This window comes from Ranitomeya variabilis, chromosome 1, assembly GCF_051348905.1.
Source record: "Ranitomeya variabilis isolate aRanVar5 chromosome 1, aRanVar5.hap1, whole genome shotgun sequence".
Taxonomy (NCBI): domain Eukaryota; kingdom Metazoa; phylum Chordata; class Amphibia; order Anura; family Dendrobatidae; genus Ranitomeya; species Ranitomeya variabilis.
The window spans coordinates 284,040,085-284,112,173 of NC_135232.1; the positions used below are offsets into that span (position 1 = coordinate 284,040,085).

The following is a 72,089-nucleotide window of genomic DNA, read 5'->3' on the forward strand; positions in this document are numbered from 1 at the left end:
TTCAATTGGATTCAGGTCTGGGGAACGGGCGGGCCAGTCCATAGCTTCAACGCATTCATCATGCAGGAACTACAGACACACTCCAGGCACATGAGGTCTGGCATTGTCCTGCATTAGGAGGAACCTAGGGCCAACTGCACCAGCATATGGTCTCACAAGGGGTCTGAGGATCTCATCTCGGTACCTAATGGAAGTCAAGCTACCTCTGGTGAGCACAAGGAGGGCTGTGCGGCCATCCAAGGAAATGCCACCCCACACCATTACTGACCCACTGCCAAACTGGTCATGCTGAAGGATGTTGCAGGCAGCAGCTCGCTCTCCACGGCGTTTCCAGACTCTGTCACATCTGTCACAAGTGCTCAGTGTGAACCTGCTTTCATCTGTGAGGAGCACAGGGCACCAGTGGCGAATTTGACAATCATGGTGTTCTGTGGCAAATGCCAAGCATCCTGCAAGGTGTTGGGCTGTGAGCACAACCCCCATCTGTGGACGTTAGGCACTCAGACCATCCTCATGGAGTCAGTTTCTAACTCTTTGTGCAGACAAATGCACATTTGTGGCCTGCTGGAGGTAATTTTGCAGGGCTCTGGCAGTGTTCCTCCTGTTCTTCCTTGCACAAAGGCTGAGGTTGTTGCCCTCCTATGGCTACCTCCACATCTCCTGGTGTACTGGCCTGTCTCCTGGTAACACCTCCAGCCTCTAGACCCTACGCTGACAGATGCAGCAAACTTTCTTGCCACAGCTCGCATTCATGTGCCATCCTGGATGAGCTGCACTACCTGAGCCACTTGTGTGGGATGTAGAGTCCATCTCATGCTACCACAAATGTGAAAGCACAACCAACATTCAAAAGTGACTAAAGCATCAGCCAGAAAGCATTGGTACTGAGATGTGGTCTGTGGTCCCCACCTGCAGAACCACTCCTTTATTGAGTGTGTCTTGATCATTTCCAATAAATTCCATCTGTTGTCTATTCCATTTGCACAACAGCATGTGAAATTGATTGTCAAACAGTGTTGCTTCCTAAGTGGACAGTTTGATTTCACAGAAGTTTGATTTACTTGAATTTATATTCTGGTGTTTAAGTGTTCTCTTTATATACGGTTCAGACCAAAAGTTTGGACACACCTTCTCATTTAAAGATTTTTCTGTATTTTCATGACTATGAAAATTGTACATTCACACTAAAGGCATCAAAACTATTAATTTAGACATGTGGAATTACATACTTAACAAAAAAGTGTGAAACAACTGAAATTATGTCTTATATCCTAGGTTCTTCAAAGTAGCCACCTTTTTGCTTTGATGACTGCTTTGCACACTCTTGGCATCCTATTGATGAGCTTCAAGAGGTAGTCACCGGGAATGGTTTTCAATTCACAGGTGTGCCCTGTCAGGTTTAATAAGTGGGATTTCTTGCCTTATAAATGGGGTTGGGACCATCAGTTGTGTTGTGCAGAAGTCTGGTGGATACACAGCTGATAGTCCTACTGAATAAACTATTAGAATTTGTATTATGGCAAGAAAAAAGCAGCTAAGTAAAGAAAAATGAGTGGCCATCATTACTTTAAGAAATGAAGGTCAGTCAGTCCGAAAAATTCTGCAAACTTTGAAAGTGTCCACAAGTGCAGTGGCAAAAACCATCAAGCGCTACAAAGAAACTGGCTCACATGAGGACCGCCCCAGGAAAGGAAGACCAAAAGTCACATCTGCTTCTGAGGATAAGTTTATCCAAGTCACCAGCCTCAGAAATCGCAGGTTAACAGCAGCTCAGATTAGAGACCAAGTTAATGCCACACAGAGTTCTAGCAGCAGACACATCTCTACAACAACTGTTACGAGGAGACTTTGTGCAGCAGGCCTTCATGGTAAAATAGCTGCTAGGAAACCACTGCTAAGAACAGGCAACAAGCAGAAGAGACTTGTTTGGGCTAAAGAACACAAGGAATGGAGATTAGACCAGTGGAAATCTGTGCTTTGGTCTGATGAGTCCAAATTTGAGATCTTTGGTTCCAACCACCGTGTCTTTGTGCGACGCAGAAAAGGTGAACGGATGGACTCTACATGCCTGGTTCCCACTGTGAAGCATGGAGGAGGAGGTGTGATGGTGTGGGGGTGCTTTGCTGGTGACACTGTTGGGGATTTATTCAAAATTGAAGGCATACTGAACCAGCATGGCTACCACAGCATCTTGCAGCGGCATGCTATTCCATCAGGTTTGCATTTCGTTGGACAACCATTTATTTTTCAACAGGACAATGACCCCAAACACACCTCCAGGCTGTGTAAGGGCTATTTGACCAAGAAGGAGAGTGATGGGGTGCTACGCCAGATGATGTGGCCTCCACAATCACCAGACCTGAACCCAATCGAGATGGTTTGGGGTGAGCTGGACTGCAGAGTGAAGGCAAAAGGGCCAACAAGTGCTAAGCATCTCTGGGAACTCCTTCAAGATTGAAAACCATTCCTCGTGACTACCTCTTGAAGCTCATCAAGAGAATGCCAAGAGTGTGCAAAGCAGTCATCAAAGCAAAAGGTGACTACTTTGAAGAACCTAGAATATAAGACATAATTTCATTTTTTTCACACTTTTTTGTTAAGTATATAATTCCACATGCGTTAATTCATAGTTTTGATGCCTTCAGTGTATACCACATCTTAGATATCACTGACTGAAATATTCCAGTTGCAAATCTTTATTTGCTACATATTGGAATGCGCTGAGAACAATAAAACATAAAAACGTTCAAAATATAAATACAAAATAATATCCCATGGAGGTCTGGATTTGGAATGGTGCTCAAAATCAAAGTGGAAAATTAAATTACAGACTGATCCAACTTCAGTGGAAATGCCTCAAGATAAGGAATTGATGCTCAGTAGTGGCATCCACGTGCCTGTATGACCTCACTTCAATGCTAGGACATGGTCCTGATGAGGTGGCAGATGTCCTCCTGAGAGATCTCCTCCCAGACCTGGTTTAAAGCATCAGTCAACTCCTGGACAGTCTGTGGGGCAACGTGGTATTGCTGGATGGAATGAGACATGATATCTCATATGTGCTCGGTTGGATTCAGGTCTGGGAAATGGGCAAGCCAGTCCATAGCATCAATGCCTTCTTCATGCAGGAACTGCTGACACACTTCAGCCATATGTGTTCCAGCATTGTCATGCATCAGAATAAACCCAGGGCCCACTGCAGCTGTATATGGTCTCAAAATGGGTCTGAGAATCTCATCCCGGTACCTAATAGCAGTCAGTATACCTCTGGCTAGCACATGGAGGGCTGTGTGGCCCTCCAAAGAAATGCCTCCCCACACCATTACTGACCCACTGGCAAACTGGTCATGCTTGAGGACCTTGTAGGCAGCGGAATGTTGTCTACAGCATCTCCAGTCCCTTTCACACCCATATAATGTGCTCATTGTTAACCTACTCTCATCCATGAAGAGCACAAGGTGCCTGTTGTGAATTCCGCTCTTGGGCTCCCTCCGGTGGTTGTGAGTAGCACTTTTGTGAGTTCTGCTCTTGGGCTCCCTCCTGTGGTTTGAGTGGTATAGCTGCTTCTTGGATTTAGCATTAGCAGCTGCTTCCACTGATCGTCTTTCTGGCTCGGCTATTTTAGTCTGGCCTTAGCCCTCAATCAATGCCAGTTGTCAATTGTTCCTGCTTGGAGCCACTGCTCTTTTGGATTTCCCTGACACTCTGTCCAGTTCAGCAAAGATAAGTCCTTGCTTGTCCTTTTGCAGTCCATTTGTTGTGGACTTTATTGTTCAGCACATTCTATGTTTTGCTCATTTGTCCAGCTTATCAGTATGGATCTATTTAGCTAAGCTGGAAGCTCTGGGCTGCAGATTTTGCCCTCCACACCTTTAGTCAGGTGTGGAGATTTTTGCATATCTCTGCGGTGTACTTTTTCTAGTTTTTATTACTGACCGCACAGTGTTCTTTCCTTACTATGTATATAGCTAGAAGTGGCCTCCTTTGCTAAATCTTGTTTCATACTACGTATGTCACTTCCTTCTCCTCTCACAGTCAATATTTGTGGGGGGCTATCCTATCCTTTGGGGATTTTCTCTGAGGCAAGATAGCTTTCCTGTTTCTACCTTTAGGGGTAGCTAGTTCTCCGGCTGTGACGAGGTGTCCAGGGAGTGACAGGAACATCCCACGGCTACTTCTAGTGTTGTGTTAAGATCAGGAACTGCGGTCTGTATAGTTACCACCTGCTCAGAGCTAGTCGCATGTCGCTCCTAAATTACCAGTCCATAACAGGTGCCAATGTCGATTCTGCAAATCTTGGTGTTTGCTGGAAAATTCCAACCGTCTTGCATGGTGTTGGGCGGTAAGCTCAATACATACTTGTGGACATTAGGCCCACTTACCACCCTCATGGAGTCTGTTTCTGACAGTTTGAGCAGACACATGGATGTTAGTGGCCTGTTGGAGTTCATTTTGCAGGGTTCTGCCATTGCTCCTCCTGTTCCTCCTTGCACAAAGGAGGAGGTAGCAATCCTGGTGCTAGGTTGTTGCCCTCCTACAGTCCCCTCCAAATCTCCTGGTGTACTGGGCTGTCTCCTCCTGGCAGACACAGCTACCCTTCTTGCCTCAGCTCGCATTGATGTGCCTTCCTGGATGAGCTGCACTACCAGAGCAACTTCTGTGGATTGATACTATACCTCTAGGGTTGAGAGCAGCGACAAAATGCAAAAGTAACCAACACAACAGCCAAAAGGTTGAGAACAGAGAAATGGTCTGTGGTCGCCACCTGCAGAACCACTTCTTTATGTGTTCCCTTTATATATATTTTTTACATTTTGGGAAATTGTTCTTGTGTTCAGTGAGAAATTTATTAAAAATTTACTATTCAAAAGGGGGTATACTCATTTATGCTGAGCATTTTATTCACACACATGCAGTCATGGGGTTTTGTATTAACCCCTTCCCGACCTTTGACGCAGCGTATGCGTCATGAAAACCGGTGCCAATCCGACCTGTGACGCAGCATATGCGTCATGGCCAGATCGCGTCCCTGCAGGCCGGGTGAAAGGGTTAACTCCAATTTCACCCGACATGCAGGGACAGGGGGAGTGGTGCCACAGCCCCCCCGTGGCTACGATCGCTCTGATTGGCTGTTGAAAGTGAAACAGCCAATCAGAGCAATCTGTAATATTTCACCTATGAAAATTGGTGAAATATTACAATCCAGCCATGGCCGATGCTGCAATAGCATCGGCCTTGGCTGGAGACCCCGATCTGGCCCCCCTACCGACTGGCGTCGGCGATCTGCAGCCGCCGTCAGTGTTCCCTACCCCTCCGTCCTGTCCTAAGCGCCTTCTTCTCCCCTCCGCCCCTCCCCCGTCCTCCCCTCCGCCCCCCCGCTGTCCGATCGCACCCCCCCATACTTACCTAGTCCCGGTGTCCCTCCCGGTGTCCTTAGGGCTAGGGTTACACTTAGGGCTAGGGTTAGAATTAGGGTTAGAATTAGGGTTACAATTAGGGTTACAATTAAGGTTACAATTAGGGTTAGAATTAGGGCTAGGGTTGGAATTAGGGTTAGAATTAGGCTCTGTGCACACGGTGCGGATTTGGCTGCGGATCCGCAGCGGATTGGTCGCTGCAGATTCGTAGCAGTTTTCCATCACGTTTACAGTATAACGTAAACCTATGGAAAACGAAATCCGCTGTGCCCATGGTGCGGAAAACACAGCGCGGAAACGCTGCGTTGTATTTTCCACAGCATGTCAATTCTTTGTGCGGATTCCGCAGCGTCTTACACCTGCTCCATAATAGGAATCCGCAGGTGAAATCCACACAAAAAACACTGGAATTCCGCGGTAAATCCGTAGGTAAAGCGCAGTGCGTTTTACCTGCAGATTTTTCAAAACGGTGCTGAAAAATCCGCACACAAATCCGCAACGTGGGCACATAGCCTTAGGGTTAGGATTGGAATTAGAGTTAGGGTTGGAATTAGGGTTAAGACTAGGGTTAGGGGTGTGTTGCTGTTAGGGTTGTGGTTAGGGTTGGGATTAGGGTTAGGGGTGTGTTGGGGTTAGTGTTTGAGTTAGAATTGAGGGGTTTCCACTGTTTAGGCACATCAGGGGGTCTCCAAACGCGACATGGCGCCACCATTAATTCCAGCCAATCTTGCATTGAAAAAGTCAAATGGTGCTATCTCCCTTCCGAGCCCAGACGTGTGCCCAAACAGTGGTTTACCCCCACATATGGGGTACCAGCGTACTTAGGAGAAACTGGACAACAACTTTTGGGGTCAAATTTCTCCTGTAACCCTTGGGAAAATAAAAAATTGCGGGCTAAAAATTATTTTTGAGGAAAGAAAAATGATTTTTTATTTTCACGGCTCTGCGTTATAAACTTCTGTGAAGCACTTGGGGGTTCAAAGTGCTCACCACACATCTAGATAAGTTCCTTTGGGGGTCTAGTTTCCAAAATGGGGTCATTTGCGGGGAGTTTCCACTGTTTAGGCACATCAGGGGCTCTGCAAACGCAACGTGATGCCTGCAGAGCATTCCATCAAAGTCTGCATTTCAAAACGTCACTACTTCACTTCCGAGCCCCGGCATGTGCCCAAACAGTGGTTTACCCCCACATATGGGGTACCAGCATACTGAGGAGAAACTGGACAACAACTTTTGGGGTCAAATTTCTCCTGTTACCCTTGGGAAAATAAAAAATTGCGGGCTAAAAAAATCATTTTTGAGAAAAGAAAAATTATTTTTTATTTTCATGGCTCTGCGTTATAAACTTCTGTGAAGCACTTGGGGGGTTCAAAATGCTCACCACACATCTAGATTAGTTCCTTGGGAGGCCTAGTTTCCAAAATGGGGTCACTTGTGGGGGAGCTCCAATGTTTAGGCACACAGGGGCTCTCCAAACGCAACATGGTGTCCGCTAATGGTTAGAGCTAATTTTCCATTCAAAAAGCCAAATGGCGTGCCTTCCCTTCCGAGCCCTGCCGTGCACCCAAACAGTGGTTTACCCCCACATATGGGGTATCAGCGTACTCAGGACAAACTGGACACCAAGATTTGGGGTCCAATATCTCCTGTTACCCTTGGGAAAATAAAAAATTCCGGGCTAAAAAATCATTTTTGAGGAAAGAAGAATTATTTTTTATTTTCACGGCTTTGCGTTATAAACTTCTGTGAAGCACCTGGGGGTTTAAAGTGCTCATTATGCATCTAGATAAGTTCCTTGGGGCATCTAGTTTCCAAAATGGGGTCCCTTGTGGGGGAGCACCAATGTTTAGGCACACAGGGGCTCTCCAAACGCGACATGGTGTCCGCTAACGATTGGAGCTAATTTTCCATTCAAAAAGTCAAATGGCGCGCCTTCCCTTCCGAACCTTGCCGAGCGCCCAAACAGTGGTTTACCCCCACATATGAGGTATTGGCGTACTCAGGAGAAATTGCCCAACAAAGTTTAGGATCCATTTTATCCTGTTGCCTATGTGAAAATGAAAAAATTAAGGCTAAAACGAATTTTTGTTGTGAAAAAAAAGTACTTTTTCATTTTTACGGATCAATTTGTGAAGCACCTGAGGGTTTAAAGTGCTCACTATGCAACTAGATAAGTTCCTTAGGGTGTCTAGTTTCCAAAATGGGGTCACTTGTGGGGGAGCTCCAATGTTTAGGCACACAGGGGCTCTCCAAACGCGACATGGTGTCCGCTAACGATGGAGATAATTTTTCATTCAAAAAGTCAAATGGCGCTCCTTCCCTTCCAAGCCTTACCATGTGCCCAAACAGTGGTTTACCCCCACATGTGAGGTATCGGTGTACTTAGGAGAAATTGCCCAACAAATTTTAGGATCCATTTTATCCTGTTGCCCATGTGAAAATCAAAAAATTGAGGCTAAAAGAATTTTTTTGTGAAAAAAAGTACTTTTTCATTTTTACGGATCAATTTGTGAAGCACCTGGGGGTTTAAAGTGCTCACTATGCATCTGGATAAGTTCCTTTGGGCGTCTAGTTTCCAAAATGGGGTCACTTGTGGGGGAGCTCCAATGTTTAGGCACACGGGGGATCTCCAAACGGGACATGGTGTCCGCTAAAGATTGGAGCCAATTTTTCATTCAAAAAGTCAAATGGCGCTCCTTCCCTTCCGAGCCCTGCTGTGCGCCCAATCAATGGTTTACCCCCACATATGAGGTATCAGCGTACTCAGGACAAATTGGAAAACAACGTTTGTGGTCCAGTTTCTCCTTTTACCCTTGGGAAAATAACAAAATTGTTGCTAAAATATCATTTTTGTGACTAAAAAGTTAAATGTTAATTGTTTCCTTCCGTGTTGCTTCTGCTGCTGTGAAGCACCTGAAGGGTTAATAAACTTCTTGAATGTGGTTTTGAGCACTTTGAGGGGTGCAGTATTTAGAATGGTGTCACTTTAGGGTATTTTCAGCCATATAGACCCTTCAAACTGACTTCAAATGTGAGGTGGTCCCTAAAAAAAATGGTTTTGATTTTGTTGTAAAAATGAGAAATCACTGGTCAAATTTTAACCCTTATAACATCCTAGCAAAAAAAAATTTGTTTCCAAAATTGTGCTGATGTAAAGTAGACATGTGGGAAATGTTATTAATTAACTATTTTGTGTCACATAACTCTCTGGTTTAACAGAATAAAAATTCAAAATGTGAAAATTGCAAAATTTTCTAAATTTTTGCCAAATTTCCATTTTTTTCACAAATAAATGCAGAAATTATCTACCTAAATTTACCACTAACATGAAGCCCAATATGTCACGAAAAAACAATCTCAGAATCGCTAGGATCTGTTGAAGCGTTGCTGAGTTATTACCTCATAAAGGGACACTGGTCAGAATTGCAAAAAATGGCCAGGTCATTAAGGTCAAAATGGGCTGGGTCATGAAGGGGTTAAATTATGATTAATTTGCCTTTTCTTCTCTTTTTCTTTGTTTTGTACCATTACAGACAATGGAATTAAAATGTGTATAATAAAACATGTAGAATTGCAATAATTTCCTGGGAGAAATACTTCATTTTCTGGAACAATTTCAAAGGTGCAAAAACATTCGGCAATGGCTGTATCTCCAGTTGTGAGTGCAAGAAACAGCCACCAAAAACATTGTTAAGTTTGTATTTCTTAAAATGGTTGTGGAGATTTAGAAATACATTATTGCTTTCTTTAACCACTCCTAGTGGTAGCCAATTTTGGGATTTTTTCCTTCCTTTCTTCTAATAGTCATAATCTTTTTATTTTTCTAGCAGCATAACTATATGAGGGCTTGTTTGTTTGGGGTATGATGTATAGTTTTAACATTTGACACCATTCTCTTCACCATACAACATACTGGAAAACAAAAAAATAATAATTTTAAAGGGGAGAAAAAATGATTTGAATTTGTATGTTTGTTTTTCATTTTCAATTATTATAAAACTTTTTTATGTTTTACATTTTTTAGACTACTTAAGGAGGTTGAAACATTGATCATCTTATAGCTGGTTTTATATATACAATTTATTGCAGTATATAGCTAAAATCACTATTCCTTATGAAGTACAGCCTGTGACTGAGCTTTATAGATATCATTTTAATAATGAATTGCATTTGTTATTCCCAACAGAGGAAGAACAGAATACATTAAGAATCTTGGAGGAATTGAACATAGCCATGATGGAGGTAAGGTTCCTCCATCTATCCGCCCCCACTCCAGTAGGTTTCCTCCATTATCTTCTTGTAACAACATAGACCTGTTTGTCCGGGTGGTGACAGAGGACCTTAATAACATCCGAAATTCCTCTTCACATGATAATCTGACGAAGGCTGAAAGGGAAAGATTACAATTCTTAAAAAATCTGCCGGATGTGGTCATAAAACCAGCAGACAAGGGTGGTAACGCCATCCTGTGGCCTGTGGAAATGTATGAGAGAGAGGCATACAGACAGTTGGATAATAACGTCTGTTACAAAAAACTCACATACAATCCCCTCTCTGCTTTTACTGGACAATTGGAGTCCATTATCCAAAGGGCACTACAGGATGACGTTATCACCAAGGATCTTGCTATGGAGTTGATCGTTAAAGAACCTACAATATCAATGCTATATTTGTTGCCTAAGATACATAAGGGCCTCCTGTCTCCACCTGGCAGACCTATAATTTCGGGTAGAGGGAACCTGCTGGAGAATGTCAATAGGTGGATAGATTTTCATCTTCAGCCACTTGTAACTAGCCTCCCATCCTTCCTTAAAGATACTGGGGACCTACTTCGCAGGGTCGATGGATTGTGTTTGGAGAGTGGGACTCTATTGGTTTCAGTGGATGTTGAATCTCTCTATACCAACATCAGACACAAAGATGGCATTCGTGCTGTACAGTACTTCTTGGATACTTCCACACTGTCCACTGGTATGAGAGCACTTCTGCTGGAACTTCTGGAGTTCACTCTCACCCACAATTTTTTTGTGTTTAAGGGGTCCTTCTACCTGAAACTCCAGGGCACTACCATGGGCGCGGCCTTTGCGCCCGCCTATGCCAGTTTGTTCCTGGGGCTGTGGGAGAGGGACCTCCTCCTGTCGGGTGAACAGGGATCAATCGACCGTGTCCATTTGTGGACACGGTATATTGATGACATCTTCATCTGGCAGGGCACATCCGTCGATCTTGCGAAGTATATGACGCTCCTGAACAGCAATGATGTGAATATTCATCTTACGTTTGTGTTTGATGATGAGTCCATTGATTTTTTTGGATGTTACAATTAATCCCTATGGGGATGCTAAATACTGATATTTATTGTAAAAAAAAGTCCACTAACACCTTACTACATGCTTCCTCGGGGCACCCAGTGCATATGATCAGATCTATCACGGTGGGGCAATTCCTCTGTCTTAAACGGATTTGCTCCACTGACGTGGATTTTGAGAAAAGGGCTATTGAGCTCAAGATGCGGTTCAGAGCTCGTGGCTATAGTGGGAGATCTGTTAAAAAGGCTTACTTGAGAGCCAAACATACCCCACATGAGAAATACTATATGGGGCTTCGGATAGTTCTAAGGGAATTAATGATAGTAAAATAAGATTTATCACCACCTTCAGTTCAAAATCTGATGAGATACGTAGAGTGTTAGAAAAAGCATGGCCAATTCATATGGTGGATTCCACCATAAAAATATTTCTTCCAATCCATCGTTGACTTTTAGGCGGGCCAGAAATCTTAGGGACCACTTAGTCCATAGTCATTACGTAGGCCAACACCCTACAACTTTCTTGGACAGATTTTTGCCAAGGCCTGGATGCACTCCGTGTGGACATTGCGTCGCCTGTCCCAATGTGGAAAGGAGTAATTCCTTTTCTAACTCTAAAGGTACTAGGTCTTTTGCAATTAGACAACATATTACGTGTACGACACGATATGTTGTCTATTATGCTACGTGTCCCTGCGGACTGATTTATGTAGGCCTCACTACTCTCCAACTAAAAGTACGCATTAGGGAACACATACTTGGGATACAGGCGGCCTCTGGCAACACGGATGGGTCCATGCTTAAAACCTTACCAAGACATTTCTGGGAATTTCATGACTGCAATTCGTCCCTATTGAGGGTTAGGGGCATAGATGCTTTAAAAATTAACATCAGAGGAGGTCAGTTATCTAAAAGACTGGGGAGTAGTGTTGAGCGATACCGTCCAATACTTGAAAGTATCGGTATCGGAAAGTATCGGCCGATACCGGCAAAGTATCGGATCCAATCCGATACCGATACCCGATACCAATACAAGTCAATGGGACTCAAGTATCGGATGGGAACCATATTAATGTGTAAAAGAAAGAATTAAAATAAAAAATATTGCTATACTCACCTCTCCGACGCAGCCTGGACCTCACCGAGGGAACCGGCAGCGTTGTTTGCTTAAAATTCGCGCGTTTACTTCCTTACGTGAAGTCCCGGCTTGTGATTGGTCGCGTGCCGCCCATGTGGCCGCGACGCGACCAATCACAGCAAGCCGTGACGTAATTTTAGGTCCTTCAGGATTTTAAAATTACGTTCTGGCTTGTGATTGGTCGCGTCGCGGTCACATGGGCGACGCGACCAATCACAAGCCGTGACGTCCCGGGAGGCTGGACACGCGCGCATTTTAAAATGCGCGCGTGTCCTGCCTCCCGTGACGTCACGGCTTGTGATTGGTCGCGTCGCCCATGTGACCGCGACGCGACCAATCACAAGCCAGAACGTAATTTTAAAATCCTGAAGGACCTAAAATTACGTCACGGCTTGCTGTGGTTGGTCGCGTCGCGGCCACATGGGCGGCACGCGACCAATCAGAAGCCGTGACGTCACGGAAGGAAGGAAAAGCACGCATTTTAAGCAAAGAACGCTGCCGGTTCCCTCGGTGAGGTCCAGGCTGCGTCGGAGAGGTGAGTATAGCAATATTTTTTATTTTAATTCTTTATTTTACACATTAATGTTGTTTCGATACCGATACCCGATACCACAAAAGTATCGGATCTCGGTATCGGAATTCCGATACAGCAAATATCGGCCGATACCCGATACTTGCGGTATCGGAATGCTCAACACTGCTGGGGAGGCTTGAGACACAGTGGATATGGCGCCTCCAGACCGTCCAACCGGAAGGCCTTAATGAAAATTTGTCTTTTGCCCCATATCTTTAGTCCGTTGGTTGCAGTCCTTTCCTCCATGTTCTTCCGCTGCATGTTTTTATTGCTTGATTTTAATGGATTTTATTCTTTCCTAGTATTTCTGTTGTGGTATGATACACTGGGTGACTCTTTGATGAACACCATAAGAAGATATCAACATCGTTGGACCATTACCTAGGACCCTCTGATGGCGCTAAACAGGAGGACGCACATATATATATATATATATATATATATATATATATATATATATATATACATAGCATGGTGTTGGTATTTTGCTTGATACCTACTATGAACTATTAATACCAGTATGTATATTTAGTGGGTTTTTTTTTAAATATTTCCGTTATACAGTATATAGCCTTATATGAGTGACACTAGTTAATTATTAAATACATTGGACATTTTATATGCAATATTGCTGTTATATGGATATTTATATACCCCTTTATATTTGTCTCTATATATACCTGTGTGTATACATGTAGATGGTCATGTGCGTGTTCATATATGTGTTTATATTATGCGCTCCTAAGTAATACTTATGGCCCTATTCTTCTTATTATATTGGTTTTGTGGTTTATCTTCAATATTTTGTTATGCTTTTTGTTTTTCCTTGTCTCCCTCTGTTGTGTGTTATTTTGATATTGTTATCTACTTTTTATATCTATTTTTCCACAACATACTACCCAGACCCTATATTGTTTTTTGCAATGCCATGGGGATGGCCAAATGTGTTGCCACTGTATATCTTTGTCAGGGGATATAGCCGCTATCTGGTGTGGTTATGTGGGTTTGTTCTTGGTCTTCGGGGTGTTTGGTTACACCCTTCATTAAAATGACCTTGTTGTCTATTGTTATATATAAACATTTTCATCCTGTTATGTATTAGCAGCTTATCATTACTGCCGCGCTGACCTGCTTACCACTATTACGGCGGTTTATATTCGATCCTGTACTAAGATCGTTGCGCAGCATACATCCCTGTACCAACATGGCGCTGTTCTGTTACAATGCACATGCCCATAGACGTCATTTCTGGTCTCGGACACTGCGGTGCTGATGAACCCTGGATCACATGGGGCCCGTGTGCTTCCAGTGTCGTCTAGCCGGGCAGGCTGATGACCGGTAATTATGACGCTATGGGGGGGTTTTATGTGCAACTATTTCTGGCCTGGAGGACATAAATACTGAATCCGTGTATATATTACTTCACCCCTTGAGAAAGGCATCAGCAGAAATGCGCGTTGGGGTGGGCAGGAGCTGGGTGCACATCTATCCTTATTTTCCAACTTATGGGTATGTACCACTATATGTATGTGTAATTATATTTGACAATTATTTGCCAGCAATATATGATAATTTCTTGGTTGTACTATCTATGCACATGCAAGGTTGGTTGTTGTGAAATTGGATTTTGGGCTCCCCCGGTGGCCACTGGTGGAATTGAACTGGTGTGCATCATCCTCTCTGTTCACCTGTTTCCATCAGGATGTGGGAGTCGCTATTTAACCTTGCTCCTCTGTCACTTCCATGCCGGTCAACATTGTAATCAGAAGCCTTTCTGTGCATGTTCCTGCTGCTAGACAACTCCCAGCTAAGTTGGACTTAGTCCTTGTTTGTTTTTGCATTTTGTTCCAGTTCACAGCTGTAGTTTCGTTTCTGTGTCTGGAAAGCTCTTGTGATCTGAAATTGCCACTCTGATGTTATGAGTTAATACTAGAGTCTTAAAGTAATTTCAGGATGGTATTTTGATAGGGTTTTCAGCTGACCATGAAAGTGCCCTTTCTGTCTTCCTGCTATCTAGTAAGCGGACCTCAATTTTGCTAAACCTATTTTCATACTACGTTTGTCATTTCATCTAAAATCACCGCCAATATTTGTGGGGGCCTCTGTCTGCCTCTCGGGGAAATTTCTCTAGAGGTGAGCCAGGACTATATTTTCCTCTGCCAGGATTAGTTAGTCCTCCAGCCGGCGCTGGGCGTCTAGGGATAAAACGCAGGCTACGCTACCCGGCTACTGTTAGTTGTGCGGCAGGTTTAGTTCATGGTCAGTTTAGTTTCCATCCTTCCAAGAGCTAGTTCTTATGTTTGCTGGGCTATGTTCTCTTGCCATTGAGAACCATAACAGTTTGACCGGCCGGAAAGGGTTAAATTAATTGACAGAGAAAGGAGAGAAAAGAGAAGTCTGCTGAAGATTTTTTTTTTTTTTTTTCTCAGTTCTGAGTGTGCTTGTAATTGAATCTCTTGCAAGTCTGCCTATATTGCAGCCTTTCTCTCTCTCTCTCCTTCTAATCCTGGAATGGCTCTGTGTTCACCTGTTTAAAATGGATATTCAGAGTTTAGCTGCAGGTTTGAATAATCTCACCACGAAAGTTCAAAACTTACAAGATTTTGTTGTTCATGTTCCTATATCTGAACCTAGAATTCCTTTGCCTGAATTTTTCTCGGGGAATAGGTCTTGCTTTCAAAATTTCAAAAATAATTGCAAGTTGTTTTTGTCCCTGAAATCTCGCTCTGCTGGAGATCCTGCTCAGCAGGTCAGGATTGTGATTTCCTTGCTCCGGGGCGACCCTCAGGATTGGGCTTTTGCATTGGCTCCAGGGGATCCTGCGTTGCTCAATGTGGATGCGTTTTTTCTGGCCTTGGGGTTGCTTTATGAGGAACCTCAGTTAGAACTTCAGGCGGAAAAGGCCTTGATGTCCCTATCTCAGGGGCAAGACGAAGCTGAAATATACTGCCAGAAATTCCGTAAATGGGCTGTGCTTACTCAGTGGAATGAGTGCGCCCTGTGTTATGGTTCTCAATGGCAAGAGAACATAGCCCAGCAAACATACGAACTAGCTCTTGGAAGGATGGAAACTAAACTGACCATGAACTAAACCTGCCGCACAACTAACAGTAGCCGGGTAGCGTAGCCTGCGTTTTATCCCTAGACGCCCAGCGCCGGCCGGAGGACTAACTAATCCTGGCAGAGGAAAATATAGTCCTGGCTCACCTCTAGAGAAATTTCCCCGAAAGGCAGACAGAGGCCCCCACAAATATTGGCGGTGATTTTAGATGAAATGACAAACGTAGTATGAAAATAGGTTTAGCAAAATTGAGGTCCGCTTACTAGATAGCAGGAAGACAGAAAGGGCACTTTCATGGTCAGCTGAAAACCCTATCAAAATACCATCCTGAAATTACTTTAAGACTCTAGTATTAACTCATAACATCAGAGTGGCAATTTCAGATCACAAGAGCTTTCCAGACACAGAAACGAAACTACAGCTGTGAACTGGAACAAAATGCAAAAACAAACAAGGACTAAGTCCAACTTAGCTGGGAGTTGTCTAGCAGCAGGAACATGCACAGAAAGGCTTCTGATTACAATGTTGACCGGCATGGAAGTGACAGAGGAGCAAGGCTAAATAGCGACTCCCACATCCTGATGGAAACAGGTGAACAGAGAGGAAGATGCACACCAGTTCAATTCCACCAGTGGCCACCGGGGGAGCCCAAAATCCAATTTCACAACAGTACCCCCCCCTCAAGGAGGGGGCACCGAACCCTCACCAGAACCACCAGGGCGATCAGGATGAGCCCTATGAAAGGCACGGACCAAATCGGAGGCATGAACATCAGAGGCAGTCACCCAAGAATTATCCTCCTGACCGTATCCCTTCCATTTGACCAGATACTGGAGTTTCCGTCTGGAAACACGGGAGTCCAAGATTTTTTCCACAACGTACTCCAACTCGCCCTCAACCAACACCGGAGCAGGAGGCTCAACGGAAGGCACAACCGGTACCTCATACCTGCGCAATAATGACCGATGAAAAACATTATGAATAGAAAAAGATGCAGGGAGGTCCAAACGGAAGGACACAGGGTTAAGACCTCAATTTTGCTAAACCTATTTTCATACTACGTTTGTCATTTCATCTAAAATCACCGCCAATATTTGTGGGGGCCTCTGTCTGCCTCTCGGGGAAATTTCTCTAGAGGTGAGCCAGGACTATATTTTCCTCTGCCAGGATTAGTTAGTCCTCCGGCCGGCGCTGGGCGTCTAGGGATAAAACGCAGGCTACGCTACCCGGCTACTGTTAGTTGTGCGGCAGGTTTAGTTCATGGTCAGTTTAGTTTCCATCCTTCCAAGAGCTAGTTCTTATGTTTGCTGGGCTATGTTCTCTTGCCATTGAGAACCATAACAGTTGGTACTGTTAACACCATTAATAATAGATATTATTATATGCACCCGCTTGTGTCCTTTTTTACGTGCTGAGGATGTCATGGGGGATCCTCTCTCTGCTGTTTTATACCTGTTGTGATTAAATAAAAGTTTTTCTATGTTTTGCATATAATTGGACTCATGACTGCTTTTTTATTGGCTTTTTGGTTATGTTATATATGCAGTTTGTCTGCTACGGTCCTGCCCAGTATTATTATTTTCTAATATATTGCTCACTAATGTGATTGTTCTCATTTTTACTGGCATGTTATCCATCAAGTATTTTAAGTACAAACATAGTAGCCAGGTCATAAGCAGGCCAACTAATCAGACCTTGGAAACTTATTTAAGATGTTTTGTTTCTGCTGATCAGGATGATTGGGTTACTTTTTTGCCATTGGCCGAGTTTGCCCTTAATAATCGGGCTAGTTCTGCTACTTTGGTTTCGCCTTTTTTTTGTAATTCTGGCTTTCATCCTCGTTTTTCCTCGGGTCAGGTGGAGCCGTCTGACTGTCCTGGGGTGTATTCTGTGGTGGATAGGTTGCAGCAGATTTGGAACCATGTGGTGGACAATTTGAAGTTGTCACAGGAGAAGGCTCAGCGCTTTGCCAACCGCCGTCGCGGTATGGGTCCCCGACTTCGTGTTGGGGATTTGGTATGGCTGTCTTCTCGGTATGTTCCTATGAAGGTCTCCTCTCCTAAGTTCAAGCCTCGCTTCATCGGTCCTTATAAGATTTTGGAAATCCTTAACCCTGTGTCATTTCGTTTGGACCTCCCAGCGTCGTTTGCCATTCATAATGTGTTCCATAGGTCTTTGTTGGTAGGTTCCTTCTGTTGAGCCCCCTGCTCCGGTGCTGGTTGAGGGAGAATTGGAGTACGTAGTGGAGAAGATCTTGGATTGTCGTATTTCTAGACGGAGGCTTCAGTATTTGGTTAAGTGGAAGGGCTATGGTCAGGAGGATAATTCCTGGGTTGTCGCCTCTGATGTTCATGCGGCCGATTTGGTTCATGCCTTCCATGTTGCTCATCCTGATCGCCCTGGGGGTTTTGATGAGGGTTCGGTGACCCCTCCTCAAGGGGGGGTACTGTTGTGAACTCTGTTTTTGGGCTCCCTCTTGTGGTCACAAGTGGTACTGTGTGAGTGCTATCTTTGGGCTCCCTCTGGTGGCTCTTTTTGTCATTCTGCAGGTCTGTGGCTGGGATCAGCTGTCTCGTTATCTGCTGGTTGGTTTTCTATTTAGCTCACCTGGACTTTCAGTTGTTGCCTGCTGTCGATGTATTCAGTGCTATTTTGATCTCTCCTGACTACCTTCGTTATCAGTCTCTCCAAGAGAAGCTAAGTTTCTGTTTGTTCATTTTTTGATCATCAGTGTTCAATATGTTTCTTGGTTTATTATCTGTCCTTGTCCAGCTTGCTAATATGTGATTTCCTTGCTTGCTGGTAGCTCTAGAGGGCTGAGTTTCCCCCCTCACACCGTTAGTTAGTGTGGTGTTGTGTATCCGCTTTTTGGGCTCCCCTGGTGGTTGCTGGTGGTACTGGTGACTTGTTTGCACTTTGCTTCTTCTGTTCACCTGCTTCCATCAGTGTTTGGGAGTTTCCTATTTAGCCTTGCTCTCCAGTCATTTCCTTGCCGGTCATCATTGTAACCAGAGCCTTCGGTTGCATGTTCCTGCTACTAGTCTGCTGATCAGCTAAGTGGACTTTGTCCTTTTGTTTTGTAACTTTTGTCCAGTTTGCAGTTTTTGTAATTCTCTGTAGCTGGAAGCTCTTGCGGGCTGAAATTGCCACTCCTGTGTCATGAGTTGACACAGGAGTCTTAAAGTAATTTCAGGATGGTTTTTGAAAGGGTTTTCAGTTGACCGTGAAGTCCTCTTTTGTATCCTTCTGCTATCTAGTAAGTGGACCTCTCTTTGCTAAATCTACTTTCATACTGTGTATGTCTTTTCCTCTTAATTCACCGTTATTACATGTGGGGGGCTGCTATCATCTTTTGGGGTATTTCCCTAGAGGTAAGCCAGGTCTGTTTCTTCCTCTACCAGGCGTAGTTAGTCCTCCGGCTGGCGCGTGGCATATAGGAAGCCGTAGGTATGCTCCCTGGCTATTGTTAGTTGTGTGGTAGATTTAGCTCACGGTCAACTCGAGTTTCCATCACCCGAGAGCTCGTTCGTTACTTATGTGTTTTTTACGTTCCCTTGCCATTGGGAACCATGACAGTATGACCGGCCACGCACATCTCTATGGACTTTATCTCGGATCTCCCTGTTTCTCAGAAGATGTCTGTCATCTGGGTGGTGTGTGACCGTTTTTCTAAAATGGTTCATTTGGTGCCATTGCCTAAGTTGCCTTCCTCATCTGAGTTGGTCCCTCTGTTTTTTCAAAATGTGGTTCGCTTGCATGGTATTCCGGAAAACATCGTTTCTGACAGGGGTACCCAGTTCGTGTCTAGATTTTGGCGGGCAGTCTGTGCCAGGTTGGGCATTGATTTGTCCTTTTCGTCTGCATTCCATCCTCAGACCAATGGCCAGACGGAGCGAACTAATCAAACTTTGGAGACTTATTTGAGGTGTTTTGTGTCTGCGGATCAGGATGATTGGGTTGCCTTTCTGCCGTTGGCGGAGTTTGCTCTTAATAATCGGGCTAGTTCTGCCACTTTGGTTTCTCCTTTCTTTTGCAATTCAGGGTTTCATCCGCGTTTTTCATCTGGTCAGGTTGAATCTTCGGATTGTCCTGGAGTGGATGCGGTGGTGGATCGGTTGCATCGGATTTGGGGACAAGTGGTGGATAATTTGGAATTGTCCCAGGAGAGGACTCAGCAGTTTGCTAACCGTCGTCGTCGTGTTGGTCCCCACCTTCGCGTTGGGGACTTGGTGTGGTTGTCTTCCCGTTTTGTCCCTATGAGGGTTTCTTCTCCCAAATTTAAGCCTCGGTTCATCGGTCCTTATAGGATTTTGGAGATTCTTAACCCTGTTTCCTTTCGTTTGGACCTCCCGGCATCTTTCGCTATCCATAATGTGTTCCATCGGTCGTTGTTGCGGAGATATGAGGTACCGGTGGTTCCTTCTACTGAACCTCCTGCTCCTGTGCTGGTGGAGGGTGAATTGGAGTACGTCGTGGAGAAGATCTTGGACTCCCGTATTTCCAGATGGAGACTTCAATATCTGGTTAAATGGAAAGGCTATGGTCAGGAAGATAATTCTTGGGTAACTGCCTCTGATGTTCATGCCTCGGATTTGGTTCGTGCCTTTCATAGGGCTCATCCTGATCGCCCTGGCGGTTCTTGTGAGGGTTCGGTGCCCCCTCCTTAAGGGGAGGGTACTGTTGTGTATCCGCTTTTTGGGCTCCCCTGGTGGTTGCTGGTGGTACTGGTGACTTGTTTGCACTTTGCTTCTTCTGTTCACCTGCTTCCATCAGTGTTTGGGAGTTTCCTATTTAGCCTTGCTCTCCAGTCATTTCCTTGCCGGTCATCATTGTAACCAGAGCCTTCGGTTGCATGTTCCTGCTACTAGTCTGCTGATCAGCTAAGTGGACTTTGTCCTTTTGTTTTGTACCTTTTGTCCAGTTTGCAGTTTTTGTAATTCTCTGTAGCTGGAAGCTCTTGCGGGCTGAAATTGCCACTCCTGTGTCATGAGTTGACACAGGAGTCTTAAAGTAATTTCAGGATGGTTTTTGAAAGGGTTTTCAGTTGACCGTGAAGTCCTCTTTTGTATCCTTCTGCTATCTAGTAAGTGGACCTCTCTTTGCTAAATCTACTTTCATACTGTGTATGTCTTTTCCTCTTAATTCACCGTTATTACATGTGGGGGGCTGCTATCATCTTTTGGGGTATTTCCCTAGAGGTAAGCCAGGTCTGTTTCTTCCTCTACCAGGCGTAGTTAGTCCTCCGGCTGGCGCGTGGCATATAGGAAGCCGTAGGTATGCTCCCTGGCTATTGTTAGTTGTGTGGTAGATTTAGCTCACGGTCAACTCGAGTTTCCATCACCCGAGAGCTCGTTCGTTACTTATGTGTTTTTTACGTTCCCTTGCCATTGGGAACCATGACAGTGTGGGGGTTCTTGTATTCTCAGCGTGGATATTTTGTATAGGGTTTTCTACTGACCGCACAGTTTCCTATCTGTCTTCTGCTATCTAGTACTAGCGGGCCTCATTTGCTGAATCTGTTTTCATTTCTTCGTTTGTATTTTCCCCTTACCTCACCGTTATTATTTGTTGGGGGCTTTCTATATCTTTGGGGTTATTTCTCTGAGGCACGTGAGGTCTTACTTTCTATCTCTAGGGGTAGCTAGTTTCTCAGGCTGCGTCGTGACGTTTAGGAATTCAGGCACGTTCACCGGCTACCTTTAGTGTGTTTGGTTAGAATCAGGATTGCGGTCAGTCCAGTTACCACCTCCCTAGAGCTCGTTCTATGTTCAGTTACTTAGCTCGTTAGTTCTGTGATCCTCAGCCACTAAGGATCATAACATGTGTGTATGCATCTTGTGTTTGGGTCCGCCTGTGTGTCTTTGTGCATCTGTGTGTGTTTGCATAAAGCCTATGTGCTCTTGTGTTTGTGTGTGTGTGTGTATTTTCGTACTGCTGTGTGCTTTTGTATGTATGTCTTCACCTGTCTGCACCTTATGCCTTCACCAATCTTATGCCTGTTCATGTGTTATGCTTGGTATGCCTGCGCCTGTGTGCTTTTGTGCGTGTGCTTGCATCTGTGTGCTTTGAGGCATGTTTGTGTACGTCTTGGTGATTGCATGTGCATGCGTCCATGCCTTTTGGTTAATTCCCTTTTTCTGATGTATTTACCAAGTATAGTGGTCTGTGCAGCATGTGGCTTCAATGTGTGAGCGTGTGTGTTGTGTGTGTTTTTAAAATTCTATTTTTTTTTTTTAATTGGATGTATTTTTATCAAGTATTGTGTTATGTGCAGCATGTGGTTTTAATGTGTGAGCGTGTGTTTTGTTTTTTTTGTTTCTCTTAAAAAGTTTTTTTTTTTTTTTTTTTTAAATCGGATGTATTTTTGCCCAGTCTAGTGGTATGCAGCTTGTGGTTTAAATGTGTGAGCGTGTGTATTTATTTATTTTTTTCAATTAAAAATTTTTGATTTTTTATTACTGTTGAAACCATTCCCAGTTGATGTACTTGTATTTAAAATAAAGAGCATTTTAGCTCCTAATTGTGATGTAAAAAAAAAAAGAAAAGAAAAAAAAATTAATAAAATCTTTTTTGAAAAAATTTCCGTAGTATCATTTCATAAAGGTAAATTTGAAACTGGTGTATGTACAAATGGCCACACATGCAATACAGAGTTGGTTGAGGGCTTATTTTTTAATAAAGGTAATACTTTAACGTTTTTTTTGGGGAGGTGATTTTTGAAAATAAAATGTGGTAAATATATTTTTACATGGTGGGTTCACATTTCAAATTAATTATTATTTTTTTTTTTGTACATTGAATTGTTTAGGTGCACCTGTTTTTGGGTTTGGGTGTTCACCTTCATGAACATTTATCACATCATTTTAGCAGGGTGGTTATTGTTAAACATTACGTAGTTTGGGGGGTGGTCTAACTATAAATCCATTATACTTACAGATACACCAGGGACCACAGCCACCGGCCATCCCACAGGACCACAGGCACTGGCCATCCCACAGGGACCACCTGTGTAATTTTTTCTAAGTAAGTTTTGAAGACCCTAAATCTGCGAATTCAATGTGTATAGCAGATTGCAAGTGTCTTTTTTACTTACAGAGCCACCAGGACCACAGCCACCGGCCATCCCACCAGGACCACAGTCACCGGCCATCCCACCAGGACCACATCTGTTAATCTTTAAAAGTAAGTTTTGAAGACCCCAAATCTGCTACTTCAATGTGTAGAGCAGATTGCAAGTGTCTTTTAACTTACAGAGCCACCAGGACCACAGCCACCGGCCATCCCACCAGGACCACAGTCACCGGCCATCCCACCAGGACCACATCTGTTAATCTTTAAAAGTAAGTTTTGAAGACCCCAAATCTGCTACTTCAATGTGTAGAGCAGATTGCAAGTATCTTTTAACTTACAGAGCCACCAGGACCACAGCCACCGGCCATCCCACCAGGACCACAGCCTCCGGCCATCCCACAGCCACAATGTCCTCTTCTGACAGCCTTCCTCCACAGCAACAGCGTGTATCGGTAAGTTTACCAAAAAATTGTAAATGTATTTTTAAAATTTAATTTTTTTTTTAATCACTACATGCATAAATTATGTTTCAACAGGAAGCTGAATCAGATGAGGGGCTATCAGAAGGGGACGAGACGGGTGGAGAGATGCAAGTTGTGGAGGAACCAAGTGTAAGTAGTTGCTTCACACATCACACTGCACCAAACACAAAACAGATTTTCATACGTAACTAAACACATAAAACATATGCCTACATTAAAGATAATTATTTTCCTTTTTTGCAGTCTCCTGCTGCTGCTGCACATCCACAACACCGTGAAGGTTCTCCCAGCCGCTCCCAGAGTCGGCGTAATCGTCGCCGCAGTCGGCCATCAGTGAGTTGTTATTTTTTTGGGATTGTATTGGTACTTTAGTGTTTCAGTGTACTAATTTTTTTGTTTTTATTCTTCTTTGTTTTCGCAGTCTTCACAGCGTGCTCCCGCAGAAGAACTCGATGACACTATCGATGTGGACCGCCTCATTGAGGAGGTTCACGAGCGGGAGCCGCTGTGGAACATGGCTGACCGCAGGCATGCAGACACCCATGTCACCCTTCGGCTCTGGGAGGAAGTATGCCAGAATGTGTTGCCAAGGTGGGAGGACCTTCATCCACAGCAGCAGAGCAGAGAATGTAAGTATTCACTTTTCAGTGATGTTTTGAGCTGAATGTAATGTATTGAATTTAACAATTTTTTTCCTTTCCATTCTTCGCTTCACAGGTGGAAAGGTTAGGAAGCGGTGGCGGTCACTGAGGGATCGCTTCAAGAGGGAGTTTAACCTGGAGATGCAGGCCCCGAGTGGCTCAGCAGGAAGGAGGAGTCGGTATAAACACGGCCCTGCCCTCTCCTTCCTCAGGCAAACCATGCTGAGTAGAGTGTAAGTATTCAACAGCCCACTAATAACCATGTTAACCTGTCTAACTTATTTTTTTTCAGTCAGGGCTTTTTGATATCAATATATTAATTGTTTTTGTTTTTTCTTTCACAGCACCTTCTCCAGCCATCGGGCGCCTGCATCTTCCTTGGAGACCTCTGGAGCGATCTCTCAAGCGTCCGTCACCAAGGGCCATGTCAGTAGGCCCCACACCTCTGACCCCTCCTCTGACCCCTCTGTCCCCTCCACTTCATCTGCCCCAAGCACAGGAGCATAATTGCAGCCTTCCTTACTCGAATCTGATGCTCAACAGTTAGCGTTCCCTTTACCTCACCCCTCTGATCCTGCCACCTCTAGACCACCATTAGGTTCGTGGCGGCAGCGACAGAGGGGTCAGGAAAGGAGCTATTCTCCTGAATTCTTATATTTGAATGCCGCCTTCCAAAGCTCTTTCAAAATTTTGGGAGAGCAAGTGACTGCTGGTTTCAACATGGTGCAATCACGCATCAGTGAGACAAGCCATGAAACCAGCAGTCTCTTGGATAGGCTGCATTCAGATGTAAGTCAATCTCCATCCAATCTTATTTTTCAATCCATGCTCAGGAGCATGGAAAAGCTTTCTTTTGAGCAACAGATGCGGGTAATGAATAGCTGCCATGATGCTCTACTCAAGGTCCTCCACGAATCCCAAACTACCCCCACACCTCCCCACACAGCCACTTCATTTCCACCCCAGGCCCCATCTACACATTATGCCCCACCACAGTCCCCATTTTCACACCATGCCCCACCCCAGGCCCCATCTACACATTATGCCCCACCCCAGGCCCCATTTCAACACCAGGCCCCATTTCCACACCAGGCCCCCCATTACCAAAGCCATTCCCAATACCCACGGCAATCCCAATACCCAACCCAGTCCCAATACCCAACCCAGTCCCAATACCCAACCCAGTCCCAATTCCCATCCCGGCCCACAAACCAAATTCCTTCCCCACTCTTTTCTTCCTTGCCCAGCTTTCCTTCCCCATTAAGTATTCCCCCTACCCCAACACCACCCCCCTCTGGTCAGCCTCCTGTTTTTACCCCCCCTTCCACTGCACCCCAACCAAGTAGGCTTTCCCCACCTATCGACGTGGTCCAACCTTCCAGCCCCTCCTCCGCTAGTATCTCCACCCCACACTTTGAAAATTTATAAGTGTAATGTTACTTTTTATTTATGAAAAGTTAAAGAAAATAAGTTGAAAATAAAAAATAATGATACAGTTTTTTACCAACCAAAAAAAAAAAAGGTTAAAAAAAATTAAACAAAAATAAAATCCAGTTTGATTTAAAATCTACTCTTTGTGTATGTGCATTCATTGAGGTAATATGGTAACTTTAAAAAAGGTACAATAACAATAAACACCACACGTTTGAAAGGTATAACAAATTGGGTTTTAATCCCAAGAAAACCACACTTTTTTACTCTTTTTTTTTTTTGGGGTGGTGTAAACACAATTTTTAAATATACAGAAAAACATGAAACATAAAAACATGTCACACAATGGTGTCTTGCCATGGAACCCGCCCAACAGGTGACACAAGATAATCTGCAAACTGGTCCCTCATCCTGGTAACAGAACCTGTGGAATCGAACACAGCTGCTGCGGTAATCCCACAAGGTTGTCTCCAATTCTTCGTCATTGACGGAAACAGGCTCCTTGGACAGTATAAAGTTATGGAGCACCACACAGGCCTTAACAACTTAGTCTATTGTTTTGGTTTGCAGTTTTATTGCAGTCAGCAGAACTCTCCACTTTGCCGTCAGTATGCCAAAAGCACACTCGACGACTCTTCTGGCTCTAGTAAGGCGGTAATTAAATAACCGTTTTGTACGGTTTAAGTCCCGGCTACCATAAGGTTTGAGTAGGTGCGGCGATAGCTGAAAAGCTTCATCACCGACACATACATATTGCATGGGTGGTCCACTGGTTCCCGGGAGTGGTCTGGCTGGCGGGAAATCGTATGTCTCTCCATGAAAGCAACGGCCCATTGGAGAGTTTTTAAAAACTTGAGAGTCGTTGGACCGTCCATAGGCTCCTATGTCCACAGCCAGGAATTTGTAGTTGGCGTCTGCTATAGCCATGAGTACAATGGAGAAGTATTTCTTGTAGTTGTAGTACTCAGAGCCTGTTCCTGCCAGTTTAGCAATCTTGATGTGTTTCCCGTCAACGGCACCAACACAATTTGGGAAATGGCACATTTGCTCAAACTGTTCTGCACTTGTCAGCCAGATGTCCATTGATGGTTGGGGGATATACTCCTGCTGTAAAGTATTCCAGATAGCCCGACAGGTCTCTTTCACTATCCCGGAAATTGTGGAAATGCCAAGCCGGAATTGATAATGGAGTGAAGTCAGAGATTCACCCGTAGCAAGGAAGCTGTTGAAAAAAAAAATATGTTAGAAAAAATTGCACCGACCAACATTTAAAATTTTTGGTTTCATGGTACAGTTTCAATAAATGGCACTGTGGACATTTTGGTTCTGTAAGGACGCACAATACAACCTGCATGAAACAGGTGTAAAACAGTGTAATGACCACAAACAATAAAAAAATAACATGCTGCAGAAAATGCGACGCAATGTTTCAGCGCAGTAGTTTCTGCAGCATGTAACATGACATTAAATATGAGCAATGACATAAAAAATAGGCAGTGGAATGGCCCAAAAAAATAAAAAATAACATGCTGCAGAAAATGCAACGCTATGTTTCAGTGCAGTAGTTTCTGCAGCATGTTACATGACATTACATATGAGCAATGACATAAAAAAAGGCAGTGGAAAGTCCACAAACAATAAAAGAATTAAATACTGCAGAAAATGCGACGCAATGTTTCAGCGCAGTATTTTCTGCAGTATGTAATATCACATTACATATGAGCAATGACATAAAAAAAGAGGCTTACCGCAGGGTCACCATCAGCCGCTCCGCCGGTGTGATGGCAAGCCTCATCCGAGTGTCCTGCCTTTGGATGACATCCTCTAGTTTTCCCAGCAAAAAATCGAAATGTTCCTTCCTCATCCGCACATAATTAAAAAATTTGTCTGGGTTGTGCCGCAACTCCAGGTAGAGAGTGGACTGGACACCCCTGGTCATCCGTAGTTCATTTATCGGATGTATCCAGAGTCCTCTCCGTCGACGTTGCTGCAGAAGCATCCTCCGTCTTTCTGCTGCCGCCTCCTTCTCCCGCACTATAATATCCAGGCGATTCGTCTCAAATATCATGTCAGTTACCACACTCGCAATCCTACCAAGTACTCCTTCCATCTCTGCCACAAACTAAAACCCTCAAAGATGGGCTGTAAAAACAGTCACTATATAGTTTTCCATATTTTCCAGTAGCCAATCAAATTTGGGAGCCTCCCATTTTAAAAACGGATCCGTCGTAAAAACGGATGCAACGGATGCAACGCATACAGTATTTCGACGGAACCGTTTAGCGGATTTGCGACGGATCCTTCTAAATGCTGTATGCGTTGCATCCGTTTTTCACTAGTTTTGACGCATCCGTTTTTTACACAAAACGACGCATTTAGACGTCTACAGAAAAACTCTAGTGTGAAAGTAGCCTTAAATAGGCAGCACACTGTTAGCCATAGCCGCCGGCTCCTGCAGCGGCTGAGCAATCACATGTGCCCACTATTAAAAAGAATTAATATTCACTGCTCCCCACGCCCATGCAGGAGATTGACAGCAGATTGAACAAATAAGTGAATTGACCAATCTTCATTTGCAGGTGTATTTATTAAGAAGAATCTTCACGGCATCGGGGGTGAGTACATGCGTTCCGCTTGCACATTCCCCTGCATGTACTCACCCCCGATGCCGTGAAGATTCTTCTTAATAAATACACCTGCAAATGAAGATTGGTGAGTGCAGCCTCGCATTTTTTTTTTCTCTCTTTTTTCTGTGCATTACATTGATAGTCTCTGAGGCCTTATGCACCCGACATCTAAGGACCAGCTGTGACCGACAAAGTTCTTAATTCATGCGGTGGTGCGGGTGATTGCTTTTTTCTGTTTTCTCCCGGATCAAATAAGTGAATTGCATACTTGTTCCTGCTGTTTAACACAATTTAATAACTCGTGAATACCCCTTTTAACCCCTTCCCGCCGTGGCCCTTTTTTGTTTTTGAGTTTTCGTTTTTCGCTCCCCTCCTTCCCAGAGCCATAACTTATTTATTTTTCCATCAATATGGTCATGTGAGGGCTTATTTTTTGCGGGACGAGTTGTACTTTTGAAAGACACCATTGTTTTTACCAAGTCTCCAAGTGCGGTGAAATTGCAAAAAGTGCAATCCCACACTTGTTTTTTGATTGGCTTTCTTTGCTAGCTTCACTAAATGCTAAAACTGACCTGCTATTATAATTCTCCAGGTCATTACGATTTCATAGACACCAAACATGCCTAGGCTATTTTTTATCTAACTGGTGAAAAAAAATTCAAAACTTTGCTGAAAAAAAAAAGCGCCATTTTCCGATACCCGCAGTGTCTCCATTTTTTGTGATCTGGGGTCGGTTGAGGGCTTATTTTTTGCGTGCCGAGCTGAAATTTTTAATGATACCACTTTTGTGCAGATACGTTCTTTTGATCGCCCGTTATTGTATTTTAATGCAATGTCATGGCGAACAAAAAAACTTAATTCTGGCGTTTCTAATTTTTTTCTCGCCACGCCGTTTAGCGATCAGGTTAATGCTTTTTTTTATTGATAGATCGGGCGATTCATAATGCGGCGATACCAAATATGTGTAGGTTTGATTTTTTATTGTTTTATTTTGGATGGGGCGAAAGGGGGGTGATTTAAACTTTTTTTTTTGTTTGTTTTTCATATTTTTAAAAACATTCTTTTTTACTTTTGCCATGCTTCAATAGCGTCCATGGGAGGCTAGAAGTTGGCACAACTCGATCGGCTCTGCTACATAGCAGCGATCATCAGATCGCTGCTATGCAGCAGAAATGCAGTCTTGCTATGAGCGCCGACCACAGGGGGGCACTCACAGCAGGCCGGCATCAGTAACCATAGAGGTCTCAAGGTCTCAAGGACCTCTATGGTTACCATCCTGATGCATCGCCGACACCCGGTCATGTGACAATTTCACCCGCCGCTATTGCGTGCACATGTCAGTTGTACAAAACATCTGACATGTTGCGACTTTGTTGTGGGCTCACCGCCGGAGCCCACATCAAAGCAGGGGACCCGACATGCGCTGTACTAGTACGGCGCATGTCGGGAAGGGGTTAAATGCTGCTGTCTGAAAGGGTTAACAGAAGAAGTCGGAGCTTATCTGCGCTTATTGCTGTTACAGGCAGGTGCCAGCTGTATAATACAGCCTTATCACATGCAATCAATGGACAGATGGGGGACCTTCTCTAGAATAATGCTGTAATCTTTTTCTAATCCTAAACAACTGCTTTAAAGTTTTGTGTCTCTTAGGAAATATTTCATGTTGTGTTTGATATGACCTATCGCCTTACATAAATGCAAAACTTCACATGCAAACTGGTAATATAGATTTTCTGCTATGTTGACAGCATTGGATTGGACTTCTTATTCGGTTCATCATAAAAGTAAAATAATATCATCAGGAATTATCGGCTAACATAAACAGATATGTCACCATTAAATAAACACTAAGCCCAAACAGGATGTTAGGTGATCAATTTTCTCTTTCATTAGTTTATAAAACAGATCTAAGATTTTTTTTACTTCACGAAGAAAGTTAACAACAAGTCACTGAACCATTCTATAGGTTTATAGAGCAGACATGCAGAAAGATTCCAAAGTTAGAGAAATGCATATATTAAAGCATTTTGCACTGTAAGGTTATAATTTTGTCAAACTTTATTAGAGATGGTAATTAATGAGCTGTAAAGCTTGCTAGTGCATAACCAGTAAAGGAGCTAGTCTTGTTCAAATCCGCAGTCCATAAATTTATTGCTACTCCTTTTTTCATTTATTAGTGTGGAGAGTGCTCCGAAAGCATATTAACTACACGGTGCCGAAGCTATCAAGGCATAAAAAGGAGAGAGGATCTAAGGGAGCAGGGACTGTAAAATAAAGTAATTCGATATCAACTTGCAGATGTGGTAAGAAATAAACTTAGGCTTGGAAATCTTAAGCACTTTTTTAATTAAAAAAAAAAGAAAGGACTCCAAAATTGTCTAAATCAGGTTAAATATCTCTTTTGGTTTATGTTACATTAACAGTTATTTTATAAATATTGTACAACTATACATGGAATTGTAATTACATTAATACCAGTTATTTATGAACTGAACCCATTAGAGCAAAAGGATGGCTACCTTCACCCCTCCTCGTATGAAAAAAATTGACATAGACCACAGGATCAATATTTGGCATTGTAGCATTAAAATGAGACTCTTTGAGCCCCACAAAGGAAATGACTCTGACGGACTGTCTTCCATCTCTACAGAATATGTGCCTTGCACTTGCAGGACATATCATTGGTAATATCTAATAGATCATTTGTGTACCAACCTATAATAAAAAATGCATTAGATTAAATGATTGTTCCAAAAGTCTGAGACCTTGTTGTAATATGGATCCTTCATTTTATCCAGTCCATTTAAGAAACCTACTTTGGTGGGTTAGTCCAGCGCTGATTGTTACACTAATCTCATGCACTCTGTAGGTCTGCATAGGACTCCTATACAAATAGTAATATATTTTTAATGAACATTATTTTCAAAGTTGCTTTTATATTTTTAGATACATTGGATCAGTTGTTAAGTATACAAAATAAATAACACTAATTCTCTACCGGTACACTGCTAGGAAAAAGTGTTTGCTCCTTCACAATTTACTGTATTTTTGCATAATAATCTTACAGCAAGATAGTCAAATTACTTTTAAAGGGAACCTGTCCTGACCGAACAACCACTGCATGATAATAGCTAGCTATGTTTTCCTTTGAAATGCTAAAAAAGGACTATGTGTCTCAGCTGACTGGTCCATCCCGGATTGATTTCCCTTTGCACTGCTCCCTGTGACTTACAGGTATCTCCTGATACACACGGAGAAGCTTGTTTGGGACCACATTGGACTAGTCAGCTGAGTCAATTATTAGTCCCTCGCTGGCATTTCAAAGTATCTTTACTTTGAGACATCAGAATTTTAGAGGAAAATATACCTGGCTGCACTCACACAGCCAGTTTTGGATTCATGCTGCCTATGGTCCGGTCAGCATGAATCTGGTGACAAGTTTTGTTTTACATAAAAAATGGGTAACCCAAGTAAACACAAAATGCTATTTTTAAATGATTATTTCATTTATTGAAGGTAAAATGCTTTTCCGATCGATGTGGCCTATTTGAACAATTCATTTCTGTCATGCTTACCAAATTAATCCCAAATTTGCTAGACACATTCAGACAAAATTGCTTCAGATCTGTCTGGAAATGTGATGCAGGCTCAAAAATCTTAAAAAGCAGCACAGATCATAGCCATCTACAAATGGAGAAAGCTTGGGACAGTGATTAACATTCTCAGGAGTGGCTAGCCTACTAAAAATGTCACCAAAAGCACATTGGCGACTGATTCAAGACGCCACAAAAAATCTAAACAAACGTCTGAAGAACAACAAGTATTGCCTCAATTATATAAATGCATATAATACAAAAAATGATACTTGCCTCAATTAAATAAATGCATATAACACTCACAAATGGTCAAAGACTGTATCTGTATCTAATTTACCAAAATGCTTGTAGGCGTCTCCCAAAATGTTTAGGATAATAGTATGTAAACTGATGAATCACATGTGGATTTTTTTTTTAAATACATTAGTGAATCACTTCAAATTGAATAGAATTCACTTAGAATTTCAGAAAAAAATACAGATTTTGAAAATTCAATTTTTTTGCCAGTTGATTCAATTGAATACAACAGAAAGGCTGGTTGCATTTCATTTTGATAGGTTCAAAAGGGCTGGGAAGGGGTTAAAAACAAATATTAATATTCACAGGACATTGCAAGGCCAAGTGGGTGTGTGAGACCTGATTGACGAGACCTGAATGACTAGACCTGGCCAAAGCTACCATGCGGGGAGCTACATGGTCAAGATAAGGGCCAGGAAAAGGTAAATATTATAATTTTTTTTTCCACATGTAGAAACTTCAGAGCATACTAAAACACATTTGGTTTGCATTAAATATAAATCAATGTGAATTCAATTTGAGCGACTTGCCAAATTCTGGTTATATAAATATAACACCATATTTCACCATATGAACATCTTACCAACAGTCATCTTACAGGCTGCTTTTCTCCTGCAGGACCTAGATGACTTGCCATAATAATTGGAGGATCCATGGATTTTGATCTCTTTCAAAATCCTTAAGAAGATTGTTTATCAGTTTGTGACATAAAGCTCAAACACAGTTGGGTTATGGTTATGCAGCAGGACAATAATTCAAAGCCCAATCGTGTCCATTTGTGAATGGATCAAAATAAACAAAGGGTTTTCGAGTGGCCAAGTCACAGTCTTACATTGAATCCCACTCAAATCCTGTGGCAAAACCCTAAAATGTCAGTTCACACTCAAAAGCCCTTTGAATTAAAATAATTCTGCAAAAAAAAAGCCAAACAATATTCATCCAAAGCATTGTAAAAGCTACTCACAAGCTATGCTAATCATTGAAGTTGTTAATGCTACTGGTTGCACAAGCAATTCTTAGGTTTAGGATTGAAAAACTTTTTTGCCCTCAGATTATATAGGTTTTAAATAAATATTTACATTCAGTAAATGTAATGATCATTTAAAAACTGCATTTACTTGTGTTATTTTTATCTTGCATTAAATTTATATGGATGAAAAGTATTGTGACAAATTAGTAAAAATACAAAAAAATTGTATGAGGGGCAAATACTTTTTCATGTTACTTTAGATACTTCTCAGAGTCTTAAGGTAGGTGCTAGGGTGGGGATTGGGGTTAGGCGACCTCTGGGAGTCACAGCAGTCTGTGCTGGCATGCTCAGATTAAACGTCACTCTCCTCCTCCGCCCGGATTCTGCCAATGCTTTAAAGTGCCGTCTCTTCAGCTGACAAGCGCTGCAATGTGCTGTTCATTATTAGAAAGTATATTACAGGGCTTGTCAGCTGAAGGGACTGGGCATCAAAGTATCTACAGAGTCAGTCTGCGTCACACATGACCGAGCTTAGATCATGCTTCGCTCGGGTCCTGCTGAAGCTTTGGAGTGTCTAGATGACTCAGACACAGAGATGAGTTTACAGGGGCAAGGCAGGTAATAGGAGTACATTAGAAAAGTGATTGTTAGGAAGGGTTAGGACATATGAAAGTGGGTGAAATTAATTGTGGAAAACCTCTAATGCTCAAGTACCAAAGCATAAGTTGGCAGGTAAGTGTCTGTGGGAGGTTACCATAGAGAACACTGAGACAAGAAGTAACCATCCACACTACAGAGCATTGGTGTTAAAATTATTATGTACTACGTCATGTTTTATCCCACAATTTTTGGATAAATTGCTCCATTAGATGAAAATATAAAACTACTATAACTTTCTAACAGTAAAAGAGAAGAGAAATCACTTTTACTATAATGTAGAAGTAGATCATTAATATTTTTCTTCTTTGTTTTATAACATTAATGTTAGCCTCCAGTGTCCATTGTCAGGCGCTGAAAGCCTAATACCTGTTTTAAACATCCAAGCAGAAGAAAACAGATGATTCATCTAAGGTGCTGGACAAAATAAGATGACATCTTTAGCTGTGGGCAGAGAGCTAAGCAGTTTCCATCCCTTTAAACGATACTGCAGTTTGGGATATATTTTTAGTCGCAGTCGTCTTACCAGTAATGCTGTCATGAATGTAATACTCTTCATAGGAACTTGCTGACTGTAAATTTCATATAGTGCATAACAAGATTTTTTTCTATGATTCAATTATGGTCATTTTTATCCATTTATGTTTTCAGAATACCTAAAGAGAAATTTGATACAGATGTATGAACACAGAACAAATTCTCCACTTATTTTTTTTTTTTTAAAGAAACTGTTTCTAGTATTTTCATAACTCATACAGGATTTTAGAATGGTTATAACTTTGGATCTAATGTACTAATCCTCAACATTCCTACCTCCAAAGCCTAAATCAAATTAGGTTACAGTGTTTGTTCCTAAACCAATATAGTGTTGTGAAAAATATCTGCCCCCATGCAGATGGCCCATATTATTACATAGTTACCACACTGAATGACTTCTGATCTTTCTATAAAAAATTACTTTTAGGGAAAGGAACCCTTGGCAAACAAAACCATCTCTATTCACCGTAATTCCTCCGTATGACTGTCTTAAGGAGAAAGTTTGGAGACCTCAATACATATTAGCTTGCCAACTAGTTGACTGCCTTGTGTTTTATGAAGGTTGTGGAGGCTAAGCTTATTATTATTTATACCATTTTTAATTGGCATGTGGCTTCTAATGGCCTCCACAATTCTGACAGCCTGGTGCTTACACTGAGTTACCACAATTAGCCACAATAGAGCAGGTAGCAAAGAAAATGAGCAGCATGACATACAATACTACTACATCATGGAGCAGGTGCAGGTGTATGGTGGTGAGCCCGCTCCAACCAGGGCAGGTGCCAGCCATGCTATACAGTCACGACCTTTTATGTGAATTTGAGGGCACCACCCAATTATAGGAGCCCACCTAGCGCATACTTATACATATGTTATCAAGACGCAGGAAAAAGAAGTATGCAAAAGCTATGGGATCACCTTATAAAAAGTATAATTTTATGCAATACAAATGACACAAAAACAAATAACAATGCACAACATGATTAAAAACAATTACAAAGGCAAAAAAAGACAACACATTTATAAACAACGGTGGAAGACCATGATAAAGCTAACGCCAAAGAAAATAATAATTAATATACAAGGCATTTATAGTCCAGACTCTTCACTATATATCAGTATCTAGATATAGCATATTAATGCAAAGAGATCGGCCTCAGGTTTTCATTCTAATTTTGCTTGTTGCTTCTATCAATTGTCTTTGGTGTATGATATTGCTTTTTAAGCAATTGTCTTCTTTATACTAATAGTGAATAGACTCATTGCATATTTTATTATGGTCACTGTTCAACTACTATGGGGTTTTCTGAACCCTAATTTATCTACAACAGCAGCAGTGTCTCAGCATTTTGTCTTGAGTTCTTTGATTGGGGGCACTGGTGTATTCACTAAATACATTAGCAAAACATCTGAATGTATTCACTTTATAAAGGGTACTAGCTGTTTCCAGACAGCTAACGCTCGGCATGCTCATTGCTATCTAATTAACGCTGCTAGTGATTAAACTAAAGTAAATAATGACAACATTCAATAGCACTTACACAGGTGGTAAATTAACTTAAAATGAAGTTAATAACAATAATAATAATTACAAATCTGAATAATACTAATACATTTTATTAACAGTGTAAAATCAAAAGCAAACTGGATTCGTGTGGTAATGTGTGGGGACAGAGCCTCGTGTGGTAATGTGTGGGGACAGAGCCTCGTGTGGTAATGTGTAGGGACGCAGCCTCATGTGGTAATGTGTGAGGACAGAGCCTCGTGTTGTAATGTGTGGGGACGGAGCCTCATGTGGTAATGTGGAGGGATGGAGCCTCGTATGGTAATGTGGGGACGGAGCCTCGTGTGGTAATATGTGGGGACGGAGCCTCGTGTGGTAATGTGTAGGGACGCAGCCTCATGTGGTAATGTGTGAGGATGGAGCCTCATGTTGTAATGTGTGGGGACGGAGCCTCATGTGGTAATGTGGAGGGACGGAGCCTCGTATGGTAATGTGTGGTGACAGAGCCTCGTGTGGTAATGTGTGGGAACAGAGCCTCGTGTGGTAATGTGTGAGGATGGAGCCTCGTGTGGTAATGTGTGGGTGCGGAGCCTCGTGTGGTAATGTGCAGGGATGGAGCCTCGTGTGGTAATGTGTTATGACCCCAATGGCAGAGGGTCTCAGAAATAATTACTAAGTCTGTAAACACAAAAAACCAGCTCATAGGGCAGTGGTAACTGAGCTGACCATATATCTAATCCTAGCACCACAAATAGCAGCAGCCGGGGAACGTGCCTACGTTGGTTCTAGATGTCTCGCGCCAGCCGGAGAACTAACTAACCCTAGAAGGGAAAAGAGAGACCTTTCTTGCCTCCAGAGAAAAGACCCCAAAAGTTGGATACAAGCCCCCAACAAATAATAACGGTGAGGTAAGAGGAAAAGACAAACGTAAGAATGAGCTAGGTATTTAGCAAAGAGAGGCCCACTAGCTAATAGCAGAATATAGTAAGATGACTTATATGGTCAGCAAAAACCCTATCAAAATATCCATGCTGGATATTCAAGAACCCCCGAACCGTCTAACGGCCCGGGGGGAGAACACCAGCCCCCTAGAGCCTCCAGCAAAGTCAGGAATCACATTTAGTACAAGCTGGACAAAAATAAGAGCAAGCAAATAACCAAAAAAACAAAGAAGCAGGACTTAGCTTAATTTTGCACGAACAAGGAGCAGCAGACAGGAGCAAACAGAAAGGATCTGATTACAACGATGCCAGGCACTGGACTAAGGATCCAGGAAGTTTATATAGCAACACCCCTGGACTAACTATCCAGGTGGGTGCCAAACTGAGGAAAGACAATCCCATAGTCATATCACTAGTAACCACAAGAGGGAGCCAAAAAGTCTAATTCACAACAGTAATGTGTGGGGACGGAGCCTCGTGTGGTAATGTGTGGGGACGGAGCCTCGTGTGGTAATGTGGGGGGGCGGGATTATGTGTGGTAATGTGGTGGGGGGCGGGATTATGTGTGGTAATGTGGTGGGGGCGGGATTGTGTGTGGTAATGTGGGGGGCGGGATTATGTGTGGTAATGTGGTCGGGTGGCGGGATTGTGTGTGGTAATGTGGTGGGGGTGGGATTGTGTGTGTTAATGTGGTGGGGGGCGGGATTGTGTGTGGTAATGTGGTGGGGGGCGGGATTGTGTGTGGTAATTTGGTGGGGGGGTGGGATTGTGTGTGGTAATGTGGTGGGGGGCGGGATTGTGTGTGGTAATGTGGGGGGGCGGGATTGTGTGTGGTAATGTAGTGGGGGGCGGGATTGTGTGTGGTAATTTGGTGGGGGCGGGATTGTGTGTAATAATGGGGTGGGGGGCGGGATTGTGTGTGGTGATGTGTGGGGGCGGAGCTACTGTGCAGGGGGCGGGATTAGCGAGTAATCACAATGCCCCTTATAGTATAGATGCTGCAGTAAACAAACAGAAAGAGGCAGAGGGAGATGGGTCTGCAGGGACTAAAGAAAACCCTAAAGTAATATACCCATAAGGGTATTTGCCGTTTTATAGTAAAAGTTCTATTTTTGAAAGTTTTTTATATATGTTTGTATATATGTTTCAGCAATGTTCAAGTATTAATTACCTCCCATAAAGGGAAGCCAAAGTTTACATATATTAACTTGTTTGCCTGTTTACAGCATTTAAAAATTTTGTATGTCTTTTTCTTAACTTGTAGTGTAGTTTTCTTTTCCCAGTCCGGGAGTACTGGATTTAACAGGGGGGAGTGTAACACCCCAGGGTCCTGGTTGTTACAGTGGCACTGCTTTCCTCACATGGAGAGTGATGTCATGCTTGGAAGCAAAGGAAGATCTCTTTCACCAGGTAAGCACAATGCACACATGTTCACACTCCAGGTCAGATGGAGAGCTCTAAGCCTGGTTTAGGGGGAACTTCCCTAATAAAGATTCTGGCCTGGAGGGAAATTCAGACAGTTAGTGCCAGACAGCAGACTGCAGCAGTCTGAGGCAGTGAGACAGGAGAGAGACACCAGGGGAGCATAGCAGCGTTTGGGCTACCTCCCTGGCCGATCTCAGTTTCTGGTAGCTGGAAGACCAAGGTTGTGTCGGACTCTAGGAGGCACAGCAGAAACCAACAGGACAGCTGGATTACACATCATCTGTCTGCCTTAATACCCAGGAGGCTCAGTGGCACATAGAGCTCGGGTCGTGATAGAGACCCTATAAAAAGGCTTGAGCCACCTTTCATACGGGTTTGTATCCTAACCTTCATGGAGGACAGAGAGAATTGTGAGGACCTTGCCAGAAGCCAAAGGCAGTAAGGGACTACAACATCACCGCACTAATAGGAAGGCTTCTAACCACCTGGTAAAGGTGACTCTGAATTCGCTTCCAAGCCGGCTGGACCCTGCCTGTACCTGTGATCTGGTGCCCTGGACTGCAGTTGCCTGAAGCCTTCAGTACACCAGGTAAAGAGACTGCAAACCTGTGTCCTCCGTTTTTTACTGCATCACTCACTATCCTCATCTATACACTGGGAGCCCTGGGGACCTACTTCACCTGTGGGAAGTTATACCATCTAGCTGCAAAAACATCACCCCAGAGGATCCCTTTAAGCAGCGTTGGTCCCCACTGACTGAACACCACAGGTGGCGTCACAAGCACAAACTTTATTTAAAATCCCCTTAACAGACCTTTCCCTTTATTTGGGTGCCCAGGGCCACGGACCTGGTCGCAGCCACTGTGACATCCCCTTTAAGTACTGGACCCTGTACCGAGTACCCCACGGCCCTGGCAGGCGACTCAAATGCACGTGGCATTCCCTGGTTCCAGGATCAAGTGGAGGCAGTCATTGCTCTAACTTAAAAAAAAAGCAAGACACCTATATAGAAAAGAAATACCATAAATTTTGATCATAAAAAACAAAGAATATCAAACATAATATATCACCCAAAAGAAGTATTCGAAGAGAAAACTAATAAAAAATGTTGAATTTTGTTAAAAATTAATAATGCTTGATTACACACAAAAATACCTAAAAGCAAGTATTTTTCTTACAGGAAATTTGATGTAAAAAAATTTGATGTAAAAAAAACTTTATTAAAAATTGATAGCATAAAAAAAACCAATATCAATATCAGTGTGTGACAATACCAGACAGGCCGTGAAAATATATGAGAAAGTCTCACTGAAAAAAATTATATAAATAATGTGGTACAAAATAAAATTAACACCAAAAGCTACTCAATAAAAGAACATAAAAAATGAAAAAAATGAAAAAAAATATGTGATGACAAAAATATTTTATATATGATATATAATAAATAATAAATAACCAGCGGTGTCTATTATCAACTAAAAAAGTGCACCCACAAACATGATTCAGCAATTAGTGTAATACAGTTTATATAAAGACTAGATTGTGGCCCGATTCTAACGCATCGGGTATTCTAGAATATGCATGTCCCGGTAGTATATGGACAATGATGATTCCAGAATTCGCGGCAGACTGTGCCCGTCGCTGATTGGTCGAGGCAACCTTTATGACATCATCGTCGCTATGGCAACCATTATGACATCTACGTCGATACTGTGCCCGTAGCTGATTGGTCGAGGCCCAGGCGGCCTCGACCAATTAGAGACGCGGGATTTCCAGGACAGACAGACAGACAGAAAAACCCTTAGACAATTATATATATAGATTATATAATAAGAAATCAATCAATAATCAATGTAACCAAAAAGTGAGGCAGTGCACATTAATAACAAGTAGCTGAAGTGAGCATTTTAAATGACCATGTGGCCTACCAGATGAGACTATCTATGGCGAATAGAGTGGAGATACATGGAAAATCACATACCAGCCAGTCGGACACTCAACTGTCCCCTGCACACACCACTCCAACACGCATTTCGCTTCCGTTTCATCAGGGAGTGAGTGTCATTGCTCTAACTTGGCCTGGATAGCTGTCCACAACTCTCGAGCTATGTGACTGTGATATTCAAGGAATATTAATTTGAATTCTGCCTGATTGTGGTGAACCATGGCTGCACAGATTGGGGGATTCTATATGCACTGTTATAACGTGTGTCTGATAATGGGAGGGGGTGAGGGCACAGGTTACAGCCCTAGAGGAGGTGGAGGAGCAAAAAGCAGTGCAGGAAGTGTTAGATATAGAGGTTTGTCCCGCAAGTCTTGGGGATTTGAAGATGTGTGGAGCAGCCCCTTGACCGCCTGCACCCACAGCCACTAGAGTCACCCAGTGCCCAGTCAGTGAGACAACGCCCCTGCCCATGCTTGCTCATTCAGGTGTCAGTGTTGAAATGCACCCTGGCAGACATCGATTTTCTCAAAGAATGGGTGATGTTGTCTTCAACATGCTGGTGTAGCACAGGCACAGCTTTCTTAGAGCAGTAAAGGCGACTGGACAACTGGTACTCGGGGACAGCAACATCCATCAACGTTCTGAAACCATCTGTATTCACCACACGTAAAGGCAGTATTTCCATGACTAATAAATTGGAGATGGTGGAGGTCAAGCTCTTAGCTTTGGCATGTGTAGGAGGAAACATTATTTTACACGACTGTAACTGCTGGACTGAGGGTTGGCTGCTGTGCTGAGAAAGGGTGGAGTACGGAAAACAGGACAAACTGCTGGACTGTGAGTGAGGTGCAAGCTGAGATGTTATGGTGCATTTAGAAAGATGTGTTGTGTTAGGTGACACAAAAACAGCAGTCACATCCACTTCCATAACAGATGACGGGCTCTCACTCACCCCAACTCTAGGGGGTAAACAAGTTGAGTTTCTGCAGTCAAAGACCTATGCAAGAAGACTTGGCATGGTGAAGTAGCAGATGGGGTTGATGGGACGGCTGGTGATTGGCGAGGCCCACTAGTCCGCATTTTGGCGGAGTGAGATTCCCACACCAAGGCATGTTGATCACACATGTGCCGGTTCATGCATGTAGTTGTCAAATGATTGCAATTTTTGCTTATACTGATTTTTTTTGTGCAAATTTGTCAGATGACGTGTATTGGGCCATCCTTTGTGGTCTTAAAAAAGGCCCAGGCTAGGCAACACTTGCCACCCCTGCGAACTGCACACTCTCGACTGGTGCTGGCCACAGCCAGAGTTGGGGCTGAGGATGCAGTGCTTGTCATGGTTGCATAACTTTGTGTCTGTGTGGGAAGCCGCAATGTAACCTCCTCGCCTTCCTCTTCCACCTCCTCCTCTGCTGAGCTACTCAGCTGCATACATGTGGGTTCACACCAAGTGTGAACTACACCCTCATCATCATCCTCTGTTCTTACACTCTTTACTGTAAGAGTCACCCTCCTCCTCTTCCTTCCCTGACACCACAGTACAGTCCACGTGCACCTCTGGTATCTGAGTCTCACCAGGATCACCTCCATCCTTGGTGGTTAATGTCTGGTGATGAGGGTTTTGTTTCTGCTCAGACCCTACTTCGTCCGGCCCCGGATCCAACATGAAAACATTTTGAGCATTGGTGCAGATGCTCAGATGCTTTCCTATTCTGGATTCTGTGATTCTTCGGAGCAGAGCTCTTATGCCCATGGAATAGAATGTGTGAACAGCTCTGCAGAATGGCCCATCTGTGGTTCCCCACAGTCAGTTGAGCATTTGAACATTTTTGACATGGGGAAAACAAGGTTGATTGGGGTGCTACCTCTGAGGATTGTACTCTGTGTGATGTTAAGGTGGAGGAAGGGGGGAGAGGCCGCTTGATGCAGTGATTGCCATCCACTGGAGCACATGCTCTTTCTGAGCTTCATCTGCAAGGTGTAACACTGTGCGACTTGTAGAGAAAGGGAGTCGAGTAGCCCATCCAGTAACAAGTTGTCAGTGGTCTTTAGATAGGATGAGATGGTGTTTGTTCAGTTGAGATTTCATTAACATTAACACTTAATCCACGTACACGTCTAACATCAAGGCTATTCCCCCTTCCACCATAACCTCTCTTTTTCACACTCATGTTGTATGTAGCCTTCCCCTCTTGTAACCTGCTGTTTCACAAGCGACATTTTTGGGGTGTTTTTTTTTTACGGTGTTCGCCAAACAGAATAAATAAAAGTGACAGTTTTATACAGTAGATCGGGTTGTTCTGGACATGGCGATACCAATTATATGTATTTTTTTGTTTATTTTCGTTTTATCACAATGTCTGCGTTTTTAATGGCAAAATGGCTTTTGTGATTTTTGTGAGGGGTTTTTTTTTTTACTTTTGCTTCCTCCCCTGCCTAGGATCTCTGGTTTGTGCTGACCATGTTCCTGCGCAGCCATTACACAGTACACAGCAGGGGCACATTTATAAGATTATCTCAGTATAGGAATGTTTTTATTTTTAACACATCCAATTTTGGACCTTAATTTTATTCCAAGATGAGTAAATTAAAATGCTTTTTCTTTGCAAGATAACCCATTTAAGGCTCTGGTCCTGACCTGGTCATGAAGGAGTTAAATCAGGTGCAGTAATAACACTCATTGCATGGATTAAACAGCCATAATACACATAAAATAAATGACCTCGACCATCTTTTCTCTTTGATTTTTCCTTTAAAATGTGAATTAAATAATGATTGCTGTAGCACTGGATGCACTTATTGCCCTAATAAAAAAACACCAGCTATAAAAAAAAGTCTAAAATGGCAAAGAAATATTTCTTGAAAATGAAACTGAAATTATGCTAATAATGTCCAGAGGCGATTAAAACTTTACATTATATTGATCAAGCTATAACATCCAATATCAGTACAGATTTTCTGAGATAAATATTGATTTTGAGCAAAAAAATGTTCTTTGAATAATGAACATAACATATTATGCAATATGAACTTCCTGAATCTAATCTAAAATAATGTAATTTAGCCACAGCATTGTGGTTCTTTTCCATATATCAGCAATTAGCCCTGTGCAGTAATGTCAATGGAAAATCAATTTTCTGAAAATTAAATTATAAAATCTGAATAAAGAATATTAGTTTTATTAAACTCTATACTATAAATACCACAATTAGGTTAGCACCAATAGCCATCAATGTTACATAACCAATAAACATTTTAACTGCGCTAGCATTTTCAACCAAACTCTAAAAATAATTGGTTTTAGAATAGGATATTCTACAAAACATCCCATATCGACAGTTACAGACAGGGTGTCAGGACTCTGAACATTTTTTACCTTTTGTGCATTACTGCCCTTTTCCAAGATGGCGTCTTTGGTCTCATGTGCACTGTGTCTTCCTGCTATAAAACTCCACCCCAGCCTTCAGTCTGTGCTAGAGTATTCTGCCTTGCACTCTGATTACTCCCTGACTATATACCTGCTCCTGTGAACCTGTGTGGTTATCCTGCTACTCTGCTCTGAGTTCCTGCTGCATACACCAGTTTCCAGTAGTCCTCCTTCATCTGCTGCTCGTGTTTACTTCCATCTGCATTTGCTGGACATGTAAGCTGTTTCTGCTCTGCAAAAACCTGAGACTATTAACCAGGCCTCACTGGTTGAGCTAAGATATGATTTGAACTGCCTTATAAGCTTATCTATCTGTGTTTGGACTAAGACAAGGATTTATTTGTGTCAAGTATCCTCAAGAATAACTGTGCTTCATAGACTTTCTGTGTGATTGCATTTTCCTCTGAAGTTTCCTATAGACTGCTATGCTGTGTTTAATATTTACACCAAGTGTTGTGGACTTGAGTTTCTCTCTGCACCTCTTTGAATCACTGTGTGATGATATAGACTTTACCACTTATAAAACTGTGTCCTGTAGTTGTCTTGTTCCACGCATAGAGTCTCTTGTTATCCCCTATAATTATTACAGGATACTCTAGCCATAAAAAAAGGAGACTGCTGGAACAATGACTGCAGAAAGCAGATTAGAGCAGGTGTTTTCCATAATTAGATCACTGCAGAAAGATGTGGAAGGTCTGCAAAAGAAGTTTGGAAGCTTTGAACACAATCAACAAGTGTTTGGACAAACTTTGCAGGACTTAAGCAACTGCATGGCAGCCCAGGAAAACAAACTTGCTGTCATAGAGTCCCAGTATGGACGGGCTTTTCAGGACGTAAGCATGCAAATAGCTGCACAAGTGACTTTACCCTCTGGGCAACCGCCACCAGCTAGCCCACCTAAGTTGCCCCCATTCAGATTTAATGGTGATCGCGACAAATTTCGTGGCTTTGTGAATCAATGTATGCTATATTTAGATGTGCATGCTGACCGTTTTCCTACTGATAGATCCAAAGTATTGTATGTAATAATGCTACTGACCTCACGAGCGCTCGCCTGGGCGAATCCGATGATTGAGTCTCATGACCCACGGTTAAATAACTTGGATGATTTCTTGGCCGTTATGGCATTAATGTTTGATGACCCCAATCGCCGTGCAACCGCTGAATCTGCTTTGTTGTCTTTATGCCAGGCTAAACGTTCTGTTATTGAGTATGCCACTGAATTCAGGAGATTAGCGGTAGATACCAATTGGGACAGTTATAATAATAATAATAATAATTTTATTTATATAGCGCCAACATATTCCGCAGCGCTTTACAACTTATAGAGGGGACTTGTACAGACAATAGACATTACAGCATAACAGAAATCACAGTTCAAAACAGATACCAGGAGGAATGAGGGCCCTGCTCGCAAGCTTACAAACTATGAGGAAAAGGGGAGACACGAGAGGTGGATGGTAACAATTGCTTAAGTTATTTGGACCAACCATAGTGTAAGGCTCGGGTGTTCATGTAAAGCTGCATGAACCAGTTAACAGCCTAAGTATGTAGCAGTACAGTTATGCACAATTGCCTATTTTTAAAAGGGGTCTGTCTAGTATTATAAAAGATGAACTAGCTCGCTCTGAGTCACCACAAGAGCTAGAGACATTTATACATACATACATACATTTATACCAACTTCTCCACCATTACAGAAGATCAACTCTCCACTCTTCTCTCAAAATCGCATCTCACCACCTGTGCACTTGACCCGCTCCCATCCGACTTCAACCCAAACCTCACCACAGTCTTCATCCCAACCCTAACCGATCTCTTCAACCTACCACTAACAACTAGTGTTTTCCCCTCAAGCTTTAAACATGCCTCCATCACACCTATCCTCAAAAAGCCCTCTCTTGACCCATCCTCTGTATCCAGCTATCGCTCTATATCACTTCTCCCTTATGCCTCCAAACTACTGGAACAACACGTCTACCTTGAACTGTCCTCCCATCTCTCTTCTTGCTCCCTCTTTGACCGCTTACAATCTGGCTTCAGGTCACACCATTCCACTGAAACTGCCCTAACTAAGGTCACCAATGACCTCTTAACCGCCAAGAGCAAGCGACACTACTCTGTCCTCCTCCTCCTCGACCTGTCAGCTGCCTTTGACACAGTGGACCATTCCCTATTATTACAGACCCTCTCATCCCTTGGCATCACAGACTTGGCCCTATCCTGGATCTCATCATACCTAACAGACTGGACATTCAGCGTCTCCCACTCACACACCACCTCCTCACCTCGCCCCCTATCTGTCAGAGTCCCACAAGGTTCAGTCCTTGGGCCCCTTCTCTTCTCCATTTACACCTTTGGCCTGGGACAGCTCATAGAATCTCATGGCTTTCAGTATCACCTCTATGCTGACGACACACAGATCTACATCTCTGGACCAGATATCACCTCGCTACTAACCAGAATCACTCAATGTCTGTCCACTATTTCATCCTTCTTCTCCGCTAGATTTCTGAAACTTAACATGGACAAAACAGAATTCATCATCTTTCCCCATCTCACGCGACCCCCCCAATGAACCTATCCATTACAGTAAACCGCTGCCTACTCTTCCCAGTCCCACAAGCTCGCTGTCTCGGGGTAATCCTTAACGCTGATCTCTCCTTCAAACCACATATCCAAGCCCTTTCCACTTCCTGCCGACTTCAACTCAAAAATATTTCACGAATCCGTACATTCCTCAACCAAGAATCTGCAAAAACCCTAGTCCATGCCCTCATCATCTCTCGCCTTGACTACTGCAACCTCTTGCTCTGTGGACTCCCCTCTAACACTCTCGCACCCCTCCAATCTATTCTAAACTCTGCTGCCCGACTAATCCATCTGTCCCCCCCGCTATTCCCCGGCCTCTCCCCTCTGTCAATCCCTTCACTGGCTCCCCATTGCCCAGAGACTCCACTACAAAACCCTAACCATGACGTACAAAGCCATCCACAACCTGTGTCCTCCATACATCTGTGACCTCGTCTCCCGGTACTTACCTACACGCAACCTCCAATCCTCACAAGATCTCCTCCTCTACTCCCCTCTTATCTCCTCTTTCCACAATCGTATACAAGATTTCTCTCGCGTATCACCCCTACTCTGGAACCCTCTACCACAACACATCAGACTCTCGCCTACCATCGAAACCTTCAAAAAGAGCCTGAAGACCCACCTCTTCCGACAAGCCTACAACCTGCAGTAACCACCGATCAACCAAACCGCTGCATGACCAACTCTATCCTCACCTACTGTATTCTCACCCATCCCTTGGAGATTGTGAGCCTTCGCGGGCAGGGTCCTCTCTCCTCCTGTACCAGTTATGACTTGTATTGTTTAAGATTATTGTACTTGTTTTTATTATGTATACCCCTCCTCCCATGTAAAGCGCCATGGAATAAATGGCGCTATAACAATAAATAATAATAATAATAATAATACAGCATTGTGTGCGCTTAGACATTCGCCTTACTGAGCGTAGGCAGGAGAAATTTGCTGCATATAACCGTATTTCTAACTTTTCCCTTCCTTCCAAAGAGCCTGCAGGTAAAACCTCTCAGGAGGTGGAGGAGGTGCCCATGCAAATTGATTCCGTTCAGAGGCGCGAGATCAGTGAGCGCCGGGAGCATCGCCTTCGTGAAAGTCTGTGTTTCTACTGCGGCCAGTCTGACCACTTCTTGATCAATTGTCCTAAGTGTCCTAAACGGCCTAACAAGGTGCTAGCAGTAGTAGGGGAGTATGACAAATGTGATGATGAATCTGACATCTCTGAATGTAGCCTGCCTTTAAACCCTGTATTCCATTCACTTTCTATGACTTCACCCCCCAAGGAGCTGAAGGAGAAGAACTCTCACTGTTCTCTCCCTATTAAGATCCTGTGTTCAGGACAGTGGATTTCCAGTGCAGCTATGATTGACTCTGGTGCAGGTGGCAATTTAATGGATATCGCATTTGCCAAGGAACATGGTATTGAAATTCAGCAAAGAGCCTCTCCAATTACCATGGAAACATGGTCACCTTTAATCTCTGGGCCTGTGGATCAGGAGACCATACCACTTGAAATTTTATTGGAGCCTAATCATCAGGAGCAACTTTCTTTCTTGCTAATTTCTTCTCCTCATTTTCCTGTGATTTTAGGCATTCCTTGGTTGCATTCTCACAACCCAGTTATCAACTGGGAGACCAAGGAGGTTATCTTTCCAACAAGCAGCAACTCAGCGTTAACAGAAGCTGTCCCTGAGTCCACAGCTACGGAACCACATGTACAGGTATTTTCTTTACCTCCAGCATATAAAGAGTTCTCTGACATCTGTGACAAGAAGAATGCAGATCAGCTTCCTCCACACAGGCATTATGACTGTCCCATTGAGCTGCTTCCTGGGGCAGCTATTCCTTTTGGTAACATATACCCTTTGGCAGCACCTGAGCTTCAAGCCTTAAAGGAGTATATTGATGAAAATCTGGCCAAAGGCTTCATACGTCCTTCTTCCTCACCAGCAGGGGCACCTATATTTTTTGTAAAAAAGAAGGATGGGACCCCGAGACCCTGTGTTGACTATCAGGAACTCAATAAGGTACGATTACCTGCTGAAGCCTCCAAACAAATGCACCAGCAGGGCGCATCGGACCCGATTAATGATGGCAAAAACACAGGTGCAAAAAATACCGATGAAACAACCACTTTCAATCCAGTGTTGGCTGTTTGGCATTAGTGCACAAAAAGATAAGCGATAATAGTCTGTATGTGGCATTGTTCACACAGGCAATGCAGAGCATCTGGTTTACAGCCTATTTGGCTGTTGGCTGTTTGGCATTAGTGCACAAAAAGATAAGCACTGGACGGCCCGCCTGTATGTGTGTTAGTAATAGGCTGTAAACCAGATGCTCTGCATCGCCTGTGTGAACAATGCCACATACAGACTATTATCGCTTATCTTTTTGTGCACTAATGCCAAACAGCAAACACTGGATTGAAAGTGGTTGTTTCATCGGTATTTTTTGCACCTGTGTTTTTGCCATCATTAATCGGGTCCGATGCGCCCTGCTGGTGCATTTGTTTGGAGGCTTCAGCAGGTAATCATCTCTGCTTTTTTCTCTGTGATTTTTTTCCAATTTTCTGGAGGATTTTTAAGTCCTCTTTTTGTGTCTGTGAGCTTGAACTCAATAAGGTAACTGTACGAAAACATTACCCTTTGCCTCTGATTCCCGAATTACTGGAAAGAGTCCGCCATGCTAAAGTCTTCTCTAAACTGGATCTTCATGGGGCTTATAATTTGGTGCGTATTCGTCCAGGGGATGAGTGGAAGACAGCATTCCGATGCCAGTATGGACACTTTGAATATCTCATGATGCCCTTCGGGCTTTGTAATGCCCCTGAAAAGTTTCAACACCTTGCTAATGGCATTTTCAGAGATTTGTTGGACCAGTTTGTGGTGATCTATTTGGACGATATTCTAATCTTTTTTGACTCTCTACAGGAACATGAAGAACATGTCAAAGCTGTTTTAAGACGTCTGAAAGAGAACCATCTGTATATCAAGCCGGAGAAATGCGAGTTCCATCGTTCTGAGATACAGTTCTTAGGTTATATCATCTCTCCCCAGGGGCTGAACATGGAATCTGGTAAGATTCAGGCTATCCTTGACTGGCCGGTACCCAAGAACGTTAAGGAGTTCCAACGTTTTATTGGTTTTGCAAATTTCTACAGACGCTTCATTCGAAATTTTTCTAATATTGTCTGTCCCATTACTTCCTTGACAAAGAAGGAAAGGCCCTTTAAGTGGTCATCACAGGCTCAAGAAACTTTTGATTGGCTTAAGATCTGTTTCACATCAGCACCGCTGTTGATACACCCAGATCCAACACTTTCATTCATTGTGGAGGTGGACGCTTCTGATAATGCTTTGGGGGCTATTCTCTCCCAAAGAACTGGAGAGAAGGGTCTGCTACATCCTTGTGCTTTCTTTTCCCGTAGACTAACCTCAGCAGAGAAGAATTACGACGTGGGAGACAAGGAATTGCTGGCTATTATTGCGGCTTTCAAAGAATGGAGGCATCATCTGCAAGGAGCTGCACAACAGATCATAGTGCTAACTGACCATCGCAATTTAGAGTTCCTTAGATCCGCTAGATGTCTTTCTCCTCATCAGGCTCGTTGGAACTTATTTTTAAATCAATTTAACTTTGTTATCTCGTACCGTCCAGGTTCTCGTAATGGGAAGGCTGATGCTTTATCCCGAATCCATGCTGCGGATTCCGTACCTGGAGCCCCGTCCAAGACCATTCTATCTGATGCCAATTTCATCGGAGTTATCCATGGTCAGGACTTTGTGAAGGATTGCAGGGAGGCCTATGATGGTGATGTATTTCTGGCCAACCCACCTGTGGATATTAATCTTGTCTTTAAGGGTGGCATGTGGTTCAGAGATCGACGTATCTACGTCCCTGAGGTCGTCCGTCTGCAGATCCTCAAGTTGGTACATGACTCCAAGTTGGCTGGTCACAGGGGGGTACAGAAGACACAAGAGTTCCTGAGCCGATTCTTCTGGTGGCCAACTTGCCTGAAGGATACCAAGGACTATGTTCTCTCTTGCGAGGTATGTGCCCGTTACAAGACTCCTCATGTGGCACGTATGGGTCTTCTACAACCATTACCTGTTCCATCCCGCCCTTGGGGTTCTATATCAATGGACTTTATTGTGGAGCTGCCTACATCGGGGGGCATGAATACAATCATGGTGGTAGTTGATCGCCTGACTAAAGCTGCTCATTTTGTTCCATGCACCGGCCTCCCCTCAGCTAAAGATACAGTGAACTTGGTTATACAGAATGTCTTTCTGTTGCATGGGGTTCCGAATGAGATCATCTCTGACCGTGGAGTACAGTTCACTTCAAGATTCTGGAAGGGGTTTTGCTCTGCACTCAATATTAATGTCTGTCTCTCTTCCACTTACCATCCCCAGACAAATGGTCAGACTGAGCGTACCAACCAGACGCTGGAACAATATCTAAGATGCTATGTCAGCCATCTCCAGGATGATTGGTTGGAGTTGCTGCCATTAGCCGAATTTTCATATAATAATTCTCAGAGCGCCTCCACTAAATTTACACCTTTCTTTGCCAATCTGGGTTATCATCCGTGTATTTTTGGAGGAAAGGCTGACTGCGATGAGACAAAATCTGGAGGTTCTGAAGGAATCCCTGACCACAGCTCAAGAACGTTATAAGAGATCGGCTGATAGATTCCGTAAACCTGCACCCATGTTCAAGGTAGGAGATTACGTGTGGTTATCAACTAAGAATCTGGAGTTAAACGTTCCTTCACATAAACTTGGACAAAAATTCATTGGCCCTTTCAAGATCAATGGTATTGTGAGGTCTGTGGCCTGCCGGCTGAAGCTGCCTAGGACTATGAAGGTACACCCAGTTTTTCATGTATCTCTACTAAAGCCTGTATCTCCTAATACCTTCTAGGGACATGTTGTGACACCTCCGCAGCCTGTGGTGATTGATGGGCAAGAACAATTTGTGGTGGAGGAAATTATTGATTCCAGGATTTGCAGGAATCGGCTCCAATATCTGATAAGATGGCAGGGATATCCCCCTGAGGAAGACTCTTGGGAACCTGTGGAAAACATCAATGCCCAACAGAAGTTTTCTCGTTTTCATCAGAGATTCCCTGAGAAACCAGGTCCAGGATCGTCCTGAGGCCGCTTCTAAGGAAGGGAGTAATGTCAGGACTCTGAACATTTTTTACCTTTTGTGCATTACTGCCCTTTTCCAAGATGGCATCTTTGGTCTCATGTGCACTGTGTCTTCCTGCTATAAAACTCCACCCCAGCCTTCAGTCTGTGCTAGAGTATTCTGCCTTGCATCCAGCTCCTGACCTCTGATTACTCCCTGGCTATATACCTTCTCCTGTGAACCTGTGTGGTTATCCTGCTACTCTGCTCTGAGTTCCTGCTGCATACACCAGTTTCCAGTAATCCTCCTTCATCTGCTGCTCGTGTTTACTTCCATCTGCATTTGCTGGACATGTAAGCTGTTTCTGCTCTGCAAAAACCTGAGACTATTAACCAGGCCTCCCTGGTTGAGCTAAGATATGATTTGAACTGCCTTATAAGCTTATCTATCTGTGTTTGGACTAAGACAAGGATTTATTCGTGTCAAGTATCCTCAAGAATAACTGTGCTTCATAGACTTTCTGCGTGATTGCATTTTCCTCTGAAGTTTCCTATAGACTGCTAAGCTGCGTTTAATATTTACACCAAGTGTTGTGGACTTGAGTTTCTCTCTGGACCTGTTTGAATCACCGTGTGATAATATAGACTTTACCACTTATAAAACTGTGTCCTGTTGTTGTCTTGTTCCACGCAAAGAGTCTCTTGAGTTATCCCCTATAATTATTACACAGGGCTGGTTTTAGACAAAGTAGGGCTCTGAGCAAAAGGTTAAAGTGGGGTCCCAAGTACTAACATATTGCAGCATCACAAATACAGTATATGTTTAGGTTATATTTACATGAGTTAACTTCAGGCTGTTAAACGTGATCGACAATATTGAAGTCGCTTATTTACCTGTCTCTTTACATACAAAAAATTCTGAGCACAGAATTATCACTGATAGATCAACCTGTCCCCATTCACTATCATGTTAGCAGCAGCACACCTGCAGATTACATTGGGAGATGTGCTGCTGAGAGCAATTATTTTTTCTTCCGCCATAAATAATCCAATCACCCTATGAATGAGCAGCATATTGCTCATTCGTTGTGCGATTGCCAATGTTTACTAGGGATGAGTGAACCTGAATGGTAAAGTTCGGAGTCCATACCAGACATCTAATGTCTGATAATGAACCCTGAACATGGACTTTTTATTGCATGTCCGGTTTCCTGTTTAGATTCACAAGTCTAATAAAGCTTGTTGAAAGGCTGTGTAGGGAATGTAAATGTGTTTTGCTCCCTTCTCCTCCCCAACCCTTTAAGCGTATATATATATATATATATTTATATATATACTGTATGTTATTAATGTGTTCGTATACGGTGGTACGGCTACACATAAAGTGTATTACCACCATGTACAAGAGCATTACTATACTGTCTGTATATTTGTCTGTATATTCCATGCACATATATTCCATGCACATATAGTTAACAGGGAAAGTTTTCACCAGGCCCTGAATCGTGATAGGGGCGTAGTGTCCATAGATGGCCATTAGAGGGAGCACTGTAGCACATGGTTGGAGTAGGAGGGGGACAGTGGCATAAGAATAGTGTAAGCTTCCTAGTTGAGGGAGTCAGAGCCTGGGCGCCCATGCAGCTCACAGGGCTGCCTGGCCAGAAGTCTCTGTTCCCCCAATATTACAACAGCTCGCACAGAAAAGGTTCCTCTAGAGGGAAGAAGTGCGGCAGTGCAACAGATGCAGCTGAAGGGAGTCTGTCCCCATAGAGAGAGAGAGAAAGAGAATGTGGTTCAGCGAGGGAGCACCAGCAAGATGTGGCAGATCTTTGCCTGGGCAGCAGTTCTTAGAACTGGGGCGAAGCGGTGTAGGACTCCCCCATGTGAGGCAAGAATTCCGGTAGGAATAGGTTCTGCGAGACTGGAAGATACAGTCCGATCCGGGGCTGAATATAGAGAAGAAGAGGACAGAGCTGGGACAGAAAAGGAGGTACTGACTGTGATACCCGAAGTGCCTGTAGCGGAGCAAATTGTGCTGAGTAAACGATTTCATATTCACATCATAATGTGTGCAAACTGTAAAGCACTGTGGAATATGTTAGCGCTATATAAAAATAAAGATTACTATTATTATATTGAAGTTAAGCCAGAGTGTGTCTCCTTTATTTCGGAACCGTCTGTGAGGAATACATCCCCGTACCGGCAAGTCTAGATGCCGCAGAAAATCAGCACAGAGGTAACGCAGCAGGGAAATGTGAATTAATGTGGGAAGGGGGCCAGAGAGTGATACAGGGTTTGCTGTCAGCTATGGATGCTGCCCTGGTCACCAACCCCTACAGCTGCAGCACAGCCAATCAACAAGCTTTTAGACTGTGGGCATTTCCCAAGCCATCACAGCCATTAAATGCAATTCTAATACTCTTGTGCTCGTTTCAAGTAATGAATATAATGGAGTCAAAGGGAAAGCCAAGCTTTTTTCCAGAAGACCCTACTATGGCTACGTTCACATTTGCGTTGTAGGGCGCAGCGTCAGAGACGCAACCAACAACGCATGTACACAATGCAGCGTTTTGCGACGCATGCGTTGTCATAAGATCCTACAGATCGGGACTTTCGGCGCAGGGAAAACGCTACAAGTAGCTTCCCCTGCGCCCTGTCTTGTGTGTCTATATGACGCATGCGTCGTAAAACGCAGTACAACGCATACCGGCGCATGTCCATGCGCCCCCCATGTTAAAGATAGGGGCACATGACGCATGCGTCGGTATGTGTCGATGACGCTGCGCCCAACAACGCAAATGGGAACGTAGCCATAGTGGTCTGGGGTGCAGTGAAAATGTTCAAATTGATGGGAAAAGTGCAAGGCAAGGAGAGTGGAAGGAGAATAGCATGGGGGAAACCCCTGGAAGAATCTATGACTGCCAGATTGCTGCTGAGAACAATTTTGTCACACTTTTACTCCACTTTAAGGAGTGACAATTAAACATTCCAAACCGATGAGAAATTGCATTTTACAGAAAAACAAATGTTAAGAAATATTTTTTCCTGTGTAATGACCTGTATGTAAGGCAAAATTGAAAAATGGATTTTAATTTTTTTTTTAATTTAACTAAACCTAAATTGATTTTTTTATTAAAAAATAGGACATTTCAGTTTAATTTATGACTGAAGCAAGAACTGTCAAAAATTATTGACTCAGATACACCCTGTATTAGACATAAAGAATGGCCTCATACGCATTCTGTTCAAATTGTCATGTATTGGTAATCCTAGACTCATAAAGGCTATGCACTTTTGAGGGTTATATACCAAGGAAATGTACCCCAGACCATAGAATAGTCTATGAGTGAGCAATATAATACTGATAAGGGCATGTGCACACGATGAGTAAAATTCCTGTACCATTTATGCATCTCTTAGCAAGGAAAACACAGTTGCAAAAACGTGCATTTTTTGGTGTGTTTTTGCCTGCATTTTTTATTGATTTGAATGAAGTGAAGGGTGAAAAACACAGGGCAAAAAAGCACAGAGAAATGACATGCTGCAGATTATTTTCTTCACTATATCTGCAAGTCAAAAATACTGTGGCTGACACACGTGTGAATGACACTTTAGGTTTCTTATTCACTTTGCTGGCATCAGGTTTTGCTTTAGCTTTTGTCACAAATTCTGTCTGAAAAAAACTGGACAAACTGCACCAAATCTGAAACATGTGCACACAGCCTAAAATTGAAGTAGGGTCAGCAATCCTCAGCATAGGGCGCACATGTGCCATGCCAGGGTGTGACTCGGCCACAGCCTCCACAATGTTGTCCCAGTATGCCGTCAGGAAAATGTAAGTGTCCCTGGCCACAAGCGCTTGTCCATGTATCAGTTGTTAAATGGGCGATCACAGTAATAGCGTTGGTAAGGGCCCAAGTCATGTTACTGCACACGTGCTGGTACAAGGTAGGGATGCCAAACCAGGAGAAAAGGTGGCAACTGGGGACTGAGTACTGAATTCCTCCTTGTCAACAAGCTGATGCGGTATCATTCCCATGGCAAACAGCCTGGGAATGTTTTTGTTTAGCTTTTGGACCTGTGGGTGGTTGGATGTAAACTTTCTCTTTCATTCCAAGGCCTGAAGTAGGAACAACTGAATGCTGTCCTGGGGCAAGGATTTGGAATTGCCTGATGATAGTAAGTCAAAATGTGCAAGGACAGTTGAAGGGCAGGAGGCATCTGTACCAGTGCTTTGAACAGGGGATTGAGACGGACTAAGCACAGGTGAAGAGGCAGTGGTGTCAACCGATAGCACCACTCTTATACCCAGGCGTTCGGCCCACTGACCACTGACTCAGGTGCTTAGATGACATGTGCCTGATCATGCTGGTGCTGGCTAGGTGCTCAGTGGCTTAATGGCCCATGTTGTTCTTGGCATGGCATAGGTTGCAAATTGCCATTTTGTTGGTCTCAGAACTCTCTTTAAAAAAGTCCCAGATTGGGGAACAACTAACTCTTTGACAAATAAATTAAGAAGTGATCAAAAAAGCCAAAAGGAAGCCAAAGTCATAAGTTCAAATTTACACAAAAAACTTTATTAAATATTTTTTAAAAACACTCCTTAAATATATTAAAAATGGAGACAACACATGTCAGATAAACTACACAAAGTAAGCCACGGATGACATATCACCGTTATACCATCAAATTGGTTACTCCAAAGAGCTGCTGACCACCCCTATTGCTTTAAGTATGTGGACTCTAATTTTACCCACTGACTATAGTCCTATGGTGGACATAACACAATGTCTATGCTGTATATAGATATAAAGTGCATAGTGCTTCACTAGACATTAAGTAGTAATCAGTCCACAGGTTGTTACCATAAACATAGGCCAAATCCTATTGTGAGCCAAACTGTATCACGGTATACTGCTGGTTTAAGTAACCGAATCCCGTATTAAACAAATACATTAGAGGTTTAGATGCCATACATGACCTGCACGTGTAGTCCTGAGCCCCAACGCACGTTTCGCGTTAGCTTCGTCCGGGGGAAGCTAACGCGAAACGTGCGTTGGGGCTCAGGACTACACGTGCAGGTCATGTATGGCATCTAAACCTCTAATGTATTTGTTTAATACGGGATTCGGTTACTTAAACCAGCAGTATACCGTGATACAGTTTGGCTCACAATAGGATTTGGCCTATGTTTATGGTAACAACCTGTGGACTGATTACTACTTAATGTCTAGTGAAGCACTATGCACTTTATATCTATATACAGCATAGACATTGTGTTATGTCCACCATAGGACTAAAGTCAGTGGGTAAAATTAGAGTCCACATACTTAAAGCAATAGGGGTGGTCAGCAGCTCTTTGGAGTAACCAATTTGATGGTATAACGGTGATATGTCATCTGTGGCTTACTTTGTGTAGTTTATCTGACATGTGTTGTCTCCATTTTTAATATATTTAAGGAGTGTTTTTAAAAAATATTTAATAAAGTTTTTTGTGTAAATTTGAACTTATGACTTTGGCTTCCTTTTGGCTTTTTTGATTTATTCTGTAGTTATGGAAGTGTCATATACATAGGCCGGTTCTTTTCTTATATGAAAATTTAAATTAAGAAGTGTCAGTGCTCTGCAGAACAGTTGTCCACCTTCTCCCTCTGGTGACCCCACTGCATCTTCCTGTCTGTTTTGGTGCTGCCAATCTCTCATGTTCAGCAGTGTTGGCTTCGCTTTGAATGTCACTTTTGCAGGTTGTGTCAGTGACTTCATCATTCACCACCTCATCTTTCACCCCCGTACCCTGGTGCTCCTCACTTTGTGACTTAACAGCAAGACTTAGTGGCAACTGTGTCTTATCATCATCTTCCTCCTTAGCCAAAATTTGCATTAAGTTTTGTGCACCACTAAACAGCATGCACTCCTGTCCCTCTTAAAGCATGCAGGTTGAGAGGCCAAGTGTCCTAGTGTGGGATCACTAGTCTTCTGGAAGTCAACATGGTGAGGATTAAGTGATCCAGACTATAGGCTGGTGAGATTGCACCATATGGAAGACTGGGTAGTGCTGCCAAGCTTGCCTGAAGAATTTTCTGCTATCCAACCAACCACCAGTTCGCACTGTTCTGGTTTGAGAAGTGGTGTAAGGTGCGTTCCTGCAAAGTGGGAGAGAAACCTACAGTGGTGTGAAAAAGTGTTTCCCCTTCCTGATTTCCTATTCTTTTACATTTGTCACACTTAAATGATTCAGATCACCAAAGACATTTACATTTAAATATTAAACAAAGATAACACAGGTAAGCACAAAATGCAGTTTTTAAATGTAGGTCTTTATTTTTAACCTCTTAGTGACAGAGCCAATTTGGTTCTTAACCCCTTCCCGACCCATGACGCCACGTAGGCGTCATGAAAACCCGAGCCAATCCGACCCATGATGCCTATGTGGCGTCATGGAATGATCGTGTCCCTGCAGATCGGGTGAAAGGGTTAACTCCAATTTCACCCGATCTGCAGGGACAGGGGGAGTGGTACTTCAGCCCAGGGGGGGTGGCTTCACCCCCCCGTGGCTACGATCGCTCTGATTGGCTGTTGAAAGTGAAACAGCCAATCAGAGCGATTTGTAATATTTCACCTAAAAAACTGGTGAAATATTACAATCCAGCCATGGCCGATGCTGCAATATCATCGGCCATGGCTGGAAACCCTGATGTGAGCCACCCCCACCCCACCGATCGCCCCCCCCAAGCCACCGATCTGTCCCGTAGTCCCCTCCGTCCTGTGCTCCGCTCCCCCGTCCTCCTGTCCGCTCCCCCCGTGCTCCTATGCCACCCCCCTGTGCTCCAACGCCCCCCCCGTGCCCCGATCTCCCCCCCCTTATACTTACCGAGGCTTCCGGTGCCCGTCCGTCTTCTCCATGGGCGCCGCCATCTTCCAAGATGGCGGGCGCATGCGCAGTGCGCCCGCCGAATCTGCCAGCCGGCAGATTCATTACAAGTACATTTTGATCGCTGTGATAGGTTCTATCACAGCAATCAAAATAAAAAAATAATAAATAACAACCCCCTTTATCACCCCCATAGGTAGGGACAATAATAAAAAAAAGAAAATATTTTTTTTCTTTTTCCACTAGGGTTAGGGTTAGAACTAGGGTTAGGGGTAGGGTTAGGGTTAGAACTAGGGTTAGAACTAGGGGTAGGGTTAGGGTTAGGGGTAGGGTTAGGGTTAGAGTTAGGGCATGTGCACACAGTGCGGATTTGGCTGCGGATCCGCAGCAGATTGGCCGCGGATGCGCAGCGGATTGGCAGCGGATCCGCAGCGGATTGGCCGCTGCGAATTCGTAGCAGTTTTCCATCAGGTTTACAGTACCATGTACGCCTATGGAAAACCAAATCCGCTGTGCCCATGGTGCGGAAAATTCCGTGCGGAAACGCTGCGTTGTATTTTCCGCAGCATGTCAATTCTTTGTGCGAATTCCGCAGCGTTTTACACCTGTTCCTCAATAGGAATCCGCAGGTGAAATCCGCACAAAAAAACACTGGAAATCCGCTGTAAATCCGCAGGTAAAACGCAGTGCCTTTTACCTGCAGATTTTTCAAAAATCGTGCGGAAAAATCTCACACGAATCCGCAACGTGGGCACATATACTATATAACTTCAAGAGAGCATAATGCCCCAGAGCAGAAAATACACAGCATAATCAATTAGTTATGCAAAAAATAAATTTATTAACACAATACAAACAAAAGTAACACTAGTATTATAGAGGATGAGGTGTATGACACAAAAGTACACCAACATAGAACTATGCACATAAAATCATGTGACAGGGATAAAGTTGGAACCACAACAATTATGTGTAATACCAATATAAGCCGGGCAATAAAGTGCATATAGAGTGCATATAACGGAGATATAGAGTTATGGGTAAAGGGAGGAGCAGGAGAATTTTAATGCTAATGGTCCAGTGACCGATCAATTTCTGACAGAGGGGAAGCCCCAACAACCCAATGACCATCCCTATTGCAATATGCCCAGAAAAATGAGTACGGCTAAGCCATAACCCTTAAGCAAAGCTTACCCATGTTGTGCAATGTTCTGTGCAAGGTGTCCACAAAAATGAAGCCCCGACGCACGTTTCGCGTTGTTCGCTTCCTCGGGAGGCTGTGTGAATGTGGATAGGAAATGGGTTTTTATATCATTGCCACAGCTGCTGCTGATTGCCGCGTGTGTCTTTGCGGCGCATGTGGATGTGTTCGCCGAACAACGCCGCGCTCCTTCCGGCAATCCCAGCGGCGTCCAGAAAAGGGGAATATCCCCGTGACGTCATAATGTCTGGGCGTCGCTGTTAAAGGATGCCATTGGAGGCGCGGCCTGTCAGCGCTTCCATCGCGCATGCGCACCACTAGCGGCCATTTTAGAAGAGGGAAAGAGATGAAGAAGTGCTGGCAAGATCGGGGGATGCAGGTAAAAAGAAGGAAAAGAAACAGGGGAATGCAATGCATAAATTGTGCACATATCTTATCAGACTACATAATATATGGGTGCAGAAAACTCCACACAGTGACCAAAATGTATATCTCAGCACGATCCTGCTATAAGATGCTTGTTGTGAACAAAAACGCTGCCATTTCCCCTGGTTATTTGATAAGGAAAAGATTCTCCCAGCATATAGTCCATAGCCTCCATACCAATAGATTTATTAGAAACATCAGCAGCAGGTAGATGTAAGTATAATACGGAAGACTAAAAAATCAAAACAGGACAAAAAACAATGATTAAAAACACAATTTAAAAAACCAAGGAAACAGAGATTCTATTAAGGTAATACAAACGTCTATAGAAAATGAACGAAGGACAGTTTCTCATTTAGGCCATTGGGGGCCATAGTCCCTAGAGACACTATCCAACGGCATTCTACTTGTGCTAGGGTACGTTTTAGGTCACCACCCCTACTACCTTTTTTTGAGAATGAAGCGAATTTGTTCTGCGGATGGAATCTTCGAGCATCAGGCTCGGGACCTTGCGGGTCGGTTCCGGGATCGGGGCTACAGCGGGAGGGTCATTAAAAAAGGCTATTTACGTGCCAGGAGTTCTCCTAGGGACCAGTTGCTCTGCAGACCTCCCGGACCTATCCCTAATAGGAAAGAGCAGCCTTTAAGATTCATTTCCACTTTTAATAATAGGTGGGATGATATCCGGGAGGTTCTGCAGAGACACTGGTCTATATTAAAAACGGAGCCCACCCTAAATAAAATTCTGCCGGAGCGCCCCCTCCTTACAGCAAGAAGGGGGAAAAGCTTAAAAGATCAGCTGGTGAGGAGCCACTATGTCCCTGCCCCTTCTAGAATGTTCAACTCAGGACCACAACGAGTGGGGTGTTATCCGTGTGGCTCCTGTAAGGCATGTAGCAATATCATTAGAACCACTTCTTTTTCGGCGGCGGGGGGGGATAGGGAGTACCGGATTCTAAGCTATATATCATGTAGCACTACTCACGTGGTATATTACGCCACGTGTGCGTGTAATCTAATTTATATAGGCCTCACCTCCCGGGAGCTTCGTGTCAGGGTCCGTGAGCATGTCAGGGATATTCTGGCAGCTAGGGACATAGATAATGTCCTGGAACTCAAAACGATTCCAAGGCATTATAAATTATATCATGATTGTAATCCTGACACATTTATGGTACGGGGCATTGATCGAGTCCACTCAGGTAGTAGGGGTGGTGACCTAAAACGTACCCTAGCACAAGTAGAATGCCGTTGGATAGTGTCTCTAGGGACTATGGCCCCCAATGGCCTAAATGAGAAACTGTCCTTCGTTCCTTTTCTATAGACGTTTGTATTACCTTAATAGAATCTCTCTGTTTCCTTGGTTTTTTAAATTGTGTTTTTAATCATTGTTTTTTGTCCTGTTTTGATTTTTTAGTCTTCCGTATTATACTTACATCTACCTGCTGCTGATGTTTCTAATAAATCTATTGGTATGGAGGCGATGGACTATATGCTGGGAGAATCTTTTCCTTATCAAATAACCAGGGGAAATGGCAGCGTTTTTGTTCACAACAAGCATCTTATAGCAGGATCGTGCTGAGATATACATTTTGGTCACTGTGTGGAGTTTTCTGCACCCATATATTATGTAGTCTGATAAGATATGTGCACAATTTATGCATTGCATTCCCCTGTTTCTTTTCCTTCTTTTTACCTGCATCCCCCGATCTTGCCAGCACTTCTTCATCTCTTTCCCTCTTCTAAAATGGCCGCTAGTGGTGCGCATGCGCGATGGAAGCGCTGACAGGCCGCGCCTCCAATGGCATCCTTTAACAGCGACGCCCAGACATTATGACGTCACGGGGATATTCCCCTTCTCTGGACGCCGCTGGGATTGCCGGAAGGAGCGCGGCGTTGTTCGGCGAACACATCCACATGCGCTGCAAAGACACACGCGGCAATCAGCAGCAGCTGTGGCAATGATATAAAAACCCATTTCCTATCCACATTCACACAGCCTCCCGAGGAAGCGAACAACGCGAAACATGCGTCGGGGCTTCATTTTTGTGGACACCTTGCACAGAACATTGCACAACATGGGTAAGCTTTGCTTAAGGGTTATGGCTTAGCCGTACTCATTTTTCCGGGCATATTGCAATAGGGACGGTCATTGGGTTGTTGGGGCTTCCCCTCTGTCAGAAATTGATCGGTCACTGGACCATTAGCATTAAAATTCTCCTGCTCCTCCCTTTACCCATAACTCTATATCTCCGTTATATGCACTCTATATGCACTTTATTGCCCGGCTTATATTGGTATTACACATAATTGTTGTGGTTCCAACTTTATCCCTGTCACATGATTTTATGTGCATAGTTCTATGTTGGTGTACTTTTGTGTCATACACCTCATCCTCTATAATACTAGTGTTACTTTTGTTTGTATTGTGTTAATAAATTTATTTTTTGCATAACTAATTGATTATGCTGTGTATTTTCTGCTCTGGGGCATTATGCAATCTTGAAGTTATATAGTATATTATGTGGGAGTTTTGCCTTCCCTTTTTCCTTTCCCTATTGGGTGCTATGGGCACACCAGGTAGAAGGGATCCCTTTAACAATAAATATATCCGCAAGGTTGGTGCATGTTATAAAGTAACGTGGGCACATAGCCTTAGGGTTAGGGTTGGAATTAGAGTTAGGGTTGGAATTAGGGCTAGGGTTGGAAATAGGGTTAAGATTAGGCTTGTGGTTAGGGTTACGGATAGGGTTAGGGGTGTGTTGGGGTTACAGTTGTGGTTAGGGTTGGGATTAGGGTTAGGGTTGGGATTAGGGTTAGGATTAGGGTTAGGGTTGGGATTAGGGTTACGGCTGTGTTGGGGTTAGGGTTGTGGTTAGGGGTGTGTTGGGGTTAGGGTTGTGAATAGGGTTATGGCTACAGTTGGGATTAGGGTTAGGGGTGTGTTGGGGTTAGCATTGAAGTTAGAATTGAGGGGTTTCCACTGTTTAGGCACATCAGGGGTCTACAAACGTAACATGGCGCCACCATTGATTCCAGCCAATCTTGTGTTCAAAAAGTCAAATGGTGCTCCCTCCCTTCCAAGCCCCGACGTGCGCCCAAACAGTGGTTTACCCCCACATATGGGGTACCAGTGTACTCAGGACAAACTGGGCAACAACTATTGGGGTCCAATTTCTCCTGTTACCCTTGCAAAAATAAAAAATTACTTGCTAAAACATAATTTTTGAGGAAAGAACAATTATTTTTTATTTTCATGGCTCTGCGTTATAAACTTCTGTGAAACACTTGGGGGTTGAAAGTGCTCACCACACATCTAGATAAGTTCCTTGGGGGGTCTAGTTTCCAAAATGGGGTCACTTGTGGGGTGTTTCTACTGTTTAGGCACATCAGGGGCTCTGCAAATGCAACATGACGCCCGCAGACCATTCCATCAAAGTCTGCATTTCAAATGTCACTACTTCCCTTCCGAGCCCTGACGTGCGCCCAAACAGTGGTTTACCGCCACCTATGGGGTACCAGCATACTCAGGACAAACTGGGCAATAACTATTGGGGTCCAATTTCTCCTGTTACCCTTGCAAAAATAAAAAATTACTTGCTAAAACATAATTTTTGAGGAAAGAACAATTATTTTTTATTTTCACGGCTCTGCGTTATAAACTTCTGTGAAACACTTGGGGGTTGAAAGTGCTCACCACACATCTAGATAAGTTCCTTGGGGGGTCTAGTTTCCAAAATGGGGTCACTTGTGGGGTGTTTCTACTGTTTAGGCACATCAGGGGCTCTGCAAATGCAACATGACGCCCGCAGACCATTCCATCAAAGTCTGCATTTCAAATGTCACTACTTCCCTTCCGAGCCCTGACGTGCGCCCAAACAGTGGTTTACCCCCACATATGGGGTACCAGCGTACTCAGGAGAAACTGGGCAACAACTTTTGGGGTCAAATTTCTCCTGTTACCCTTGGGAAAAAAAATTGCTTGCTAAAACATCTTTTTTGAGGAAAGAAAAATGATTTTTTATTTTCACGGCTCTGCAATGTAAACTTCTGTCAAGCTCTTGGGGGTTGAACGTGCTCACCACACATCTAGATAAGTTCCTTGGAGGGTGTAGTTTCCAAAATGGGGTCACTTGTGGGGGGTTTCTACTGTTTAGGCACATCAGGGGCTCTGCAAACGTAACATGATGCCCGCAGACCATTCTATCAAAGTCTGCATTCCAAAACGTCACTACTTCCCTTCCGAGCCCCGGCATGTGCCCAAACAGTGGTTTACCCCCACATATGGGGTATCGGCGTACTCAGGAGAAACTGGACAACAACTTTTGTGGTCAAATTTCTCCTGTTACCCTTGGGAAAATTAAAAAATTCTGGGCTAAAAAAATATTTTTGAGGAAAGGAAATACATTTATTATTTTCACGGCTCTGCGTTATAAACTTCTGTGAAGCACTTGGGCGTTCAAAGTGCTCACCACACATCTAGATAAGTTCCCTTGGGGGTCTAGTTTCCAAAATGGGGTCACTTGTGGGGGGTTTCTACTGTTTAGGCATATCAGGAGCTCTGCAAACGTAATATGATGCCCGCAGACCATTCCATCAAAGTCTGCATTCCAAAACGTCACTACTTCCCTTCCGAGCCCCGGCATGTGCCCAAACAGTGGTTTACCCCCACATATGGGGTATCAGCGTACTCAGGAGAAAAGGGATAAAAACATTTGGGGTCCAATTTCTCCTGTTACCCTTGGGAAAATAAAAAATTGTGGGCTAAAAAATCATTTTTGAGAAAATAAAAATTATTTTTTATTTTCATGGCTCTGCGTTATAAACTTCTGTGAAGCACTTGGGGGTTCAAAGTGCTCACCACACATCTAGATTAGTTCTTTGGGAGGTCTAGTTTCCAAAATTGGGTCATATGTGTGGGAGCTCCAATGTTTAGGCACACAGGGGCTCTTCAAACGCGACATGGTGTCCGCTAATGATTGGAGCTAATTTTCCATTCAAAAAGCCAAATGGCATGCCTTCCCTTCTGAGCCCTGCCGTGCGCCCAAACAGTGGTTTACCCCCACATATGGGGTATCATCGTACTCAGGACAAACTGGACAACAACATTTGGGGTCCAATTTCTCCTATTACCCTTGGGGAAATAAAAAATTCTGGGCTAAAAATCATTTTTGAGGAAAGAAAAATTATTTTTTATTTTCACGGCTCTGCGTTATAAACTTCTGTGAAGCACCTGGGGGTTATAAGTGCTCACAATGCATCTAGATAAGTTCCTTGGGGGGTCTAGTTTCCAAAATGGGGTCACTTGTAGGGGAGCTCCAATGTTTAGGCACACAGGGGCTCTCCAAACGCGACATGGTGTCCGCTAATGATTGGAGCTAATTTTCCATTCAAAAAGTCAAATGGCACGCCTCCCCTTCCGAGCCTTGCCGTGCACCCAAACAGTGGTTTACCCCCACATATGAGGTATCGGCGTACTCAGGAGAAATCGCCCAACAAATTTTAGGATCTATTTTATCCTGTTGCCCATGTGAAAATGAAAAAATTGAGGCTAAAAGAAATTTTGTGTGAAAAAAAAGTACTTTTTCATTTTTACGGATCAATTTGTGAAGCACCTGAGGGTTTAAAGTGCTCACTATGCTTCTAGATAAGTTCCTTGGGGGGTCTAGTTTCCAAAATGGGGTCACTTGTGGGGGAGCTCCAATGTTTAGGCACACAGGGGCTCTCCAAACGCGACATGGTGTCCGCTAAAGAGTGGAGCCAATTTTTCATTCAAAAAGTCAAATGGCGCTCCTTCCCTTCCGAGCCCTGCCGTGCGCCCAAACAGTGGTTTACCCCCACATATGAGGTATCAGCGTACTCAGGACAAATTGGACAACAACGTTCGTGGTCCAGTTTCTCCTTTTACCCTTGGGAAAATAAAAAAATTGTTGCTAAAATATCATTTTTGTGACTAAAAAGTTAAATATTCATTTTTTACTTCCATGTTGCTTCTGCTGCTGTGAAACACCTGAAGGGTTAATAAACTTCTTGAATGTGGTTTTGAGCACCTTGAGGAGTGCAGTGTTTAGAATGGTGTCACTTTTGGGTATTTTCAGCCATATAGAACCCTCAAACTGACTTCAAATGTGAGGTGGTCCCTAAAAAAAATGGTTTTGTAAATTTTGTTGTAAAAATGAGAAATCACTGGTCAAATTTTAACCCTTATAACTTCCTAGCAAAAAAAAAATTTGTTTCCAAAATTGTGCTGATGTAAAGTAGGCATGTGGGAAATGTTATTTATTAACTATTTTGTGTCACATAACTCTCTGGTTTAACAGAATAAAAATTCAAAATGTGAAAATTGCAAAATTTTCAAAATTTTCGCCAAATTTCCGTTTTTTTCACAAATAAACTCAGAAATTATCAACCTAAATTTACCACTAACATGAAGCCCAATATGTCACGAAAAAACAATCTCAGAATCGCTAGGAAGCGTTCCTGAGTTATTACCTCATAAAGGGACACTGGTCAGAATTGCAAAAAATGGCCAGGTCATTAAGGCCAAAATAGGCTGGGTCATGAAGGGGTTAATGACCAAGGCAATTTTTACAATTCTGATTACTGAAACTTTATGAAGTTATACCTCTGGAACACTTCAACGTATCCTACTGATTCTGAGATTGTTTTTGTGACATATTGTATTTCATGTTAGCGGTAAAATTTCTTTGATATAACTTGCATTTATTTATGAAAAAATGGAAATTTGGCAAAAATTTTGAAAATTTTACCATTTTTAAACTTTTAATTTTTGTAACCTTAAATCAGAGGGTGGTATCACACAAAATAGTTAATAAATAAAATTTTTCCCATGTCAGCTTTACATCAGCACAATTTTGGAAACATAATTTTTTTTGTTTGGATGTTATAAGGGTTAAAAGTTGACCAGCGATTTCTCATTTTTCCAGCAAAATTTACAAAACCATTTTTTTAGGGACCACCTCACATTTGAAGTGAGTTTGGGAGTCAATATAACAGAAAATACCCAAACCTGACACCATTCTAAAAACTGCAAGGTGCGCAAACCGCATTCAAAAAGTTTATTAACTCTTCAGGTGCTTAACGAGAACTAAAGTAATGGGGAAGGAAAAAATTTACATTTTACTTGTTTCACAAAAAAATTACATTGGAACCAATTTTTTTTGTCTTTTCACAAGGGTATCAGGAGAAAATGGACCACAAAATTAGTTGTGCAATTTCTCCTGAGTATGCCGATACCCCGTATGTGGGTGAAAGCCACTGTTTGGGCACATGCCAGGGCACAGAAAGAAGGGAGCACCGCATGACGTTTTGAGCACAAAATTGGTTGGAATCAATGGTGGGCGCCATGTTGCATTTGGAGACCCCCTAATGTACCTAAACAGTGGAATCCCCCAATTTTAACTCCAATCCTAACCCCAACACTAACCCTAACCCTAATCTCATATCCCTAACCACAACCCTAACCTTAACCACAAACCTAAACCTAACCCTAACATTAGCCCCATTCCTAACCCTATCCCCAACCCTAACTCTAGCCCAAGCCTAATCCTAGCCCAACCCTAACCCTTGCCCCAACACTAACCCTAGCCCAACCCTAACCCTAGCCCCAACCCTAACCCTAGCCCCAACCTTAACCCTAGCTCCAACCCTAACCCTATCCCCAACCTTAACCCTAGCCCAACCCTAGCTCAACCCTAACCCTAGCCCCAACCCTAACCCTAGCCCCAACACTACCTCTAGCTCAACCCTAAGCCTAGCTCAACCCTAGCACAACCCTAACCCTAGCCCCATCCCTAACCCTAGCCCCAACCCTAACCCTAGACCAACCCTAACCCTAGCCCCAACCCTAACCCTAGCTCAACCCTAACCCTAGCCCCAACCTTAACCCTAGCCCAACCCTAACCCTAGCCCCAACCTTAACCCTAGCCCCAACCCTATCTCTAGCCCAACCCTAAGCCTAACCATAGCTCTAGCCCCAACCCAAATCCTAGCCCCAAACCTAACCCTAACCCTAGCCCAACCATAACCCTAATGGAAAAATGGAAATACATTTTTTAATTTTATTATTTTTACCTAACTAAGGGGGTGATAAAGGAAGGTTTGATTCACTATTTTTTTTACTTTGATCACTGTGATAGGGTCTATCACAGTGATCAAAATGAACCAATAGGAAAAATTTCTTACTGTTGCCAGGTGCTGGCTGGCAGATCTCGGCTGGTGCACTGTATAAGCGCCCTCCATTTTCTTCCTGGAAGAAAATGCGGATGGTTGGGGGAAATGACCGAGGGATGCAGGAGGATCCAGGGACACTGGAGGTACCAGGGGGGCTCGGGGACCCCATTTCTCTCTCGTCTGATGTGCTAGATCATATCAGAGGAGAGAGAAATTAAATGGGAAATCAGATTTTTTTGCGGTCGCCTTTATTCCGTGAATAACGGTGATCGCAACACCAGGGTCAGTAAAAACCAACCAGAATCATGTTCTCTGGGGTCTCAGCTATCCCCGGTAGCCGAGACCCTGGAGAATTTCTGATGTTTGTGGGCACTATAACCTTATAAAGCGGGGCTGAGGAATAAGTACCCTTAACTGCCAACGTTAAAAGACGTATAGGTGAATGTTAAGGGGTTAAGGGAAAAAGAAATGCAAACTTACAGGGCTCTGTGTGAAAAATTGATTGCCGCCCGCTATAACTTAAATTAACTGTGGTTTATCACATCTTTGGGAAGCTGATTTCAAATTACCTAGCCACACACAGGTCTGATTACTGCCACAACTGTTCTCCATTAAGAAATCAGTGAACTAGGATCTATGTGACAAAGTGAAGTAAACCAAAAGATTCTGAAAAGCTAGAAATCATGTCATGATCCAAAGAAGTTCTGGAACAAATGAGAAAGTAATTGAGATCTATCATTACGGTTATATAGCCATTTTTAAAGCTTTAGGAGTCCAGGGAACAAGAAGTGAGAGCAATTATGCACAAATAGTGAAAACATGGAACAGTGCTGAACCTTGCCAGGAGTGGCCGGTGAATCAAAATTACCCCAAGATCGCAGTGATGACTAGTGTTGAGCGATACCGTCCGATACTTGAAAGTATCGGTATCGGATAGTATCGGCCGATACCCGAAAAGTATCGGATATCGCCGATACCGATACCCGATACCAATACAAGTCAATGGGACACCAAGTATCGGAAGGTATCCTGATGGTTCCCAGGGTCTGAAGGAGAGGAAACTCTCCTTCAGGCCCTGGGATCCATATTACTGTGTAAAATAAAGAATTAAAATAAAAAATATTGATATACTCACCTCTCCGGAGGCCCCTGGACATCACCGCTGGTAACCGGCAGCCTTCTTTGCTTAAAATGAGCGCATTTAGGGCCTTCCATGATGTCACGGCTTCTGATTGGTTGCGTGCCGCTCATGTGACCGCCACGCGACCAATCACAAGCCGTGACGTAATTCTCAGGTCCTAAATTCAGAATTCTAGGAATTTAGGACCTGAGAATTACGTCACGGCTTGTGATTGGTCGCGTGGCGGTCACATGAGCGGCACGCGGCCAATCAGAAGCCATGACGTCATGGAAAATGCTGAACGCGCTCATTTTAAGCAAAGCAGGCTGCCGGTTACCAGCGGTGATGTCCAGGGGCCTCCGGAGAGGTGAGTATATCAATATTTTTTATTTTAATTCTTTATTTTTTACATGGATATGGATCCCAGGGCCTGAAGGAGAGTTTCCTCTCCTTCAGACCCTGGGAACCATACACTGGGAACTTCCGATTCCGATTCCCGATACCACAAAAGTATCGGATCTCGGTATCGGAATTCCGATACCGCAAGTATCGGCCGATACCCGATACTTGCGGTATCGGAATGCTCAACACTAGTGATGACTCATCAAAGAGGTTATAAAACACCCCTCAACAACATCCAAAGAACTACAGGCCTCACTTGCCTAAGTTAAGGTCAGTGTTCATAACTACACCATAAGAAAGAGACTGGGCAAAAATGGCCTGCATGGCAGAGTTCCAGGACGAAAACCACTACTGAGCAGTAAGAACATAAAGGCTTGTCTCAGTTTTGCCAGAAAACATCTTGATGATCGCCAAGACTTTTGGCAGTATACTCTGTGGACTGATGAGACAAAAGTTTAACTTTTTGGAAGGTGTATGTCCCATTACATCTAGCGTAGAAGCAACACAGCATTTCAGAAAGAGAACATCATACCAACAGTGAAATATGGTGTTGGTAGTGTGATTGTCTGCAACTGTTTTGCTGCTTCAGGACCTGGAAGACTTGCTGTGATAAATGGAACCATGAATTCTGCTGTATGCCAAAAAATCCTGTAAGAGAATGTTCCACCATTTGTTCATGACCTCAAGATGAAGCACACTTGGATTATGCTGCAAAAAATTAGAAATAATTTTTCTAAGCTGGTGTGTTTTCTAGCAGTCTTGGAAATAAATAATTAGCATCAGCTGTGTAGTTGCCATTTATAGGCCAAAGAAAAACAAATTCTGAACCAGTGTGTGTTTTCAAGTATTGTGGCAAATAAATAAATCTCAGCAGCCGTCTCTTTGCCATTTATAGGCCAAAGAAATAATTTTTATAAACAGATATGTGTTCTCTACTAGTCTGGGAAATAAATGATTGCTATCAGCTATTTCTTTGTCAATCTAGGACAAGTAAATAATTTTTCAGGAATCGTGTGTGTTTTCTAGTAGTATGGAAAATAATGAAATCTCAGCACTCAGCAGCTCTTTGCCTTTTCTATGCAAAAGAATTTTTTTTTTTAAATCACTGTGTGCTTTCTAAGTAGTCTGGGAAATAAATAAATATTTTTTCTAAACTGGTGTCTTTTCTAGTAGTGTGGCAAATAAATAAATCAGTCTCAGCAGCCATATCTTTTCTATTTCTAGGCAAAATAAATATTTGTTTAAATCGGTGTGTGTTTTCTAGTAGTCTGGGAAATAAATAATTTGCATCAGCCATCTTATTGCCATTTCTGGTCCAAATAAATATTTTTTCTGGACCAGTGTGTTTGTTTTCTAGTACCATTGAAAATAAATAAATCTCAGCAGTCATCTCTTTTCCATTTCTAGGCCAAAAAAAATAATTTTTCTATATTGGTGTTTGTTTTCAATAGTCTGGGAAATAAATAATTTGCATCAGCCGTCTGGTTGGCATTTAGAGGCCAAATAACTAATTTTTCTTGACCAGTGTGTGTTTTTCTAGTAGTGTGGCAAATAGATAAATCTCAACAGTCATCTCTTTGCCATTTTTGGGACAAACAAATAATTTATCTATACCAGTGTGTGTTTTCTAGTAGTCTGGGAAATAAATAATTAGCTTCAGACTTCTCGTTGCCATTTGTAGGCCAAAGAAATAATTTTTTCAAACCGGTGTGTGTTCTCTAGTAGTCTGGGAAGTAAATGGTTGGCATCATCCATCTCATTGCCATTTCTAGGACAAGTAAATCATTTTTCAGGAACTGTGTGTGTTTTCTAGAGTATGGAAAATAAAGAAATCTCAGCACCCATCTCTTTGCCATTTCTAGGCCAAAGAAATGTTTTTTTTTTAAAACTGATGCGTGCATTCTAGCATTCTGGGAAATAAATAATTGGCATCAGCCATCTTGTTGCAATTTCTGGACAAAAGAAATATTTTTTCTAAACCGGTGTATTTTCTAGTGGTGTGGCAAATAAATACAGTGTATGTAAAGTATGCAGACCCCTTTAAAACTTTCACTCTTTGTTTCATTGCAGCCATTTGGTAAAGTCAAAAAAGTTCAGTTTTTTTCTCATTAATGTACACTCTGCACCCCATCTTGACTGAAAAAATGATGACATTTTTCCAAATTTATTTTAAAAGAACAACTGAAATATCACATGGTCATAAGTATTCAGACCCTTTGCTCAGCGATTCATATTTAAATCACATGCTGTCCGTTTCCTTGTGATCCTCCTTGAGATGGTTCTACTCCTTCAATGGAGTCCAGCTGTGTTTAATTAAACTGATAGGACTTGATATAGAAAGGCACACACCTGTTTATATAAGGGTACTGTCACACTCTGCAACTTTCCAACGATCATGACCAGTGATACGACCTGGCCGTGATCGTTGGAAAGTCGTTGTGTGGTCGCTGGAGAGCTGTCACACAGACCGCTCTCCAGCGACCAACGATGCCGAGGTCCCGGGTAACCAGGGTAAACATCGGGTTACTAAGCGCAGGGCCGCGCTTAGTAACCCGATGTTTACCGTGGTTACCAGCGTAAAAGTAAAAAAAAAAAAACGTACATACTCACATTCCGGTGTCCTTCAGGTCCCTTGCCGTCTGCTTCCCGCTCTGACTGAGTGCCGCCGTAAAGTGAAAGCAGATCACAGCGGTGACGTCACCGCTGTGATCTGCTCTTACTTTCCGGCCGGCAGTCAGTCAGAGCGGGAAGCAGACTGCAAGGGACCTGAAGGACACCGGAATGTGAGTATGTACGTTTTTTTTTTTTTACTTTTACGCTGGTAACCATGGTAAACATCGAGTTACTAAGCGCGGCCCTGCACTTAGTAACCCGATGTTTACCCTGGTTACAAGCGAACGCATCGCTGGATCGCTGTCACACACAACGATCCAGCGATGACAGCGGGAGATCCAGCGACGAAATAAAGTTTCAAACGATCTGCTACGACGTACGATTCTCAGCGGGGTCCCTGATCGCAGTAGCGTGTCAGACACTGCAATATCGTATGGATATCGCTGGAACGTCACAGATCGTACCGTCGTAGCGATCAAAGTGCCACTGT

The 72,089-nt window shown here is 43.2% G+C and overlaps 1 long non-coding RNA gene across 1 annotated transcript; it reads left to right on the forward strand.

Moving 5' to 3' along the window:
* The first annotated feature begins 21,952 nt into the window (after positions 1-21,952).
* On the forward strand, positions 21,953-23,738 carry LOC143793935 (uncharacterized). Its single transcript, XR_013220341.1, has 4 exons — positions 21,953-22,838; positions 22,910-23,021; positions 23,106-23,180; positions 23,295-23,738. It is a non-coding gene; the product is annotated as an uncharacterized LOC143793935 (long non-coding RNA).
* Positions 23,739-72,089: the final 48,351 nt, after the last annotated feature.